The 54,276-nt window shown below is 43.2% G+C and overlaps 4 protein-coding genes across 6 annotated transcripts; 1 reads left to right on the forward strand and 3 right to left on the reverse strand.

Moving 5' to 3' along the window:
- Positions 1-11,284: 11,284 nt before the first annotated feature.
- Positions 11,285-24,582, reverse strand: LOC135545854 (EGF-containing fibulin-like extracellular matrix protein 2). The gene is made up of 11 exons (XM_064973793.1): positions 24,303-24,582; positions 17,686-17,923; positions 17,326-17,374; positions 16,985-17,197; positions 15,824-15,946; positions 14,775-14,891; positions 14,536-14,655; positions 14,187-14,306; positions 13,861-13,987; positions 12,505-12,700; positions 11,285-12,253 (listed from the first exon to the last, which is right to left on the reverse strand). The coding sequence occupies exons 2-11, from the start codon at positions 17,773-17,775 to the stop codon at positions 12,092-12,094; spliced, it is 1,317 nt and encodes a 438-aa protein (XP_064829865.1). The 5' UTR covers positions 17,776-17,923; positions 24,303-24,582; the 3' UTR covers positions 11,285-12,091.
- Positions 24,583-25,875: 1,293 nt separating this feature from the next.
- LOC135545855 (acidic fibroblast growth factor intracellular-binding protein B-like) lies at positions 25,876-40,320 on the reverse strand. Of its 2 annotated transcripts, XM_064973794.1 has the most exons (11): positions 40,007-40,320; positions 32,723-32,807; positions 32,401-32,599; positions 32,135-32,261; positions 29,866-29,966; positions 29,627-29,760; positions 29,376-29,484; positions 29,133-29,196; positions 28,763-28,849; positions 28,447-28,544; positions 25,876-26,919 (listed from the first exon to the last, which is right to left on the reverse strand). In XM_064973794.1, exons 2-11 carry the CDS (start codon positions 32,805-32,807, stop codon positions 26,850-26,852), a joined length of 1,074 nt encoding a protein of 357 aa, XP_064829866.1. In that variant the 5' UTR covers positions 40,007-40,320; the 3' UTR covers positions 25,876-26,849. The 2 variants fall into 2 exon arrangements, with proteins under 2 accessions (XP_064829866.1, XP_064829867.1); XM_064973795.1 differs by lacking the exon at positions 28,447-28,544.
- Positions 40,321-42,270: 1,950 nt separating this feature from the next.
- LOC135545859 (coiled-coil domain-containing protein 85B-like) lies at positions 42,271-46,456 on the forward strand. The gene has a single exon (XM_064973804.1). The coding sequence runs from the start codon at positions 43,513-43,515 to the stop codon at positions 44,113-44,115; it is 603 nt and encodes a 200-aa protein (XP_064829876.1). The 5' UTR covers positions 42,271-43,512; the 3' UTR covers positions 44,116-46,456.
- On the reverse strand, positions 46,296-50,722 carry LOC135545857 (fos-related antigen 1-like). 2 transcript variants are annotated; one of them, XM_064973799.1, is made up of 4 exons: positions 50,272-50,722; positions 49,518-49,772; positions 48,176-48,283; positions 46,296-48,066 (listed from the first exon to the last, which is right to left on the reverse strand). In XM_064973799.1, the coding sequence occupies exons 1-4, from the start codon at positions 50,383-50,385 to the stop codon at positions 47,491-47,493; spliced, it is 1,053 nt and encodes a 350-aa protein (XP_064829871.1). In that variant the 5' UTR covers positions 50,386-50,722; the 3' UTR covers positions 46,296-47,490. The 2 variants fall into 2 exon arrangements, with proteins under 2 accessions (XP_064829871.1, XP_064829870.1); XM_064973798.1 differs by having other exon boundaries at positions 49,518-49,775.
- Between the last annotated feature and the right edge of the window lie 3,554 nt (positions 50,723-54,276).

Genomic DNA, 54,276 nt, shown 5'->3' on the forward strand with positions numbered 1-54,276 from the left:
CATACCGGGGCTCGAACCAGGGACCTTCTGCACACATCAACAACTGACACACACGAAACACCATCGCTCCACAAAAGCCACTGGCCTTGCAGAGCAAAGGGAACCACTACTTCAAGGTCTCAAAGCGAGTGACGTCACTGTTTGAAACGCTATTAGCGCGCACCACCGCTAACTAGCTAGCCATTTCACATCGGTTACACCTCACCCTAATAATTTGTTCTATTTTCACCAACATGGTTTTGTAAACACATTGTCAGTGGTCGGTGTGTGCTTGTTTGCAAACTTTTTTTGTACAGCTTTGACTGTGCTACTGATAGTAGCACGTTTGGCTAGCACATGCAAATTCAGCACACACAACATTCGATAATATAATTGTGTTATTTGACGTGTCAAATTATAAGCTAATTTAACAAGTCAAATGGTATTATATGACGTAAAGACCCAATCGGCGTAATGTGGTCTATTTTCACCTCTTAAATGCGCCTACTATTCTAACTTGGTGGTGCACATGTAGGCTATATCCTGTTTTAGAAACATGTAATCATCGAATATTGTAAGAGCTTTCATTGTCTGTTTTAATGCCCCCTTCATTTATCCTACGGTTCTGACTTGTTGTACAGGGAGTACACTGTAAGAACGGCCCATGTTCTGAATTCTGTTACTGTACATTTCAGAAGTGCTGAACAAATAGTTATATTGACAACGTCTGTCGTCGCTCGCTCATTAATTCTTAACCGAAATTACGGATTGCCTCTTATCTGCGTGCCTTCCCCTTATGCCATAGTTTGTACATCTCAATTGTTAGTAGAAACCACATGTTTTGAATCAAGTGTGGCTGAATTAACTTTTTCGCTGCCAGACAAGGCTCCACTGAAAGCCAGGTGTTGCAGTGGTAAGGTGTTGGGACTGCTGTTGGGACTTTACATAGGCCCTAACAATTTGTGGGCACCGTTTGTCACCGTTACAGTGTAATTCATGTATTGTTTAGTGTTGTGCCTTTGATGACATGCATCCCACTTTTTTTTTTTTGCCCCACCATGATTTACATTCTAAAATCGCCACTGAAAAGCATCTAGACATAATCTCACATTTATTTGAGACTTTTAGACGACTTAGGATAAGACCCAGACGCAGACAGTTCAAATAACAGTCGTTTATTTCTAAAACAGGGGCAGGCAAACGACTGGTCAAGGGCAGGCAGAGGTCGGTAGTCCAAGGCAGAGTCCGTAAGGTACAGAGTGGCAGGCAGGCTCAGGGTCAAGGCAGGCAGAGGTCAGTAATCCAGGACAGTGTCAACAGGTACAGAACGGCAGGTTCAGAGTCAGGGCAGGCAGAATGATCAAAATCGGGATAACTAGAACACAGGGGCTGAAGAAAACAGGAGTACAAAAAAAACACAGGTTGGCTTGATGAGACAAGACAAACTGGCAACAGACAAACAGAGAACACAGGTATAAATGCACAGGGGAAGATGGGTGACACCTGGAGGGGGGTGGAGACAAGCACAAAGCAATATTTGTTGTGTTGCTGTCTGTCTCTCCGACATTTCAATAATCAAATTCGTATCTCCAGCTGTCCAATAGTAATGAAAGTGTCGGGAGTCTGGACGAGACAGACAGGCAGGCTGTGTTTCTCAGCCTGTCGAAATCATGAATCAGCTGGCATCATTTTTACGGATATATACAAATAAATGTAAATTGAAAAAAGGTCAAACGAAACCAAGTGCAGCTAGTTTGCAGTCTTTCCAACTTCCGTTTGTTAGCTGTGTTGTTGGATAGCTCCTCTGAACAACAATCCTGACGAGTGAGCAAATTTTCTATACCAGGTGAAATCGCACCTCATTAGCTCATTGTTATGGATGTATCCAAATAAATGTCTCTAGAAAACAGTTTAAACAAATGCAAATGCAGCTACTTTGCAGTTATTCTGGCTGCACTTTTTGACGTGACTGTAAATTAGCCGTAGTTGGCTAGCTAGCAAGCAAGGGATAAGAACGTTGCCAAGCCAATATGGCAATGGATCATTTAGAATGAACGGCTGGGTTGTGTACATAGATATAGAAAAAAAAGAATGAACGACTTGGTCGCATCTCTGGCAATGAACGGATAGAACGAACGACCAGCCGGCTTGGGTAGCAACCCTAGATTTGTGTCGAGACTATATCTTGTGGAAGGATGAAATAGTATGAATAAATTCATCAAAATAATGTCTTTAATGAAAATATGTCAATCATTATTTGAATATGTTGGTAACCCGGGTGGCGCAGTGGTCTAAGGCACTGCATCTCAGTGCTAGGGGCGTCACTACAGACACCCTGGTTCGATTCCAGGCTGTATCACAACCAGCCGTGATTGGGAGTCCCATAGGGCGGCGCACAATTGGCCCAGCGTCATCCGGGTTTGGCCGGTGTATAAGCCATCTTTGCAAATAAGAATTTGTTCTTGCCTGACTTGCCTAGTTAACAAAGGTTTTAAAAATTAAATAAAAAACTCATTGTGTAAAAGTGATAACACCATCGAAGCCAGGCCTAACAACACCCATGCCAATATATCATCCAAACACCAGCTTCTCGGTCATTATCACTTAATTAACACCCTAAGACATGCATAATGCACACCTACATAACAAACACATAAAGTGTAGATAAAGAACAAGTTGTAGCCTACGTGCTGGTTACATTAACTGCAGTCATACACTGAAATGTATCATGTCCATGAAGGGCCAAATGGTTCGGCATCACCCATGGCAACAGGTGTCTCTCAGCAGTTTCTACAGTGTAAGTATAACAGAGAGAATGGGTTGCTCATCAGATGGAAAGCAAACCGTATGTAGGCTATTCTACTGTAATCTCTCTGGCCATCTGACTTAAGGGAACAGTTTGTAGCTCACCTTACTAAGTATTTCTTATCTAACCATGATACCTGGGAGAAATGTTCTTTCTTGGTAAGAGTTTCTGTTGTATAACAATAGTTTTTAGGATGTCTGTGATTGTTACTGGCACAGATGATTGTTACTGGAATAGATATATCTATAGAGGTAGAGATAGATATTTATAATTTTTCCAAATTGAAATGATATGTGCATTAGGTCTCACCCTCTCCGGGAAAGGAGAGTATTCTGAGGAAAAAGACAAGAGGGTTGTAGAAAAAATACATCTGGGGAAATAAATGTTCGCCTCTCTTAGCAGAAGTGAAGGATACTTGTCCTTTCCTTAAGACTCTCTTTCTTTACACTGGTGTTTATTTTTACACCCAGAGAACCAAGGTCTTTCTTTACACCGGTGTTTATTTTTACACCCAGAGAACCAATGTCTTTCTTTACACCAGTGTTTATTTTTACACCCAGAGAACCAAGGTCTTTCTTTACACCGGTGTATATTTTTACACCCAGAGAACCAAGGTCTTTCTTTACACTGGTGTTTATTTTTACACCCAGAGAACCAAGGTCTTTCTTTACACCGGTGTTTATTTTTACACCCAGAGAACCAAGGTCTTTCTTTACACTGGTGTTTATTTTTACACCCAGAGAACCAAGGTCTTTCTTTACACCAGTGTTTATTTTTACACCCAGAGAACCAAGGTCTTTCTTTACACCAGTGTTTATTTTTACACCCAGAGAACCAAGGTCTTTCTTTACACCAGTGTTTATTTCTACACCCAGAGAACCAAGGTCTTTCTTTACACCAGTGTTTATTTTTACACCCAGAGAACCAATGTCTTTATTTACACCAGTGTTTATTTTTACACCCAGAGAACCAAGGTCTTTCTTTACACCAGTGTTTATTTTTACACCCAGAGAACCAATGTCTTTCTTTACACTAGTGTTTATTTTTACACCCAGAGAACCAAGGTCTTTCTTTACACCAGTGTTTATTTTTACACCCAGAGAACAAAGGTCTTTCTTTACACCAGTGTTTATTTTTACACCCAAAGAACCAAGGTCTTTGCTCTGCTTCTTGAAAGAAAAGAGCTAATCTGTCGCCTAGCAACACCTCCCACTCCTGCGTCGAAGTGCGAACGAGAGAAGATGGGGCAAGAGGGAAGGAAGGAGGGTTGATGAAAAAGACTGAGGGACGTACAGAGAGGTAGAGGGCTATGATCAGGTATGATGGTATGACGAAGTATGATGAGTTTGAATAGTGACATAGGACAAGCTGAGTCCATCGGACAGAAGACAACGAGATGACTGGACCATCTGAGACATGCATGGCAGCGTAGACTGTGCGTGGTGCAGTTATTGACAATCGGTGTGAACCATAAGCGCTTACAGGAAAGTGCTATAGCTTCCAGTTTGCTTTGTTTGTGCATGCTTTCACATGCATAGCGTGCAGGTTAGGGGGTTTCACACAGCGTCTGGATGTTTGTCTGGTGTGAATGCAGCCAGATTCCACGACAGCCGTAACTAGTGGAAGTGAAGCGAACAAACGCCCACTCACTGCTTCCAATCCCCCGTCCTCCCTCTGCCCCCTCTCTCCCTCCCTCCCTTCCTCTGATGATGCTTCCAGAGCCTGTAGTCTTGTACTTTTCTCTTTTTTCCAGGAGTCAGTTTATTTTTAGAACTTGGGTCTCAGAAGAGGGGGAGCAGTCGCCTAGTGCTGGGGGTGTCAAGCTCCCCCTCTCTAACCCCTGCCCTGGTGGTTTTGGGACTATCAGAACCCACAGGGCATCATGAGGACAATAGGTCTGATGGCATAGTTTGAATTAAAAGATAGAGAGATGTTTTCTAATCTTCCACCATCATAAAGTCCCTTTTAACTAAGACTTTCTAGATGCATTATATGGTAAAAATGTGTTCAGAATGATTTGTGTCTTCTATGAAGGACCTCAATATAATGGTTAGCATTGACATAAAGGAGTGATTGAATTGAACATTTGCAATCCATGTGATTTTATATGTAATATTGAATGTATGCATACATAATATGTAAAAGTATCCCACTGTTACATACCACTACAGACATTTCCACCCTCTCCTTTTCTCTTACTCCTTTCTCAGTAAGTTGGTGCTGATGCTGGGTTGCTATGGTGATGTGGTGTAGATGTCTGACATCATCAGAGACCTCCTAGTAGCAGTTTTTTAAATTCACCCTCTGTCAGTCAGTCTTTCCTGCTCTCTTTCTCTCTATCTTTTGGACCATAGATTGGATAGATAGGAATGGATAGACATGCAATGAGCAGAGATGATTGTGTATCTGCTTATTGACAAGAGGGGACCAAAAATAGTAGAAGGACAAAGGCGAGACAAAGACATATAATCAACAATGAGAATCAGAGAAAATGGTGTTGGTGTTGGGTTTGATGATATGTTGAATAATTGTTTGAGCAAGAGAGAAGGGAGAAAGAGAGGTAATAAGGTACCCTTTATTTTGGCTTTAGAATGAAGCTACAGTACCATCTATACTTTCATTTCTTTGGGTTTTGTTGAGCCTCTCTCGAAGCTCATCTACTCTTCGGTTCGTTGGCCTTTGCAATTTGTCATCATTTTGGATAACAATGGTGAATTTCCTTGAGGTGCAGTGAATGCAGTGATAACCACATGACCATTTGTCCAGTTCATTCGCACAGTACTAGATCATTCTGTCTTTTTATTTCAACCCCACTCTCTCTCTCTCTCTCTCTCTCTCTCTCTGATCTCTCTCTCTGCTCTCTCTCTCCCTCTACCTTTCCCCCTCTCTCTCTCTCTCTCTCTCTCTCTCTCTCTCGCTGATCTCTCTCTATCTGCTCTCTCTCTGCTCTCTGCTCTCTCTCTCCCTCTACCTTTCCCTCTCTCTCCCTCTCTCTTGCTCTCTCTCTCCCTCTCTCTCTCTCTTTCTTTGCCCCCCTCTCTCATCCCCCTCTCCCTTCCACTCTCTCCCCCTCTCTCTCTTTCTTTGCTCTCCCCCCTCTCTCCCCCTCTCTCTTTCGTTCTTTGCTCCCCCTCTCTCTCTATCTCTCTCTCTCCAACTCTCCCTCTCTCTGTCCTTTGCTCTCCCCTCTCTCTCTCTCTCTCCCTCCCCCTATCCCTATCTCCCTCTCTCTCTCTTCTCCCTCTCCTGCTCTCTCTCTCTCTCTACCAATTACCTCCTCTTCACTCATAGCTAATGATGACTGACCCTTTAACTCACTCTATCCATCAGCACTCTTCTCTCTCTAACCTGCTTATCATTGCCATTATGTTTCATAACTGATAATGTGTGTTGGAAGTGATGAAACCTGAGAAATAATCACTTTAGAGGGGGATACTAAATTGGCCATTGATCATGATAAGGATGTTGGTGTTGTGTTGTTTTTTTACAACAGCCAATATGGGATTTACAACACTGTCAAAGGCTATCGGAATTGTTGGGCAGAATTAAGGGCTTCCAGTTGGTGAACGGGAAACTTGGATTTGTTTATTCTGGAGAGGTCCGCTTCTCATCCTTATCAATAACTACTGATATGTGTAGGCAAAGGGCAAATAACCAAAAAGTTGTATCCTCCTTTTAGTGGCATGGATTTGGGTCTCCAAATCCACATATTCCATGGTGAAATATCCAGGTTTCTATTTGGACATCCAAGCTGCAGATTTGTTCAGGTATCAACTGTCCATTTGTACTTTGTCAAAATTCACTTCAGCTTCCTTTCAGTTGCACACCTTTTCATAACACTTTTTCCTTTTCTGTTCTGTCTTCCTGCATAGCAGAATTTTCTTTCAGCTCAAGCCCTTTTGCCTCAGTACGCCCACGCGTCCATAGCAACACGTTGTCGTATCTTAGTAACCACATTCACGCACTGAGCAAAGAAATGGAAGGTGGGGTAGATATGGAATGGGTTATTATTCAAAGTACCACTGTGAAGGTTGGAAGTATTTGTAACATTCAATGCCTGATCGTATGAAGGAAAGGGAGAAAAGTCTTTTTTTTTATTATTCTCAAATGTGTGGGAATAAAACTACACATTCACTCATGAGTCCCTACTTACATAACTGTAGGGATCTCAAATTCCCTGGTGTATAGAATATACTTTTTAAAAATAGAGATTCAATATGTAATTCTATGGTATTTTTCTCTATCTAGCTGGTTCCAACCCCCTACAGTGGATAGCTGTGCCGGTTTCTTAATGCATTACCTTCGCTGAGATATTCAACATGTAGTTCAGGATCTAACACTGACCTCCTGTAATTAACATAACCAGCAATTACACCACTAATTTGATTAAGGTGATGAGGAGGTCAGTTAAAAATGAGGGAGATGACTTTGTTGTTAGTGTCACTCGTAAGCCTTTTAATCTCATGGTGGTATCTCGAGGTCAATTCAATTCTCTACAAACAAATAGTGCAATTACCTCTCACCAACTGGTCTATCTTCGAGCATGTTCCTCTATTTAACCTCACAGATCCGTTCATGGCTTTCTAGCTTCATGAGGTTCGGCTACAGGTGATGGTCTACTTTAAGAAGTTGATGACCATTCAGACCGGATAAAAATTCACAAAGCATCTTTTGAGTTGGTAACAATGACTTACCCGGTTGCTATTTTCCGATAAGTATTCGTGATTGCTGTTATCTATTTGTGCATCGTTATCATTTGGGTTGCTCTATATAGGAGCACTATCTTTTATATACAGGGCCATAGAGACCCCAAAATAGAATCATCATTTCCTGTCCCACCCCCCTACTCATTTACAATCCACTCATTCAGATCTGTTTATTTGTGTTGTCATATGTAACGACTATTTCTGATGACACTCGGATTCCACAGCACTCTCCTGATTTTATTAAGGGACTCATTTCAAAGGGAGGGCGGAAGCGGAGGGCAATGAACCTACCCTACCTAGACTGAGTTCCCTTCCTCCCCTATTGATAAAAATATCCACAAGCATAATGGTTAAAGAGAATAAGAGAGCGAAGAGCTTTTTTTTAATCCAATACAGCTGAAATACTTTGTTCAATTTGAGCTTTTGAGGGTTTGTGCACAGAAGATGGTATCTTATCAATTATGCATAGTTGCCATTTATGTCTTTACCCTGGTTACAAGAGCAGGTTATGTGAGTTCTAGGAGAAGATGTCCTTAGTTTCTCTGAGTGTCCTATATTCTCCATTGGCTGTATTTCCTGGCCCGGTGATTGCATTACTGCCCCACTGACTCCCACCCCCACACCCAGCTCGGCCCACGGCGGAAGGTTTGCCCAGGAAAATGAGCTCATACCTGGGTGGAGGTGCCAAAGAGAGGCCCACTGTTCCGCTCCCTACTGTCACCCCAAACACTCCTCCCCATGTCTGCATACACACTCACACACTGGCACTCACACACAACGTCACACTTACACTCATACTCTTATTGCGCATGCACAAACAAAACACCCTCACACATACACATGCCCTTGTGCATACACACACAAACCCACACACAACATATTACCATCCTCCCCCATGCCCACAGCGCGGGTACAGTACAGTCTGATCCCATTTCACTCAGGTTATTTCCTTGTCTCAGTGCCAACAGGAAATGCCATGGGAGTTGTACCACTCTGTTCCTCCCCCGTAACCCACATATTCCTCACACATACACCTCTCCCCCCCTTCCTCAATACCCCACAACACCATCATGTTGTTGACTATGATCTGTACCACAAAGCCCTGAGCTAAGACAAGCGTACTGATGCCATCTGGTTGGTGTGTGTGTTAATGTACAGTGCCTTCAGAAAGTATTTAATGGTCATTTTTTTGTAAAAATTCCACACAAAATATTCTGTAATGTCAAAGTGGAAGATTTTTCTTTTTTTAAAGAATTAACTTCATTGATTGAATCTCTATATAATCCTCACATAATGTTTCACACGTAATGTATAATATGTAGCCTACGGCAAGTGATCCAATGTCTCATTATTATTATTATTTTTGTTATTGTATGTTTGTGTATATAATTATAATGATTTATTTATTTATTGTTACACTCGTCTGTTACTGTCACTTTGTCCCATCGTTGTCTAATATCTTTTCACTTTTGTTTTGAATGTTCTTCACTGGAAAATGCAACAAAAAAAAATATTAGAAAAAATAATAATTTAACTAATGAAAAATAATACACAAATATATCTTGATTAGATAAGTATTCATTCCCTGGGTCAATACACGTTAGAAGCACCTTTGGCAGTGATTACAGCAGTGAGTCTTTTTGGGCAAGTCTTTGCACTTCTGGATTGTACAATATTTGTTCATTATTCTTTTTAAAATTCTTCAAGCTTTGTCAAGTTGGTTGTTGATCATTGCTAGACAGCAGTTTTCATGTCTTGCCATAGATTTTCAAACAGATTTAAGTCAAAACTGTAACTAGGTTATTCAGGAACTTTCAATGTCATCTTGGTATGAAACTCCAGTGTACATTTGGCCTTTTAGGGTTATTGTCCTGCTGAAGGGTGAATTTGTCTCCCAGCGTCTGTTGGAAAGCAGACTGAACAAGGTTTTCCTCTAGGATCTTGCCTGTGCTTAGCTATATTCCATTTATTTTGGGGAAAAACTCCCCAGTCCTTGCTGATGACAAACATACACATGACATGATGGTACCCAGTGATGTGTTGGATTTTCCCCAAAACATAACACTTTGTATTCAGGACAAAAAGTTTTACAGTATTACTTTAATTCCTTGTTGCAAACATGATGCATGTTTAGGAAAATGATGTATCCGTTAGTCTTCTTTCTTTTGCTCCATCCTCAGTTTTCTCTTATTACAACCATTAAACTCTGTAACTGTGCACCATTGGCCTTATGGTGAAATCCCTGAGGTGTTTTCTTTCCTCTTAGGCAAATTAGTTAGGAAGGACACCTGTCTTTGTAGTGACTAGGTGTATTGATACACCATTCAAACCCTAATTAATAACTTCCCCATGCTCAAAGGGATATTCAGTGTCAGATGGTGTATTTTTTGCCAATCTGTGCCCTTCTTTGTGAGATATTAGAAAACCTCGCTGGACTTTGTGGTTGAGTCTGAGCTTGAAATTCACTAGTCGACTGAGGGACCTTACAGATAATTGTATGTGTGGGGTACAGAGATGGGGTGAAGTCATTCAAAAATCATGTTAACCACTATTATTGCACACAGAGTGAGTCCATGCTACTTATTATGTGATTTGTTAACCACGTTTCTACTCCATGCCATAACAAAGAGGTTGAATATTTTTTAACTCAACGTTTCCTCTTTTAATTTTTCATTAATTTGTAAAAATGTCAAACACAATTCCACTTTGACACTTTGGGATATTATGTGTAGATCAGTGGCACAAACTCTCAACTGAATCGATTTTATATTCAGGCTGTCACACGACAAAATGTGGAAAAAGTCAAGGTGTGTGAACACTTCAGGCGCTGCATGTTACACCCCAGCTGTGGTTATTATTTGTTGTACATGTTAGTTTGTGTATCCATAGTGCCTCTGCATCGCTCAAGTCTATGAGTTCATTGATAGGGAGAGGGAAGGCAGGTTCAGTAGTCAGGAAGAGAAAAAACCCAGCAGATTCCATCACCTCGGGTTGATGCTATTCCTGTCTCAGCCTGGGAGAAGGATCTGTGTGTCACAATGCCACCTTGTGGCTGTACTGGCTACAGACTCCACTCTGGGCTGATTGCGTAAGACTGCGCGGCGTATGAGTCATCACCCTTCAGTGAGGATAGATTGAAGGTGTGTGTGTGTGTGTGTGTGTGTGTGTGTGTGTGTGTGTGTGTGTGTGTGTGTGTGTGTGTGTGTGTGTGTGTGTGTGTGTGTGTGTGTGTGTGTGTGCGTTGTAAGGAGGAGGCTGCCTGGGCGGAGCTAGCAGCAGCGGATGAGATACACAATGAAATTAGGGCTTTCCCCTGTTTTTTTTGTGGGACTGTAGAGGAATCACTACCCAAGGAATATGGCTTTAGTCATCCAGGGGAGAGGGAGAACACAGTGGCTGTGTTAGATCAGTATGCCACTGGTTGTCTTATGCCTCACATATTAAGGCTAATGAGTCTTAAGTGCTGATATATCTAGCGATACCTTCTGCCCTCTCTCTTTGTTCAAGTGATTTTTCCATTCTCTCAGTGGTTGTCACACAAGAAGCCCAGGCATCTGTTCTGCAGCTGTGGAAAGACACAGAGCGCCACTGGCACTGGAGCATACTGGACCTGGGGGGGGGGGGTATTTCCATTCAGAAAGGTCAGCTAGCTATGACCATACCACACTGGGAAATACTGTTTGGAGGAAAAGGAGAAACAGGAGTTGAAGAAGTAGGAGAGAAATGGGACTATATTAAGAAAGAGGGTAACATGGCTAAACAATATGAACAAAAGGCAACGGTTCACACGTGATTAAAATGTATATCGTTTTATTTTGTATCAGCTTCCTGGACCAAAATTACAACAAAACCATTCATGTGACAAAACTACAAATGATGAGTGAGTGAGTGTGTGAGAGCTTCAGCACTAATACTAGCTATGAGAGATGGATGCAGGAGAGACAGGGTGGATGAGGAGGTGGATCTGAGTGGTTATGGAGTCGTGTCCATGGACGATAAGGATTGAAAGGCTGAGGAATGAGAGTAGCATGAAAACACAGGCGTGAGAATGGGCCTGCTCAAAGCAAGAGAATGACAGTGACGGGATGAGAATGATGAAATAACGTGTTGTTCTTTATCTTCAATTGCAGGGTGTTTCTGAAACATGACAGGGGTTTGTACTAAAGGTTACTAGGGTAATTGTCCCTATTCGGCTCAAAGGACCATGACAAATGAGCAGCGTGGAGCAGTCGAAAAATATACTTCAGGAGACTTCAGCTAAGAGGCAGGGAACAAAAATGGACGGTGGGCTGGGGGAAAATTCACTTTGTCGTATCGATGTTTATCAGTCACACGTCATCCATAAAGTATTCATTTTTAGAAATGTCTCTTTACCTCACTCTATCTCAGCTTTCCCAGAGGGTTGTGATTTGAGTTGTGTGTTTCCTTTGCAGGTCATGAAATAGGAGAAGCTAACAAACGTCTGACATCATGTCACAGTATCTGACTGTTCTGTTTATGACCCCTTTCAATTCTAGATTGTTCTGTGTGTCCTATTTCTCCTCTCTTGTATCTCTACTGTGTGTCTCCCCCTCTCTGTCTCTGACTCTCTGTCCTCCCTCTAGAATGCATAAGGCCCTACGTAGATTGAAAGTCGCAGAGCCGAGCTGGTCTGGTAGCTCAGGAGGGGGTTGACTGACACCATCTCCAGGTCCAGTGTGTACTCCTGGGGCCCCGTCACGGCCCGGGCTAAAACCAGCATGGCGCTGATGTTGTTGATTTGCTGAGAGAGACACAGAGATGATGGTGAGGTTAGTCAGGGTCCGTCGTACAATCCTAGTCTAAAAGTCAAGCAAACGTGTCTTACTAAGTCCTGTTATGATGCAATGTCTCAAAACTCAATGCAATATAATATGTTTCTTGGCCTCCTCTGTCATCATAAATTCACAAGTCCATCGTCATATTGACAAGGTGGATGGGAGGGTGAACCAGGCTGGTGCTGTACAGGGGCTGTTACACTATGGCTGTGCTCACTCTGATGTAGAAGTCTCCGTCGTGGTCTCCAGAGCGGATACGGAAGGTGTTGTAGGCTCCGGGGTAGACGCTGGTGGCCTGTATCTGGAAGATGTCTGACGGGACGGAGCGCTCCGACGTGATGCTCATGTAGCGCTGGACGATAGAGAAGGGTAGGTCTCGACAGGCTGGCTTGGTCACAGGACAAACACAGCGACTAGAGGAAAAATCGCAGGTTTTAGTCCTCTGGAGAGATATATGAGTTGTGCCATAGTGGCAGTCATGTTGCATAAATCATCATTTCCTGAAATTTGACCTCATAAACTAGATGACTTGATGTGGTACTTTTGATTCTGTTTCATTTATATTAAAACATAATATTTTATATTTATCACTAAATATTAAATATAGATTACGTCCTATGATATTATCATGCTTGTCTGAAACCTGGACCCATGGGTAGATGTAACATAGTAAACTAAAATGCGGGACGCTCAAATTAGTATATGTTACGTTTGGTATGTTATGTATTAATTTGTGGATCTCCATCATTCATTTCATATATGTTACGAATTACAATTAGTATGATATGTTATGAATTACAATTAGCTGTGGCTAACGTTAGACTAGGTGTTAGGTTTAGGGGTTAAGTTTAGGGTGTAGCTAACATGCTAAGTAGTTGCAAAGTAGCTAAAAAGTAGTTAAGTAGTTGCAAAATGGATAATTAGCATAAAATGCTGAAGTAGTCCTTGATGAGATTCGAACACACAACCTTTGGGTTGCTAGACATTCGCGTCCTTTCGTTTTTGCCTTAGGTAACCTTCTATCTTATGTAACCATACCATACCAAACATAACATACTAATTTGAGTGTCCCATATTTTTGTTTACTATGTTACGTCTAGTCTATGAGACCAGCCTGCATGTGTAGATAAAATATTAAAAAGAGTAGTTGATAACTCAACCACTAGAGGGGTATATTGCAATATGAAGGAGCATGGTGAACTATCCTCAAACCAAGAAGGATTACATTCAACTGTATTTGAACAGTGGCCATTTCCCCAAGAGATTTTCTGAAGCAGTTTTCATACAGCCAAAAAATGCTGGGGGAAATGAACTACTGTCCACACCTGTTATCAATGTAAGACTGGTTTCAATCTTCTAACAGCATTCTAATTGTACTGGAACATGTTCAACTGAAAAGATCACAGAATTGGACAGAAATATGGAAAAAGCAATTGGCGCAATCTTCAAAATAATGTGAGTTATGCTCCATACAGAAGTTGATGATATGTTGAGATTTGTGACCAGGCCATAGTTTGATAATGGGAAAAAGGTGTGTGTGTGTGTACCCATGTTTTAATAAATGTTCACTCACTTGTCAGATACTTGGACGTAAGGGCTCTGGCAACGGTTGGTGTCCACACACTGACTGGCACCGTGGATATTCACACATGTCTGTCCTTCAGTACATTGGTGCTCTCCGGTCTCACACTCGTTTATATCTGGGGAGGAGAGGGATCGAATGAGGGCCGGAGAAAGAGAGAATTGAAATGAATTGAATCAATTAGAATACTTTATCGTCCACTAACAACGAGGACAACGAAAGAACACACAGGCACAATTAGCTGACAGTGAAGTGAAGGATGGGGAAAGGTGTTCAGAAAAACATTGAGAAGGAGAACAGATGGAGAGGGTGCTTACCCTGGCATAGTCGAGTGCCCAGCAGCTGGTAGCCTTCTGGGCACTGACAGGAGAACTTCCCGGGCTCATTGACACACTGGAACTGACACAGGTAACTAGAGTAGCTGCACTCGTCTATGTCTGCAGAGCGATGGAGGGAGGGGGAGAGGAACAACGTTTACAATCACAGCACAGCTGTTTTAACCAAGAAACAGAAGGGTAGCTTTTAATAAATGCAAGAAAGAAAGAGTAGCTTTTCTTTTCAGATCAAAGCAGTGTTACTTTAATGACATTATACAGACAGACAGACAGACAGACAGACAGACACAGAGACAGACAGACAGACACACAGACAGACAGATCCTCTCACCATTGCAGGCAAAGCCATCAGGCCCAAGCTCGTAGCCCTGGTCACAGCGACAGAGGAAGGTACCGTAGGTGTTATAACACCGCTGCTGACAGGGGGCGCCCATGTCACACTCATTCACATCTGGAAGGAGGAGGAGAGGGAGAAGTCTACCGTATATCAGTCAATATATTTTCTAACATCAGTCTGGATAGTCTGGGACTCTCTGTATGTGGGTGTGTGTATATCTGACCACGCCTTACCAATACAGGAGCGGTTGTTGCCGGCCAGCTGGAAGCCTGGTTCACACTGACAGGAGAAGGAGCCGGGGACGTTGACACAGCGATGCTGACAGTACCTGTATCTGCACTCGTCAATGTCTGACAACCCAGATGGAAGGAGAGCATTCAGAAACAGTTCCAGAGAGAAGGTGGAGATTGAGTTGACCAACCAGGTCGTTATGGTGAAGGAGACTTTGACTCAAGTGGCTTTCCTGGTTAAATAGAGGTCAAATAACATGCTACAATGACTAAGGAGAAGTTGACCTATACGGTGTATGTGACAAAACATACTAACATATTAATTGTGAATAAACTAAATGACCTTTCTGGTTAAATAGAAGTCAAATAACATGCTACAATGGCTAAGCTTAACCAAAACCATGAGGTGAGACCGCAAACAGCGAGTTGGTGTGACTCAGGCCAGTGGTTAGGCTGGTTAATGGGCATCCTATTGGTTGTCTCTCAGGCCAGTGGTTAGGCTGGTTAATGGGCATCCTATTGGTTGTCTCTCAGGCCAGTGGTTAGGCTGGTTAATGGGTGTCCTATTGGTTGTCTCTCAGGCCAGTGGTTAGGCTGGTTAATGTCTCTCAGGCCAGTGGTTAGGCTGGTTAATGGGCATCCTATTGGTTGTCTCTCAGGCCAGTGGTTAGGCTGGTTAATGGGCATCCTATTGGTTGTCTCTCAGGCCAGTGGTTGTCTCTCAGGCCAGTGGTTAGGCTGGTTAATGGGCATCCTATTGGTTGTCTCTCAGGTCAGTGGTTAGGCTGGTTAATGGGCATCCTATTGGTTGTCTCTCAGGCCAGTGGTTAGGCTGGTTAATGGGCATCCTATTGGTTGTCTCTCAGGCCAGTGGTTAGGCTGGTTAATGGGCATCCTATTGGTTGTCTCTCAGGTCAGTGGTTAGGCTGGTTAGTGGGCGTCCTATTGGTTGTCTCTCAGGCCAGTGGTTAGGCTGGTTAGTGGGAGTCCTATTGGTTGTCTCTCAGGCCAGTGGTTAGGCTGGTTAGTGGGAGTCCTATTGGCTGTCTTACCAATGCACTCGGTGCCAACCTTACGGTAACCCTCAGGACACTGGCATGTAAAGACTCCCGGCGTGTTGATGCACTGCTGGCTGGGCTGGCAGTCGTGTTCATCTCTCTCACACTCATTCACATCTGTGTGTGAGATATGGTAAAACAACACAATGTATTTAGTCATATGGATGTTCATACGGTTGAGGCACCAACAGCTGCCCCATTTTGTTCAATCATTATTCCTGTCTCATGCCTCCCCATCAACAGCCCCTATCACCCCGACTCCAAGAACAACAGGACAAGCAGCTCTCTCAACCAGTGGTGGAAAAAGTACTCAATTGTCATACTTGAGTAAAAGTAAAGATACCTTAATAGAAAAGGACTCAAGTAAAAGTGAAAGTCACCCAGTAAAATACTACTTGAGTAAAAGTCTAAAAGTATTTGGTTTTAAATATACTTAAGTATCAAAAGTAAATGGAATTGCTAAAATGTACTTAAGTATCATAAGTAAAAGTATAAATAATTTCAAATTCCTTATATTAAGCAAACCAAACAGTACAATTTTCTTTAATGTTTTTTTTTTATTGATGGATAGCCAGGGGCACACTACAAGACATCATTTACAAACAAAGCATTTGTGTTTAGTGAGTCCGCCAGGGCAGATGCAGTAGGGATGCCCAGGGATGTTCTCTTGATAAGTGTGTGAATTGGACCATTTTCCTGTCAAAATGTAACGAGTACTTTCGGGTGTCAGGGAAAATGTATGGAGTAAAAAGTACATAATTGTCTTTAGGAATGTAGTGAAGTAAAAGTTCCCAAAAATATAAATAATAAAGTAAAGTACAGATACCCCCAAAAGTACTTAAGTAGTACTTCAAAGTATTTTGTCTAAAGTACTTTACACCACTCCTCTCAACACTCTCCGTCCTATAAAACTAAGAGCAGCTGTCCTCATGTGAAACCTCCACATTCCAGTACCAGCTATCCACCCCCCATAGACAAATACTCACACACACCCACACAAACTCCACAAACACATGCTTGATACAACCACCTGTCCCACACTAGTCTGCACTCATTCAGACTACATGCTTATTGCCCAATCACAAACAAGGCACGCACACCTTATCCAGTCCCTTGCAGCCACCTGTCTACCCCCCTCCCTCCCTACTCTCTCACCCACACAGCTGTCTCCCTGGGGCTCATAGCCCAGAGGACAGGGGTTGAAGGGCTCTCTGGCGGTGCTATCCAGGTTGGTCCCAGGCTGGCTGGGGGGGTCTGGAGCTGGGATGACTGAGGCAGAGCGAGGGAGGCACAGGTAGCCCCCGTAGTGGTTGAAGCACTTCATCTCCCCCTTACAGGCCTCCGGAATGGTCTCACACTCGTTTATGTCTGTCGGGGGAGAAGGAAAAGGACTGAAAGACAGGACTGGTTGCAAGTTGTAATGCTCTCACTCGTTGCTTACAACTGATGGAGGGAAGAGAGGAGATGGGGACATGAGGATAATCGAGAGCCATTACCTTTGCAGTGCTGAGTCTGAGGATCCCATTGATACCCATCTGTGCATTCCTACAGATGGCATGAGACAGAGAGCGAGAGAGTCACATGCACTGAACAATCCAAATGACCTTTCATTTGAAGCTATTAGGCACATTTAAATAATGGCTGTGTCACATTAACAGGAGGGTACCTAGTCATAGGCACAGAGGGGGAAAGACACAGCAGGACTCCAGAGTACAGCGGAGGTCAACAGGAAAGAGAGGAGCAGCTGCAGTACAAAAGGGGTCAAATTATCAGTCTGGTGTATGGTGGGCGGGGAAGACAAGATAGAAGGAGAGGAGGGAGGGAGAGAAAAAGAGTCCTGGAATACCCATCCTTACCGTGTAGGTGTCACTTTCTGTAGGTGGCTGTGAAATAGCACTGCGGAGGAACACAGACACACACAGGATCGCCGCACACACGCCCTGCATGCTCACGGACTGACTGGCAGATAGGACCGGATCACACACGTAAACACACACCCTGGCACAGCCGGCGGGTCACACAGGTAGCGGTGCCTCCGGTCAGGACGAGAGAAGCTGCCGGCTTGTTGTGGTGCTCAGAGCAGCGCAGCAGTATCTGGGGGGAGAGGGGAGGAGAGAGAGAGAGAGTTATTTAGGAGACTCATTAACCTGGGTTGAGAAGAGAGAGAGTTAATTAACAACCTAGGTTGGAACAGCTTTCAATTCATCCACTTAATTAGAAAAACATAACCCTCTGCCTGTGTGTTGACATCTAACACTTTTCTGAAGCCAGGCTCAGAAGAGAAGTCAACACACACAACTCCCTTATGATTCAGACGTCGGTCATTATTTGTTAATCGAACATGTTCCCCCCAAATCCCTGCCAGTATGACGGAGAGGAAGCCCGTCTCCACCTGCTGGCGAAAGGTCAATATAATGACGCATTCCATCCATCAGCTGAAAATAATCAAGTCAACCGTGTGGAAATCCTTTCATGTTAGCTCTCCATAGACAGTCCTCTGTTTCCCCAGACAGGCCCACTGTAACTGCACACACAAACACAACAAACCTACAGTATACCAAAGTGAGTCATTAAACACAGCGCCTACATCTCAGGGTACTGTCTATCAATTTCAAGACATTACTTTTTGTTTCCCCAGACGCCGCAAGCTCCGACACAGATTTCTGCTCTGGTCATCCATCTAAATCACCGTCGCTGTCTAGTACCGCAGAATCCATTATTGTCTGCCTCTGAGTCTGACATCGTTCATCATCATGGCTAGTGTGTTATTCTTCGAAGTACTGCATATGGTGTCGGAGAAGCATGCAGACAAGACCACGCTGCTTTTTTTGACCAACCATCCTCCATTTAATGTTCTTGGAGAGTGGAAGCACAACTGTTAAAGTAGACGCTGTACCTAGACAAATAAATCCTCTATTCCAGCTCCCTCAGACAAAAAAAAAACAAACCAAGAGAAAGCAATAAAACATCTCTGAGTAACCGTTGTTCGTGCAAAAACCGTCAGTTAGAATTTGCTCCAGGCAAAATAATATATGAAGAGGAAAGTTATAATCATTGCTTTCCTTACACGCACGCACACACACACACACGCACGCACGCACGCACGCACACACACACGCACAATGGTGAGACTTTTGTATGCTGTAATACTCAACCACTTGTCGCGCCCCCATGCACACACACACACACACACACTAACCTCAGGGAGGCCAAGAAAGAAGCCACAGAGCAACGTGTGTACCCACACAAACATGCTAACTGTCTTACATCACACTTCAAATGTAGCCTACCCTTCCTTCTCAAGCACCAAAACAAATGTTCTACTGAGTTCCCAGGACAACTATATACACAGTCAGTGCACCTGTCACAATTTCACAATCTTTCAAACACTCCCAAAAGTTAGGTATTTTAATGGACCTTGCATCATATCGTCTTCAATAGGTCTGTATCGTATGCATGAGTATACACACACTGTACCCCTGGACACACACTGTACCCCTGGACACACACTGTACCCCTGGACACACACTGTACCCCTGGACACACACTGTACCCCTGGACACACACTGTACCCCTGGACACACACTGTACCGCTGGACACACACTGTACCGCTGGACACACACTGTACCCCTGGACACACACTGTACCCCTGGAACACACTGTACCGCTCTGGACACACACTGTACCACTGAACACACACTGTACCCCTGGACACACACTGTACCCTGGACACACACTGTACCCCTGGACACACACTGTACCACTGGACACACACTGTACCCACTGTACCACTGGACACACCCCTGGACACACACTGTACCACTGAACACACACTGTACCCCTGGACACACACTGTACCACTGGACACACACTGTACCCCTGGACACACACTGTATCCCTGGACACACACTGTACCCCTGGACACACACTGTACCGCTGGACACACACTGTACCGCTGGACACACACTGTACCCCTGGACACACACTGTACCCCTGGACACACACTGTACCCCTGGACACACACTGTACCGCAGGACACACACTGTACCCCTGGACACACACTGTACTTCTGAACACACACTGTACCACTGGACACACACTGTACCACTGGACACACACTGTACTTCTGGACACACACTGTACCGCTGGACACACACTGTACCGCTGGACACACACTGTACCGCTGGACACACACTGTACCTCTGGACACACACTGTACCACTGGACACACACTGTACCTCTGGACACACACTGTACCCCTGGACACACACTGTACCGCTGGACACACACTGTACCGCTGGACACACACTGTACTGCTGAACACACACTGTACACTTATACAGCCACAATATGAGGACAAGTCAAAATCCACTTTGGCACTGTGGTTCTCTTATAGCGCGGGATAAATCTGACCTAAAACCACCAAAAAAACAAACTGTCCGCCAGTTGAGAATCCGGTAACTCAGTCACCCAGACTTGTGAGCAGCAGGCAGACGTGGGTAGGTGCTGCGCTTCCGCCGCTGACCAGTGAGCACCAAGTGGTGGTTGGACCTCTGGAATGCCCGTGGCAAGGATGTGGGCTGCAGTTCCCAGTAGGGATACCCTGCCATCACGGTGTTTCTCAGAGTATCAGGTTTTGGGAAAGCCCCCACATGGTTCATGTAGGACAGCTGCTGCCAATCCTACAGCCTCTGGTCTCTGAGTGGGAGGATGGTCCATCACTCTGACAGTCCTCCACACGCCAACCACTGGTCTTTCCATTGTTTGTGATTCTGGTTACAACAGGTGTTGGTGAACAACACTACACTTGACATTTACCAGTGTAGCATTGTCTACTATGTACAGTAGTACACATTGTTCACAGAAATACAGTAATTATATGGCCCTGTATTTACTTGGATTGAAGAAGAAATTCTGCAACTCTTGGAGGACAGAGGATGTTGATACAGATGCTGTCTTTACTTGGTCCAGGTGCATTCCTTATATTACTGGCAGCCAGTGGAGGCTGCTGAGGGGAGGACTGCTCATAATAATGGCTGGAACGGAGCGAATGGAATGGCATCAAACACATGGAAACCCTATTCCGTTCCAACCATTACCACGAGCCAGTCCTCCCCAATTAAGGTGCCACCAACCTCCTGTGCTGGCATCCGTAGTATGTTAACTCCTGCAACAGGGGGCCCCCTTCTCCTTGAATCCACACTGTCAGCAGAATGACCAGGCAAAATAACAGCAGGGTCATAAAGAAATGACTACATGGGGACTAGACAGAACACACAGCGAGACCACACACACAGAGCAACATACACAAACACACATAGACTATACACACGCATCTACACACGCACACACCGGTGGGAGACCCAACCAGAGACGGTCGGGTCTTGTGATGTGTATATATAGCCGGCTTTGATCCGTTCTGCTCCGTTGTGCATGGAGCTGCTCTCTCTCTAGCACGGTGGCCCGGTGGGTTCATGCTGTGCTCTGTTCCCCTCGCTGCACTGAACCTGTCACTTTGCGGGCCAGAACCTCTTATATGTTATACCAGTAAACTCCTGTGGTGTGAGATTTCTCTCATATTGCCGGACAGTAGAACTACAGAAAAAACATCAAACATAACAGTTCCCAATGGGCACAGGGCTGTAGTCTGAAGGAGAGGGAAGCTAGTGGGAGCCAGGCATGGAGAGCTGGCTGGGCCAAAGTGATACAGTGGGTATCATGTGTTTACCCCGCTTAGATTTTTTTTCACATTGGTCTACACAAAAATATTCTGTAATGTCAAAGTGAAAGAAAAAGTCTATACAGCTTAGAAACACCTTTGGTTGTGATTACAGCTGTAAGTCTCCTTAGGTAAGTCTCTAAGAGCTTTGCACACCTGGATTGTGCAATAGTTTTTATTTCACCTTTATTTAACCAGGTAGGCTAGTTGAGAACAAGTTCTCATTTGCAACTGCGACCTGGCCAAGATAAAGCATAGCAGTTCGATATATACAACAACACAGAGTTACACATGAAATAAACAAAACATACAGTCAATAATACAGTAGGAAAAAAAGGGGGGAAAGTCTATATACAGTGAGTGCAAATGAGGTAAGATAAGGGAGTAAGGGAATAAATAGGCCATGGTGGCAAAGTAATTACAATATAGCAATTAAACACTGGAATGGTAGATGTGCAGAAGATGAATGTGCAAGTAGAGATACTGGGGTGCAAAGGAGCAAGATAAATAAATACAGTATGGGGATGAGGTAGTTGGATGGGCTGTTTACAGATTGGCTATGTACAGGTGCAGTGATCTGTGAGCTGCTCTGACAGCTGGCGCTTAAAGCTAGTGAGGGAGATATGAGTCTCCAGCTTCAGTGATTTTTGCAGTTCGTTCCAGTCAACGGCAGCAGAGAACTGGAAGCAAAGGCGGCCAAAGGATGAATTGGTGTTGGGGGTGACCAGTGAGATATATCTGCTGGAGTGCGTGCTACAAGTGGGTCCTCCCCAGTTGCCCATTAACGTTTTCAAAATGTGTCAAGATGTTGAGGATCGTGGCTAGACAGCAATTTTCAAGTCTTGCCATAGATGTTCATGCAGATTTAAGTCAAAACTGTAAGTTGGCCACTCAGGAACATTCATTGTCTTCTTGGTAAGCAATTTTGCCTTGTGTTTTAGGTTATTGTCCTGCTGAATGGTGAATTCATCTTCCAGGGTCTGGTGGAAAGCAGACTGAAGCAGGTTTTCCTCTAGGATTTTGCCTGTGCTTAGCTCCATCCTGTTTCTTTTCCTTGTGAAAAACTCCCCAATCTTTGCCAATGTAAAGCATACTCATACCATGATGCAGCCACCACCAAGCTTGAAAATAAGGAGGCAGTTAGTTACTCAGTGATGTGTTGGATTTACCCCAAACATAAGGCTTTGCATTTAGGCCAAAAAGTGTATTCATTTGTCGTGTTTTTGTTGTTGTTGCAGTATTACTTTAGTGCCTTGTTCCATACAAGATGCATGTTTTGGAATATTTAGTATATTTGTACTCTTCTTTTCACTCTGTCATTTAGGTCATTATTGTGGAGTCCCTACAATGCTGTTGATCCATCCTCAGTTTCCTCCCATCGCAGCTATTGAACTCTGTAGCTGTTTTAAAATCCCCAATGGCCTCATGGTAACATCCCTGAGAAGTTTCATTCCTGTACTGCAGCTCAGTTCAGCAGGACGACTGTATCTTTGAGGTGTCTGGGTGGTTTAATACATCATCCACAGCATAATTATTAACCACATCATACGTAAAGAGATATTCAATGTCTGATTTGTTATTGTTACCCATCTACCAATCACTGCCCTTCTTCATGATGCATACAAAAAGCTCCCTGGTCTTTGTACTTGAATCTGTGTTCGAAACTACATTTTAGTTATTCCTTTTTTATTTTTATTTTACATTTGTAGTTTTCTTTTCACTTTGACATTATGGAGTATTTTGTGTAGATGGAAAAAAAATCCCAACTAAATCCATTTCAATCCCACTTTGTCACACAACAAAATGTGGAAAAATCCAAGGGATGTGAATACTGATGATATGCTTTAGTAACTGGATGAGATGACGTGTGCCAAGGGGGAGTTTGGTATTTTAATAGTTGACCCTCCTCGCCGTGCCTCTGTGCTCTCTCCTGAATCACTCTAGTCAGACCAGCCTTACTACTAATTTTGGCCTATGAACGCAGAATTCTTTCTGTCAAATGTTAGTAATTAAGAGTACATAAACACAGTGATAAAATGGCGCCCTGCTCTGCACAGAAGTGGTCTGTAAAGGAATAAGAAGGCCGTGTGCTGCCCTGTGATGTAATGTGTGTGTGTATGGGAGGGAGGGTGTGTACAGAGTGTTTAATGCCATTGGGTGGCACCTGTCTCTCTAGTTTGTGGTTGTCCCTTGGTGTGTCCATATGGTAACGTAGACCTGTCTGCTCCTCCTCACACTAAAACAAGTCCTTCCAGCAAACAAATCCTGTACTTAGGGTTTCATCCAAGCTGACCATGTCTGGCAGGCATTTCATGAATCAAGTTCACAGGAGATATTAGTAGACTTTGTGATTGTGACATTACATAGTTGTGAAATAGTAGTTGGATCTGTACAAGAGTTTTGCAATACATTTCCATTTACAAATACAACTACTCTCTTACACATGCTCTCTATCCCTTCCTCTCCCTCTCTCCCTCTCACTCACGTACACACAGAGCCTTGCCACCTCAGCTCTTGTAAGGATCCAACTGTAGCCGTGGAGGTTGAGTGGAGAGCAATGGTGTAGCTGTGACGTGTCCTCCCCCTCCAGGAGCAGAGGGTAAGAGGCACGTTTTTCTTTGTGATGTAATACACTCACGCACTTGGTTAATCTCTCTCTCACAATCACAAAGGCTCTCATAGACACACCCGCTCCTTCTCTCTCTTTCAAATCCGCACACACACAAAGTCATTGTGAAACATGGTGAACTCACAGGCAAGTCTTCTTCCTTTGTGTGAAATCGTCTTCTTCCTGTTATCTTCAGGTCCCTGGTCTGAGTCCGTGTAGTGCTGTTCTAGTCCCCTGGCGGTGGTGGTCCCTGATGTGGTGTGAGTGTGGAGAGCAGAAGTGGTCCCTCTATCTGTCCTGCTCCTGCCTCTATGGCCCTGAGAGAGTGAGTGGGCAGATCGACAGCTGGAGCAGCTGAATGCATGTAGGGGAGGGCGAGAAAGAGAGAGAAGGAAAGAGGCAGAGAGGAAAGAGGGACAGCCCATTCCTACCCCCCCTCTGGCCCCCTGCACTGCCATCCTCCACCCTCCCACTGACCCCCCTCCCTGACCCCCCAGGATGCAAATTCCTGGTCTGCGGCCCAAATTCCAAATCCGTCCAAATCGCAGGCGGAACAACAACTTGCATAGATTCACACACACACTCCCCCTCCCCCTGTGCCCCCACTCACAGGTCACACAACGCTCCTGGTTTCATTTAAAATCACCCCCCACAGCTCGCTCCCCCAATCTATCTATCCTTACTTCCCCCATCTTTTTCTCTTTCAGTACAGCCACTAAGTTTTCCCTCGCTCCGGTCCAATCTGACACAGGCAGATATTTATAGCTTGGGAGAGAAGTTGGTGGAATGTGGACAAAAATTAGAGCGAAAGAGAGAGGAGAGAGACACAAGCCTTCTTGGAAAAGTAGTTAGCTTTTCTTACTACCAGTAAATATTTAAACTGGAGGTATTCCAGACAGACATGTTTATATGTAGAAGCATGAAAAGGCTGACCCTGAAGTAATCATCATCCATTTCTTCAAGAGGTTTTGTTATAACTATAGTACTTTAGTATAATACTTTTGCAACACATTTCCTTTGACAATTACATGAAAGCTGTGTACTCCGGGACAGCTCTACTACTGTATACAAACAGTGAAATATGTTCTTCCTTTTTACAATATTATTATCTTAGTGTCCATGTTAGTTATCATTTATAGATATTACATTTTTGCTGAAGTGCAAATCCATAATTGACATGGATATGAGCAGTACCATTATACCTACCTAATCAAGGTTTCAAATCAAATCAAAATCTAATTGTATTCGTCACATGCACCGAATACAACAGGTGTAGACCTTACAGTAAAATGCTTACTTATGAACCCCTAACCAACAGTGCAGTTTCAAGAAATACAGATAACAATAAGAGATATTGATGTGTGTGTGTGGGGGGGGGGGGGGTGGCCACACATAGACACACAGCTTACTACTGGCTTCTCATATTATAATCCACTCAGGTTTAATTTACTATGCAGATGTATTCCAAAATAGTCCGTCTTCACCCATATTCATCCATGCTGGGATGAGATTCTAGCCACTTTCTTGGCATGTTCAATCTGTGAAATATCTAAGTGTTATATTGGACCAAACAGGTCTCAACCCCTACAGCTGTAGTCAGTTTTTAAAATGAGAGTAATTTGCATCTGACATTCTAACATAAACAAGCACTCACAGCATACGCACAAACACACACCCTCAATATCTGCAATACAATCAGGGCCAAGAGACCGTCGGTATAAAATGAGTTGACTTTATTTATGCCTAACAAAAATATAAATGCAACAATTTCAAAGATTTTACTGAGTATTAGTTTATAGAAGGAAATCAGTCAATTGAATTCAATTCATTAGGCCCCAATCTAAGGATTTCACATGACTGGGCAGGGGCACAGCCATGAGTGTGCATAGGTCCACCCACTTGGGAGCTAGGTCCACACACTCGGGAGCCAGGCCAAGCCAATCAGAATGAGTTTTCCACCACAAAAGGACTTTATTAAAGACAGAAATAATCCTCAGCACCCCCCCTACCCCTCCTCAGACGATGCCGCAGGCGAAGAAGCCGGATGTTGAGGTCCTGGGCTGGCATGGTTACACGTGGTCTGCAGTTGTGAGGCCGGTTAGAGGCGGCTTATGGTAGAGAAATTAACATCTAATTCTCTGGGAATAGCTCTATTGGACATTAATGCAGTCAGCATGCCAATTGCACACTCCCTCAAAACTTAACATCTGTGGCATTGTGTTGTGTGACAAACGGCACCTTTTATTGTCCCCAGCACAAGGTGCACCTGTGTAATGATCATACTGTTTAATCAGCTTCTTGATATGCCACACCTGTTAGGTGGATGAATTATCTGGCAAAGGAGAAAAGCTCACTAACAGGGATGTAAACAAATTTGTGCACAAAATTTGAGACAAACACTTTACATGTTGCGTTTATATTGTTGTTCAGTACACAACACAGATGATATGATATGCAAGATGATATTGCAGAGTAGGGTGTCAGAACAGACCGAGGAGTGAGAGGGAAAAGAGGGAGGAAGGAAAGTAAACAAAGCAGCAGAAAGACAAAGAAAGGAGAAATGTGGGCACTAGGATTGGAGGAAAACATCTGACAGAGGGAGCGGAGGATTTATATGACGACTGCAGATGAGGAAAAAAAAGACAATACGACTCGGATATAAAGAGGACAGGAAGTTGAGCGAGGCAACATCTCAGTCATGGTACATTTTGAGGATGCAGCTTTTGATCACTCCCATGTACCTGTCCCACACTACCTGGTGTCTGAGAGAGAGAGAGAGAGAGAGAGAGAGGAGAGAGAGAGAAAGAGAGATATGTGGAACGTGTAAAACTCAAGACAAATTCTCATTATGAGAGCTGGCCAAGTTCCATAATATGGAGCGATCTTTGCTTATTCAGTTTAATGAGAGGCCTAATATAATATGGTTGTCTGATAAATATGTATTTGTTGAGTGTGTCGTGGTGCAGGGTTGTGTAAACTGTTAACCACATTCCAGAGTGGCTGTGCGAGAAACAAGGTAACTATCGTTTAAGACACATGGAGAGAGATGCAGTGACACCCACTGGTGACAACTGGGATATGAAATACATATATTATGCAAGCACACACTAAAAACGGTCAGGCCCTTAATGCATGCCAGGCAGCATAATACACTACATGACCAAAAGTCTGTGGACACCTGCTCGTCGAACATCTCATTCCAAAATCATAGGCATTAATATGGAGTTGGTCCTCCCTTTTCTGCCACAACAGCCGCCACTTTTCTGGGAAAGCTTTCCACTAGATGTTGGAACATTGTTGCAGTGACTTGCCTCCATTCAGCCACAAGAGCATTCATGAGGTCGGGCACTGACGTCAGCGTTCCAATTTATCCCAAAGGTGATCGATGGAGTTAAGGTCATGGGTTCTCTGCAGGCCAGTCAAGTTCTTCCACACCGATAACGAACAACCTATTTCTGTATGGACCACACTTTGTGCACGGGGGGCATTGTCATGCTGAAACAGGAAAGGGCCTGCCCAAAACTGTTGCCACAAAGTTGGAAGCACAAAGTCGTCTAGAATGTCATTGTATGCTGTAGTGTCTAACGGGCCGCACCTGAACCATGAAAAACAGCACCAGACCATTATTCCTCCTCCTCTAAACTTTACAGCACTATGCATTTGGGCAGGTAGCGTTCTCCTGGCATCCACAAAACCTAGATTCGTCTGTCGGACTGCCAGATGGTGAAGCGTGATTCATCACTCCAGAGAACACATTTTCACTGCTCCAGAGTCCAATGGCAGCGAGCTTTACGCCACTCCAGCCGACGCTTGGCATTGCACATGGTGATCTTAGGCTTGTGTGCGGCTGCTCGGCCATGGAAATCCATTTAATTAAGCTCCAGATGAACAGTTCTTGTGCTGACGTTGCTTCCAGAGGCAGTTTGGAACTACTCGCTTCAGCACTCGGTGGCCCCGTTCTGTGAGCTTGTGTGGCCTACCACTTCGCGGCTGAGCCGTTGTTGCTCCTAGACGTTTCCACTTCACAATAACAGCACTTGCAGTTGACCGGGGAAGCTCTAGCAGGGCATATAACTGACAAACTGACTTGGTGGCATTCTATGATGGTGCCACGTTGAAAGTCACTGAGCTCTTCAGTAAAGCAATGTTTGTCTATAGAGATTGCATGGCTGTTTGCTCGATTTTATACAGCAACAGGTGTGGCTGAAAAAGCCGAATCCACTAATTTGAAGGGATGTCCACATACTGTTATACATACATTGCATATACAAAGGTAATATGTTACTCACTTGAATGTGTCAAGAATGTGTGCAGAGTTGGTGTAGTGAGTGAGGTAGAGCCTCATGTCTCCTGCTGTCCATTTGTCTGACCGACACGGCTCAATAAACTGTGTGTGTGAGTGAGTGAGTGAGTGAGTGAGTGAGTGAGTGAGTGAGTGTGAGAGTGAGAGAGAGAGAGAGAGAGAGAGAAACAGAGGGATTACACCAGTCTCATGGGTAGTACAAAAGTCTATAGACCTTATTGGCCTGATAAGCCAGAGCCAGAGTTGAATATTCCGACTAAAATCATTCACTAATGTATATTACTAATGATTTACTTACATACCTTTTCCACCAGATCAATAAAGAAGTCTCTGACATCTTTCGTGTTGGTTAATTTGGCAGCAATGTTGACAAGGCCTCTGGAGAGATTCTATGGATGAAGAGAGAGTAGAGTTTGTTTCAAATAATTATCAAATAATTTGAAAAGGTTTTTGATACGGCAGTTTAGAAATAATTCAACTCAAGTGAACTGCTTGAATTAGACAATTGATGTGCACATTTGACCCCATATAACCATGGTTACCACACTTTCTATGGACTGATTTACAGATTTTTGTAGTAGGCGTGACTGGACATCTCCTTCTATGAAACTGTGTGGTCTGTTGAAGCGTTAGCAGTCCTGTTGGTTAACACAAGCATGTGTTGTCCCTCACCTTGAAGTTGGCTTCCATCTCATTAAATGCTTTGGTCTTCCCCCGGAGAGCCGTGCACACCAAACTGAGTGGGGCGGAGGGAATGAGAGAAACAGGAGCAAGGGCATGAGGGATACTACTGAATATTGTCATTCATAATATTAGAACGCATACAGTATACACAAAAAAATACGGAGAGAAAAAAAAGAAGTGAATTATTGACAGGAAACTACATCAGGCATAACTAATGGACCACACTCATGCCTCTTGTGCTGGTCCAGCAGATCCTTGTCAGTAATTAAAATCTTCAGTTCCTTTAGATCTTGTAAGAACTCCTTCTCAAGATCCACGTCCATGTCTTCCACCATGTTATCTGAGAAGACAAACTACTTCAGACATCTGATATTGCCATATTAGGTAACAGTGCTGTGACAGTAAAAGAAAAACATAACTCCAATTAATGCGGGCCTCATAAGGACTCGGGAATGATTGCAGTGCACAACTGCAGGTCTCACCCAATGCTCCCACGGTCCAGTTGCTGATGAGCTGCCCTGCACAGAAGGCAAAGTCCTGGAATGTAAGATAATGCAGCTTCTTCTTCCCCGTCTCAAAGCGATTGTTGGCAAAGAAAACAATGGCAGCGTAATCCCTGAGAAGAGGAGATGCAGGGGAGTTTTATTTTTTTTAAAGAGGTCAAAGTGTACAAAATAAATGACAAGATTATATCAAATTGAATAGTAAATTCTACTTTTACCTGGCTAGCTTGTCAGAGAGAAGGAAGTGCTGACGAATGTTTTCCACCAGGGGTCCCTTCAGTTCCTCCACAACTTTGAATACACGCTTGAAGTTATCAAACTGAGAGAAAAGGGGATCATTCAGAAAAGGTTTAGTGTGCATGTGAAAAACAGTGACATTTGGTCTTAGAACTTCAGTGTCTCGAGCTCCGTAGCCCATATAATCTGTACAGGCAGGTGGACTCACTAATGTTGAGCTGAGCTGTGTTAGCATATTCCCTTATTCTGTGAGTGGCGTACAGTACCAGTCAAAAGTTGACACCTACTCATTCAAGGGTTTTTCTTTATCATTAATATTTTCTACATTGTAGAATAATAGTGACAACATCAAAACTATGAAATAACCCCCCCAAAAGACAATAAAAAAGTGTTAAACAAATCTAAATAGATTTTATTTTTGAGTTTCTTCAAAGTAGCCACCCTTTGCCTTGATGACAGCTTTGCACACTTTTGGCATTCTCTCAACCAGATTCATGAGGGAGTCACCAGGAATGCATTTCAATTAACAGGTGTGCCTTGTTAAAAGTTCATTTGTGGAATTGTTTTCCTTCTAAATGCATTTGAGCCAATCAGTTGTGTTGTGAAAAGGTAGGGGTGGTATACAGAAGACAGCCCTATTTGGTTAAAGACCAAGTCAATATTATGGCAAAAATAGCTCAAATAAGCAAAGACAAATGACAGTCCATCATTACATGAAGGTCAGTCAATTCGGAATAGGAAAGGAAGACCCAGAGATACCTCTGCTGCAGAGGATAAGTTCATTAGAGTTACCAGCCTCAGAAATTGCAGCCCAAATAAATGCTTCAGAATGCAAAGAAACCCCTACTAAAGGAAACCAATAAGAAGAAGAGACTTGGGCCTCCCCAGTGGTCTAAGGCTAACTATGCCACTAGAGATTCTGGGTTAGAGTCCAGGGTCTGTCGCAGCCGGCCGCAACCAGAAGACCCACGGGGCGGCACACAATTGGCCCAGTGACGTACGGGTTAGGGGAGGGTTTGGCAGGGATGTCCTTGTCCCATCGCGCACTAGTGACTCCTGTGGCGGGGCGGGCACAGTACACACTGACCCGGTCGCCAGGTGTATGGTATTTCCTCTGACACATTAGTGCGGCTGGCTTCCGGGTTAAGTGGGCATTGTGTCAAGAAGCAGTGCGGCTTGGTTGGGTTGTTTCGGAGGACGCACGGCTCTCAACCTTCATTTCTCCCGGGTCCATAGGGAAGTTGCAGCAATGAAACAAGACTGTAATGACCAATTTGACATCACGAAATTGGAGAGAAAAAAAGAAAAGAAAAAGAAGACTTGCTTGGGCCAAGGAACACAAGCAATGGACATTAGATCTGTGTAAATCTGTCCTTTGGTCTGATGAGTCCAAATTTGAGATTTTTGGTTTCAACCGCCTTGTGAGACGCAGAATAGGTTAACAGGTGATCTCTGCATGTGTAGTTCCCACGGTGAAGCATGGAGGAGGAGGTCTGATGGTGTGGGTGTGCTTTGCTGGTGAAACTTCTGTGATTTATTTAGAATTCAAGGCACACTTAACCAGCATGGCTACCACAGCATTCTGCAGCAATATACCATCCCATCTGGTTTGTGCTTAGTAGGACTATAATTTGTTTTTCAACAAGACAATGACCTAACACACCTCCAGGCTGTGTAAGGGATATTGACCAAGAAGGAGAGTGATAGAGTGCTGCATCAGATGACCTGGTCTCCACAATCACCAGAATTGAGATGGTTTAGGATGAGTTGGACCGCAGAGTGAAGGAAAAGCAGCCAACAAATGCTCAGCATATGTGGGAACTCCTTCAAGACTGTTGGAAAAGCATTTCAGTTGAAGTTGGTTGAGAGAATGCCAAGAGTGTGCAAAGCTGTCATCAAGGCAAAGGGTGGCTACTTTGAAGAATCTCAAATATATTTTGATTTGTTTAACACTGTTTTTGGTTACTACATTATTCCATATGTGCTATTTCAGTAGCACATACAGTTCTGATGTCTTCACTATTATTCCACAATGTAGAAAATAGTAAATATAAAGAAAAACCCTTGAATGAGTAGGTGTGTCCAAACTTTTGACTGGGACTGTATGTGGCTAAACAAGAAGTGATTGATGTACAGTGTATTTTGTATACAGCAGTACTGTGTGTCTAAGACAATTTCCCCCTTGGGACATGTTACAGGTCCGTGATGTAGTCATTGTTAATGGAGATGTCTCGCTGAGGTTTCTGCTACCTGCCGCCTGCAGCTCTTCAGTGTGACACCAGTCTTTGCACTGACATCATCCAGGTCCTTCTTGGTCCCCTTTGAGAGTTTCTTCCCAAGGACCTCTCGTACAAACACGCCATCGAACGTATAGTACCTTTACAGAAAGAGAGGCGGGAGGGAGGAGAGGGGTGAGAGGGAGGAGAGGGGTGAGAGGGAGGAGAGAGAGACAGATTAGGTGACGTTTAAGGCAGAGGAAGATAAGACGTTAAAAAGTGTTTCAGGAGATGGTGCACCTCTCTATGAGCATGGCTTGGCGATGAGGTGGGATCTGGAACAGCAGCTGATTGGCCAGTTTGGCGGGGCTGTGCAGGAGGCGCTCACACATCTGGAAGGTTCTGTACTGGTCCATGGTGTCACTGTGCAAAACCTCAGCACTGGCCTCACACTCCTCCAATACCCCTCCCTCCATACGAACCTTCACTGCATCATTCACTGAGGATGGGGCAGAAATGAAACAGAATTCAAGGTTTATGTTAGATATATCGATTAAGTATTTTTTTATGGATGACTGTGTCTAGTATATGTGTGTGAGTTGGTGAATGTTGTGGCCAATACCTGTGTAACCATCCAGCCAGAACTGATAGACTTCCTCATCCATAATGGTGGTGTTACCCACAAACACATCGAGTTCCACTGACATCTAAGTGGAAACAAGACAAATATGGTTTTAATAAGCATCAATGTTTTCATTTCACTTGTCACAATACCTGTGGAATATTATTCACCACTTAGAGTGCATTCAGGAAAGTATATAGACTCAGACTTTTTCCACATTTTGTTACATTACAGCCTTTTCCATTCCAATCTAAACACAATATCCCGTAATGACAAAGGGAAGAAAAAAAACGTATTTTGTACATAATGTTGCTGCTACCATCTCTTATGACCGAAAAGAGCTTCTGGACATAAGAACAGCGATTACTCACCTCGAATTGGACAAATCATTTTTATTTAATGAGTCGGATGGGAAGGATATACTCCAAACACCCGAACAGCCCTCATCCTCATCATTCGCTGGAGAAAGAAACTGAGATTTCGCAGAAAGAGATCGGTGTGCCTTGTGACGATCAGGCGAATCTGCCTTTGCCATCAGTACTGTTAGCTAATGTTCAATCACTGGAAAATAAATGGGATAAACTGAAAGCACATATATCCTACCAACGGGACATTAAAAACTGTACTATCTTATGTTTCACCAAATCGTAGCTTAACAACGACATTAATAACATACAGCTGGCGGGTTATACACTCCATCGGCAGGATAGAACAGCAGCCTCTGGTAAGACACAAGGCGGGGGCCTATGCATATTTGTAAACAACAGCTGGTTCACGATATCTAAGGAAGTCTTGAAGTTTTGCTCGCATGAGGTAGAGTATCTCATGATAAGCTGTAGACCACACTATCAACCTCGAGAGTTGTCATCTGTATTTTTGTAGCTGTCTACAAACCACCACAGACCGATGCTGGCACTAAAACCGCACTCAATGAGCTGTATACCGCCATAAGCAAACTGGAAAACGCTCATCCAGAGGCGGCACTCCTAGTGGCTGAGGACTTTGATGCAGGGAAACTTAAATCAGTTTTACCAAATTTCTCTCAGCATGTTAAATATGTAACCAGGTGGGGGGACCTTTACTCCACACACAGAGACACGTACAAAGCTCACCCTCCATTTGGCAAATCTAACCATAATTCTATCCTCCTGATACCTGTTTACAAGCCAAAATTAAAGCAGGAAGCACCATTGACTGGGTCTGTAAAGTGGTCAGATGACACAGATGCTGAACTAAAGAACTGTTTTGCTACCACAGACTGGAATATGTTCCGGGATTCTTCCGGTGGCATTGAGGAGTACACCACATTAGTCACTGGCTTCATCAATAAGTGCATCGATGACATCGTCCCAACAGTGACTGTACATACATACCCCAACCAGAAGCCATGGATTACAGGCAACATTCACACTGAGCTAAAGGGTAGAGCTGCCGCTTTCAAGGAGTGGGACTAACCTGTGAGCTTATAAAATATCTCGCTATGCCCACCGACGAACCATAAAACAGGCAAAGCATCAATAGAGGACTAAGATCAAATTGTACTACACCGGCTCCAACGCTCGTCGGATGTGGCAGGGCTTGCAAACTATTACAGACTGCAAAGGGAATCACAGCCAGGAGCTGCCCAGTGACACAACCCTACCAGATGAGCTAAATCACTTCTATGCTCGCTTGGAGGCAAATAACACTGACACATGCATGAGAGTATCAGTTTTTCCGGACAACTGTGTGATTATGTTCTCCACAGCCGATGAGAGTAATACCTTTAAACAGGTCAACATTCACAAGGCCACAGGGTCAGACGGATTGCCAGAACGTGTACTCCGAGCATACGCTGACCAACTGGCAAGTGTCTTCACTGACATCTTCAACCTCTCCCTGTCTGTAATACCAACATGTTTCAAGCAGCCCACCATAGTTCCTGTGCCCAAGAACACTAAGGTAACCTGCCCAAATGACTACCGACCCATAGCACTCACGTCTGTAGCCATGAAATGCTTTGAAAGGCTGGTCATGGCTCACATCAATACCATTATCCCAGAAAACCTAGACCCAATCCAATTTGCATACTGCCCCAACCGCCCCAACCGATCCACAGATGATGCAATCTCTATTGCAACCACAATGCCCCTTTCACACCTGGACAAAAGGAACACCTATGTGAGAATGCTCTTCATTGACTACAACTCAGCGTTCAACGCCATAGTGCCCTCAAAGCTCATCACTAAGCTAAGGACCCTGGGACTAAACACCTCCCTCTGCAACTGGATCCTGGACTTCCTGATGGGCCGCCCCCAGGTGGTAAGGGTAGGTAACAACACATCCGTCACACTGATCCTCAACATAGGGGCCCCTCAGGGGTGCTTGCTCAGTCCCCTCCTGTACTCCCTGTTCACTCATTACTGCATGGCCTGACACGACTCCAACACCATCATTAAGTTTGCCGATGACAACAGTGATTTCAACAGTGATGATCACTGACAACAATGAGACAGCCTATAGGGAGGAGGTCAGAGACCTGACAGTGTGGTGCAAGGACAACAACCTCTCCCTCAACGCGATCAAGACAAAGGAGATGATTATGGACTACAGGAAAAAGAGGACCGAGCATGCCCCCATTCTCATCAACGGGTCTGTAGTGGAGCAGGTTGAGAGCTTCAAGTTCCTTGGCGTCCACATCACCAACAAACATGGTCGTAAAGAGGGCACGACAAAACCTATTCCCCCTCAGGAGACTGAAAAGATTTGGCATGGGTCTTCAGGTTTTCAAAAGGTTTAACAGCTGCACCATCGAGAACATCCTGACGGGTTGCATCACTGCCTGGTATGGCAACTGCTCGGCTTCCAACCACAAGGCACTACAGAGGGTAGTGCGTACGACCCAGTACTACACCAGGGCCAAACTTCCTGCCATCCAGGACCTCTATACCAGGTGGTGTCAGAGGAATGCCCTAAAACTTGTAAAAGACTCCAGCCACCCTAGTCATAAACTGTTATCTCTGCTACCACACGGCAAGCAGTACCGGAGCGCCAAGCCTAGGTCCAAAAGTCTTCTAAACCGCTTCTACCCCCAAGCCATAAGACTCCTGAACATCTAATCAAATGGCTACCCAGACTATGCCCCCTGCCCCCCCACGCTGCTGCTACTACTCTGTTATTATGTATGCATAGTCACTTAAATAACTCTACCTACATGTAGATATTACCTCAATTACCTCAACACCGGTACCCCGCACATTGACTCTGTACCAGTACCTCCTGTATATAGCCCTGCTATTGTTATTTACTGTTGCTCTTTAATTATTTGTTATTCTTATCTATTTTTTTACGATATTTTCTTAAAACTGCATTGTTGGTTTAGGGCTTGTAAGTTAGCATTTCACTGTAAGGTGAATCTGTTGTATTCAGAGCATGTGACAAATATAATTTGATTTGATTCATTTGAATTTACCACAGGTGGACTACAATCAAGTTGTAGCAATATCTCAAGGATGATCAATGGAAACAGGATGCATCTGAGCTCAATTTCGAGTCTCATAGCAAAAGGTCTGAATACTTATGTTTTTCATTTTCAATAATTTCGCAAAAAAAAATCCTGAAAACCTGTTTTTGCTTTATTTTTATGGGTTAGTGTGTAGATTTATGAAAAATATATACACTGCTCAAAAAAATAAAGGGAACACTTAAACAACAATGTAACTCCAAGTCAATCACACTTCTGTGAAATCAAACTGTCCATTTAGGAAGCAACACTGACTGACAATAAATGTCACATGCTGTTGTGCAAATGGAATAGACAACAGGTGGAAATTATAGGCAATTAGCAAGACACCCCCAATAAAGGAGTGGTTATGCAGCTCACTTCTCAGTTCCTATGCTTCCTGGCTGATGTTTTGGTCACTTTTGAATGCTAGCGGTGCTTTCACTCTAGTGGTAGCATGAGACGGAGTCTACAACCCACACAAGTGGCTCAGGTAGTGCAGCTCATCCAGGATGGCACATCAATGGGAGCTGTGGCAAGAAGGTTTGCTGTGTCTGTCAGCGTAGTGTCCAGAGCATGGAGGCGCTACCAGGAGACAGGCCAGTACATCATGAGACGTGGAGGAGGCCGTAGGAGGGCAACAACCCAGCAGCAGGACCGCTACCTCCGCCTTTGTGCAAGGAGGAGCAGGAGGAGCACTGCCAGAGCCCTGCAAAATTACCTCCAGCAGGCCACAAATTTGCATGTGTCTGCTCAAACGGTCAGAAACAGTCTCCATGAGGGTGGTATGAGGGCCCGACGTCCACGGGTGGGGTTGTCCGGTTTGGCGGTGGGTCAGTCATCGTGTGGGGTGGCATTTCTTTGGGGGGGCCGCACAGTCCTCCATGTGCTCGGCAGAGGTAGCCTGACTGCCATTAGGTACCGAGATGAGATCCTCAGACCCCTTGTGAGACCCATATGCTGGTGCGGTTGGCCCTGGGTTCCTCCTAATGCAAGACAATGCTAGACCTCATGTGGCTGGAGTGTGTCAGCAGTTCCTGCAAGAGGAAGGCATTGATGCTATGGACTGGCCCGCCCGTTCCCCAGACCTGAATCCAATTGAGCACATCTGGGACATCATGTCTCGCTCCATCCACCAACGCCACGTTGCACCACAGACTGTCCAGGAGTTGGCGGATGCTTTAGTCCAGGTCCGGGAGGAGATCCCTCAGGAGACCATCCGCCATCTCATCAGGAGCATACCCAGGCGTTGTAGGGAGGTCATACAGGCACGTGGAGGCCACACACACTACTGAGCCTCATTTTGACTTGTTTTAAGGACATTACATCAAAGTTGGATCAGCCTGTAGTGTGGTTTTCCACTTTAATTTTGAGTGTGACTCCAAATCCAGACCTTCATGGGTTGATAAATTTGATTTCCATTGATAATTTGTGTGATTTTGTTGTCAGCACATTCAAATATGTAAAGAAATAAGTATTTAATAAGAATTCAATCATTCAGATCTAGGATGTGTTATTTTAGTGTTCCCTTTATTTTTTTGAGCAGTGTATATATTTAATCAATTTTAGAATAAGGCTTTAAAGTAACAAAATGTGTGGGGGGGGGATCAAGGGGTCTGAATACTTTCCGAATGCACTGTACATAGCTACTCTGCAACTGAACCAAAATCTGGGTTTACAGGAGACGTTGAATATGGAGATTCTCCTTTGGCCCAACAAGCAGCAATTCAACTTGCCATTAACAAGCTTTTCAAGCTTAATAAATGTCAAAATACAGACAACTATCGTCATTACTGCCATTCCGGTCGGTATGTACTCGGACAAAGTACATACATGCAACCCGGACAAATGCCTTGTCTGGAAATAATCTAAATATTGTTTTTGAGCAAGTGTGCACCTCTCGGCTGATCCAGCAGTAGGAAAGGTCATTGATTTGATCACCTACAACAGTATGAACGTTATATCAATCTGTTGTTTCACCCGCGCTACATGGATGCAATAATATTTAATGTAAGTAGATTAAGTAACAATATAGGGTACGTTTTTACAGTGATTGTATATTTCTAGATAGGCTTTATTTAGTGTATTTTAATTCCAATAATATTGCAACAGGTGCAGAATAGGTGGATTTGACGCAATTGCACTTACTCAAAAAAAATAGATTTGTTCCAGACATGGCATGTTGTCGGTTGCATGTAACTTTTTATTTAGACCTTTTTGGGAGTACATACAGGCCGGAACGGCACAATTGACGACAGTTTCTCAGCAAAACTCCAGTCTTTGGTAAGTACTGAACGTATTTTGATATTATTAAGCTTGAAAAGCTGGTTAATGGCAAGTTGAATGGCTGCTTCTTGAATTTAAAGGAAAATTGCCATATTCAACGACTCCTTTGTAAGCCTAGATTTTGTCTGGAAACCCGACATTGATTTGCATTAAATTCGATGTCAGGTAGAAATTAGCATTTGAATCAGGAAAGTTCTCGCTCACAACCTCTACAAGCCAGAATGTTGAATAAATTTACACTTTAACGTTCTTTGGCATTTGCCCGTACCAAGTCGGGCCCCCCTTTGCCTCCAGAACAGCCTGAATTCTTTGGAGCATGGATTCTACAAGGTATGGCATTCAAACGATGCTCAATTGGTATCAAAGGACCTAACGTGTGCCAGGAAAACATTTCCCACACCACCACGGTTGACACCAGGAAGGATGGAGCCATGGACTCACACTGCTTACGCCAAATCCTGACTGCCACCAGCATGATGCAACAGGAACCAGGATTCATCGTGCCCACTATAGCCGCTTCTTCTGTTTTTTTTTAGCTGATAGGAGTGGAAACCGGTGTGGTCGTCTGCTGCAATAGCCCATCCGTGACAAGGACCAACGAGTTGTGCATTCCGAGATGTCGTTCTGCGCCGTTATTTGCCTGTTTGTGGTACGCCTGTTAGCTTGCACGATTCTTGCCATTCTCCTTCGACCTCTCTCATCAACAACCCGTTTCGCCCACAGGACTGTTGCACCATTCTCAGTAAACCATAGACACTGTCATGCAAACAGCCCAGGAGGCCGGTCTGCCTGCTTTATATAGTGCTCCTGAGTGGCGCAGCGGTCTAAGGCACTTCATCTCAGTGCTCGAGGCATCCCTACAGATCCTGGTTCGATCCCAGGCTGTATCACAACTGGCTGTGATTGGGAGTCCCATAGGGCAGCACACAATTGGCCCTGATTTTCCTAGTTAAATAAAAGGTTCACTATATATATAGTGCCAGGTGACTCACTGTCTGTGGGAGCTATTTTCATGAAAGGGGTGATGTACCCAATAAAGTGGCCAATGAGTGTATATCCATGGGAAAAGTATAATCACATAAACTTTTCAAAATCCTGCTAGTGCCTTCAGATTTCTATCACCTGAAGCATGTGCACAAGATACAAATACATGCAGGTGACTCGTGCATACTTGGTGAGCTCGTGTTTACATGGTTCTGCACATGCTTCACGTGATAGAAATCTGAACGCAATAAATTACCAGCGCTTTGAAAAGTTTAATTATACATTCCTACACGCTAAAAAGACCAACCGTATGGACAACCGGTAAAGTACTTTTAAATATATTTTTATTCAACATTCTGGTTTGTAGAGGTTGTGAGGGGAAACTTTCCTGATTAAAATGCTCATTTCTCCCCGACGTAGAATTCAACGTCAGGTTTCCTGCACTGTACTATAAAGTCAATGTTTTACTAACGTTAGTTACTTGTAATTACATTAACTGTATACATCATCTGACTAAACAAGATGATACTTACCTTTTTAAATTAAGGTTCCAATATTCTAGACTGTTATAATATAGCTACGCGGTTTAACTAGGATGAGTAATAATCCCGGCTGTCCAGAACTGGTTTACTACCGTTAGCTAACGTTGCTAGCTAGATAATTCATTATTATCTAAAAACATAACGAATAATAAGCTCCTATAAACTATGGAGACATTGTCATCCGTTGCTAATGCTGTAACGAAGCCTTTTTTCGAAAAAATAAACGGAAGAAAATACCTGTGAACAACACTTTATTGTGCCTTTACAGGAAGTATCTTTATATAGCCAGATAAGTATGTCTGGTATAGCCCATAGAAAATGATAGAAGCGTCTAGTAGCCCATTTCGCATGGGCAGCGCCATTGAGGGCTTCCACCATTTTAATTTAGTCAGCTGGGCGGGTCTTCCAACTTCATTCGCTGGGTTATCAGAAGGGACCGGCCAATCGTGAAGAAGAAAATTAACTACTTCAAAATGGAGATTGCCTCAATGGATCTGCTCATGCTGTCACAAATGCTATAATGGCACACATACTAAGATGAGTCCTCTATCTATCTCTATGAGTATAGCCAAAGATGGTTGGCTGTTTACCATAACAAGTTTTTATCAGTTCCGGTCAATTTAACGGGGTGGGTCTACCATAGACACCAATGAGCTTGCTAGCTTGTAGTCCTAAAAAACGGAAATTAGTTACCTCTGGTTCCTTCAGCCATTCCAGTGGGGAATATAGGGTTTTGGGATAATTGCCGAAAATAAGGTCTGAGGTTAATACAGGCTAAGGATATCTAATAGCTTACGTTTTATTATATAAGATAATATCAGTCAGTGAACATGACCGTTATACAATATGAAGCATTTATGTGCATTTTTTTTACATAAACGCTTCAAAATCCACAAAAAGTGACGTTAGCTGATGAAGATTATCTCATAGAACAAAACGTATAAGATATCCAAAACCTGTGTTTACCACATATAAAGTATGTTTATCCAAAAACGCCATTAATTTCCCAATAGGCTTTTTCCAGCGAACTATGGTAGAGTTAGTGCCTACAAAAAGACGCCATTACTATGTCTCTCTAAAGCAGCTGGGTCTGTTCTACTTAGTTCATTGGCTTTCATTCAATCAACAAACAACAAAAACAGTGAGAAGAGTGTCTCGCTTCCTCTTTCGTATCAGGTATAGCGGCCATATTTAAACCTTTTCAGCAGCACACTTGAACTACTTATTTTCAACAACAAAAAATGTGGAATACTACAATCTATGAAAAATATGATGTAACCTACATGAGAACACGTTGCACAAGTTTATATAGTAAAATTATATTTTGATATACAAAACATACGCAATTATATTATGTAAAACAGAATATCAGAACAGTTATTTTACCATAATAAACACAAATAAATGGTTAAAAAGTAGATAGCTACTATGATGAATTATGGTGTGTGTGTGTTTTTGCACATGCTTTCCCTGCAGAGATTTATCTGAATAAATCCCACCAAATCCCTCTCCTCGCCCCTCCCATCCTCCTGTTGCTGTATCTGTCTGTGCCCTTCAAAATTACAAAAAGTACACAGTCAACTGTCTTTTTGTTTTACACCTCACTGCAAACCAACCAACCAACCAACCAACTCTCTCCCAGTTCCAGCCCTTCTGTTAGCTAACCTCACCCTGATTCCATCCCCTGCTTCCCCCAGTCCCTGTATAACACCCTATATTGTTATGGCCTCACTGAAACAATAGAGCTGGAATGAAGGGCGGAAGGATGTGGCCAAATACCTCATGCTTAAACCTTTTGTCACACTTTCCATCTGTGTATTTGAAATTGTGTAGACTACACTGTGACTCTGATTCACTTATTGTTCTGTGTCAAAGTGTGACTCTGATGCTTGTGTGTCATATTCTGTTGTGTGCGTGTGTGTGTGTGCGTTTGTGGGCCTTTGGAGGGGGTGGAGAGTGGGGTCCTGTGGGGAGGTATTTAACAAATATATATGGAATACAAATATACAATGGTATGTGATATGATTGCTATATATTCCGAATAAATTATTGTAGTTCTGCCCGTAGATTTGAACACACATGTGATACAGCCTAAACTGTATTAACACATGCATTCAAATGTTGTGTGATGTAATTTATTTCGACGGGATACAATACGTAGTATAAGCTTTTCCATCGAAAGAAATGACATCACACAAAATAAAAAGAAATAGTAGTGTAAGCTATTATTTTACCGTAAAGGAAGACCAAACGGAAAGAGAGAGGGGAGGGATTCAGAAGAGGGGCATTCCTACGGCCGCCTCCTTCACAACCACCATCCGACAACCATACTTGAATGCTCAAGAATGTAATCGCTTTTTTAATCATTTTGTAGGATAATATCAAGAAACTGTGTTTTTAAAACATCAGTGAATATTTTGACCTTCACTGTTAAACCGAGCATCTCTTCTACAAATGTGGTCTGTATCGATTTCGTCCTACATTATTATTGTGTTTGTTCATTTCGTTTTTAAAAGACTACATGGATGATATCTATAGCTTTTTATGTGAAGGGAGAGGATAGAAGAAAATCTCATTCTTTTTAAATGGGCGTCATTTTCTGAAATTCACTGAGTGGAGAGAAAAACCGAGTCTGAGAGGAGACATCCGCTTTATAATGACAGTGGAAGAAGGCCGACATTGTAATCCTCCACACACCAATGCAATAGGATGAGCAGGAATCTGGATGTATTTCTCTTTTTTGAAACTTCAGAGCCTTGTTTGTTTTCATCGGTGAATTACTGCCTCTTTCGGGGTTATAATCCAAAGGAATGTTATGCCATGAACAAATTCTCCAAACAGAGGGAATACAACATTTACTCGGACAGAACGAAAGCATATGCTCTTCAGCACGTCACTTCTGATAATAAGATATGAAGATCTGAGTAAAATAACGTTATCGTACATTATCCAAGGTTTTCCGATATAGGATGACGAGTCAACTGCACAATAAAAACGAAATAACGGATTGCAAAATCACGAAAACCCCTCACCCTGCTGAAGGTAACCAAGGAAAAGCAAAGGGAAAACTGGACATTAGTGCAAACTCTTTTTTACAAAGCCTATAATCGCAGATTATCATCTGAGATATGATAGTGATGGATTGACATTTTATATTGAAAAATATATAAATTCTTTGCTTTGTTTTATTATATCAAGAGCGAATTTGTTCAGGGAATTTTATAGCTCATAGAAAACGTTGATGTGAAGAATGCACTGTTCCCCATTATCCATAGGTAAAACCAAGAATTACTGTTGGCCTATATTTTGCTTCCATGGTTGGATAGAGTCAGTTGATAGTCATACAATTCAGGGCTGCCTGTAAAAAGCTTACTGTAGCCTCCATGCACATTGCAGAGCATCCCAGGAATTGTGGACTAAAGTTAATTTGCCTCTACTGCCTGTAATTGGGAAAGGCTATTTCTCAGGTTATTGAATTACAGATCAGTCCAAAAAATATGGGGAGTGACAGTGAGCTCTACAACAGAGACTTGTCAAAGATGTCTGACGAGGATTTACTCTCCTGCTCTAAAGAAGAGCTGGTGAGTCGACTGCGTAAAGAGGAGTCAGAGAAGATCTCTGCTCTTATCCAGCGTGGACGGCTGATAAAAGAAGTTAACAAACAATTACAGGGCCACCTGCTTGAGATCAGGGAGCTGAAAACCGTCAACCAGCGTCTCCAGGAAGAAAACACAGAATTGCGTGACTTGTGCTGTTTCCTTGATGATGACCGACTAAAGGTGAAGAAGCTGGCCCGGGAATGGCAGCTGTTCGGTCACCACGCAGCCAAAGTGATGCGTGAGGATCTGGGCGGCTACTTGAAAAAACTGGCCGACCTAGAGTGCATGCAGGATGGATTGGTAAAGGAGAATCTGGACCTCAAAGAACTCTGTCTGGTCCTGGAGGAGGAATGTGTCAGCAGGAATGACTCCAGTCCCGGTGGTTCCACTGAGCTCAACCTGCCGTGTATGGTGTCCCGAGACCTGGGAGATGGAAGTTCAAGCACTGGGAGTGTCGGTAGTCCGGACCAGCTCCACCTGGTGTGCTCACCTGATGACTGATGATGGGACAGAGCTGGATACTTTCACGGAGTAGTGAAAGAGCACGATAAAGAGAAATATGGGTTGAGGAAATATGTTTTGTTGTTTACAGCATTCATTGGTAGAACACAAACTTGATTGGGATACTTTTTAGAAGATGGCCTATAACACACAGTAACACAGCATCATCTCCAGAATAGCAGTCAATTCTGTTCCTTCTGCACATGCTGCTGTCCTAAAGAAGAGTTGAAAAAGGATTCTCAAGAGGCTTTTTCAAGGCTTTTTCCTGGAAAGAGGGATGACAGGCCCACATAAACATTTGAGACTACAGGTCAAGCTTTATCGAATGATCATTTCACAATTTTCTGCTTTTTTAAAACAATCTTTTGGGAGGTTTTCCTCTGTTCTGTGATTGAGACTATATGTGGTTAACAGTAGCAGGTGTTGGAAGGAGGTTAGGTTAGGATGTTATCTCATGCACTGGACTGTACTGATAGTGGACTACTTCGTACTGCATTGCACTGGACAAAGCTATTATATGAGTCCTTGTAGACACATATCTCGATCCAGATTTGAGCCATACTAGTCTACTGTACATGACATCCAAAAGCACTGAAATATTTGAAGGATGAGTGATGATTTTTTGTGAAAGACCTTTAAATAACATTTAAATAATGTAGATTATGCATTCAGTCCCTCAGGTCAGGATTGGAGTGCTGTGTGTATGAAATCACAAACTAACAATGAAATAGTATATTATGAACACTGTCTTGGATGCCCATGGGTTTTACACTGAAAGACATAGCTAGTGTGCCACAGTAATTTAGGCTGTACAATGCACTAAAACTTGTGATGGCAACGCTGGTTTGTGTCTTGCACCTGCACCTATGATGGTGTACTTAGACCTTCTTCAGAACTGAACGGCCCAGGCTGTTCTCAACCAGCCACTTTGTGTCAAACTGGAAGCTCGAGACTGGATTTGACATGATGCTGGGAACTAGAAAAGACACTTTTACTTTGTTCTTTACTACATTATTATTGTTATGATTATTATCATTATTACTACTGCTTCACATTTTCTGTCTAAATTGCCAATAGTCAGGATCCTAATATAATGTTTTGTGGTAATTCTGTAGATATATTCTCTCATTGTCATTAACGTGACATATCAGTATTACATCATTAACAAATACATATTTCTGTTTTAAGCATATAGACCATGCTCATGGATTGGATAAGATTTGCTTTGTTGTTGGCTGTGATTGGTGGGCTGCTTGTAGTGCATTGAATAGCTTTAAATACACTGGCTGAGACACTCAATCATGTTGTGACCTTTCTTTGTGTGTGTGACCCTGCAGAAAGACATTCATTTTACATGGTGCAACATGAGTGATTGATTGATCTCTCTACCTGTTTGTTATGACCTGTTTGTCCCAGACTGCAGGCGATTGATGTTCCTGTCCATGTCATACAGCCTGGCATTGTGGAAATGTATCAGTTTTATTTTTGGACCTCTGTTTGCGCAGTGGACAGTAATGCTTTAACAGAGAGCTCATTTTACAGAGAGGAGCACACAGGCTCTCTCTCCTAAATCTCCTTTTTATTATCACTGCTATCATATGCTCTCTGGGCCTCCTGTGAGTGAGTGAGTCACTTCATTTGCGAGAAGTACAGTAACATCAGAACTCTGTGTTCAGGAATCAGGGTCATGGCCAATAGATCTCCATTTACCAGACTCTCATTTTGATCTATGTTTTGTCCTCTGCCAGGCCCAAAAATTCTAAACATGACCTCCCATTCAATCAAAAACCCAGATGTTCCGCTGTGACCTCCTTTTCTTCTTGCTTATCTTTCTTATTCAGCCCATCTGAAACATTGTGTTATTTGTATCTGTTTGTATTTAAGTCAGTTATACAATTATTTCCAGAGAGGAAGCAGAGAGGTAATGGCCAGCTTTCCCCTCCCTTTCCTCCCCTGCATCCATTACCTCCTTACATAATGTTGCTATGCAGCAACATCAAGCAGGAAACAGGACATATTCAAAATGGACTAACTAACTAATGGGTTTAACACTAAGGATGCATTTAATCTTATTTTTACCCCTTTCATACTGATATTTTAAAGTGTAGAATTTGATTGAACTTTGACATATTGATGCAAATATCATCGCATGAACATAATCAAACGTCACCAGATACACATAATGTTGTCTTTAATCTTTTATTTTTTTTCTTGTATCGTTGTCTATGAACACATTTAAGTGAAGGCACTGCCCACTGCACTGACCCACACATCAGTCAAAAGAGACACATTATAAAAAAAATATACTACACTCTCAATAAATACATGTCTATATATTCTATATTTACTCTCATGGTCCTGCCTTAGTTGTCTTTCAAATTTTCCCCAAATAATGCAGTTGTTCATAAATTAAATAAATTATATTGTACTAAACGTACAATATGAGAAGAAGATGTATGCATCTTTTATATAAAAGATAGCTAGCTCACATGAAATTGTACCTGGCATGCACATATATTTACCCTCAAACAAACCCACAGTGTTTATTACCATGCACTACCATGATGTGGTTCCTACATTACAAACTGGGTGGTTCGAGCCCTGTATGCCGAAAACCATGGTAAAAACCATGGTAAAAACCATGGTATATCATAAGTAATCCTTCTCACCCCCCCCCCTTAAATGATTTAGATGCACTATTGTAAAGTGGCTGTTCCACTGGATGTCAGAAGGTGAATTCACCAATTTGTAAGTCGCTCTGGATAAGAGCGTCTGCTAAATGACTTAAATGTACTTAAATGTAAATGTATATCAGACCATATACCACAGGTATGACAAACATTTATTTTTACTGCTCTAATTAAATTGGTAACCAGTTTATAATAGCAATAAGGCAACTCAGGTATTTGTGGTATATTACCAATATGCCACAGCCCTTAGCCTTGGTATATTGGCCATATACCACACCCCCCCACCCTCTTAAATATATCACCATTATTGCCAAAGTACACAGAGTTAATACATTTTTGTTTGCACAGTTGCACAGTTCTACATCTTGTGTTTTGAGCATAACAAATATAGGTTGTCAGAAGTTATATGCATTGGTGAAAACAAAAAAAGTAACAATACATCCCTTTAAATATGAGTCATTGGCATCACCATAATGCTTTTTGTGAGAATCAGTATTTTAGCTTTTGTGTGCATTTAGTGTGTAGGGGCTATTTGGAAAGTGTAGGCACAGAGGAAATGAAGTAGACCAGCTGCATTTAGCGTATAATTACTGTCGTTATTAAAGTCACCTATGTCATAATTTTCTTCATCTTCATAACCGTCAGTGTTGTCACTCAGTCTTTCCCACCAAGGAAGCCAGTTAAATCACAGTGTGATGATGGTAGGGGAGTTTAGGGAGTGATCTGATTGGTCCCCACTGCTGCTGCTACGGCGATGGGCAATACTACAGGGCTGGGGGTTTCGAGACTGCTGGGCCACACCATGTTGAGAGGAAGATAACAGAGTCGGTAGAGCCTGGGATGAAATAGTGGAACTGGAGTCTAGAGAGCCAGAGGGATAACTGAAGACCAGACTAGCCGTGAAAGGAGTAAGAGATGGAGTAGAAATAAGAATTGGGGTGTGAAGGGACTCAGATTCCATGGGGACAGCAGAGGCAGAGGAGGTCACAGGACGGACAGGGATAGTAATTTTTGGTTTGGACTTCTCTATCCTTGATTGGCTCTTTGCTGAGCTCCCTGGTAAGTCAGGAAGCTCAGGCTCAATTTTGATACCTCCCAATGAGGGAAGCTCTGAGCTCTGGTCAGAATCTGAGTCAGAGTCTTGGATTTTGCAAATGGGGCGGTGGGCCTCCAGAACCAACTCTAGCTTTTCTTTCTCCTTCTCTAGTTCAGCAATCTCTTTCTGCAGACAGGACTTTTTACCTTCCAACTCATCTGTCTCCTAAGAGAGGGGAAATTAAAGACAAATGGTTAGGGTTGTATTGTCAATCTATTATTTTTCAATTGGTCGAGAAATCCAGTAGTTGATGATTTACAAACTTTAAACTTACGATTTGCAGCGTGTCTGTCAGCTCCCGTCGACGGTTACGACACTTGGCAGCTGCCTGTTTGTTCCGCTCCCTCCTTATTCTGCGTCTCTCCAACTCCTCTGGGGACAACTAAAGCGAGAGAAAGACATTTGATGAGGCAGAGTTATGACTGAAAAAAGTTATAATACGTTTTACAACTCAATTGAATAAAGGGGACTGGACTGAATAGCTGTAAAATGTGTTGTGGTGAAATACTACCACCTTGTGTATGAACTGAGTCACTATATTCAAACTTTCAAGATGGCCCTTAATTTCGTAACATCAGAGGCTTTTGTCATTTTGTTACACCCTTTCTCCAATTTCATTTAACATTGTTCATCCAATTTATCCCGCCTTGTATTGTGATGAGTCACTCAGACCCCAATTGTGACTCAGGTATGAGTCATATGACTTGCCCCAGTGAATCATGATAGCCCATTTCCTGTCTCATCAAATTTCAGCTCACTCAACCACACATTCTGAAAGTGTAACAAAGCCAACAGGTATGAAAAATAATTACTCTCAAGGAAAACAAAACCTACTAGTAGTTTAACTACTTGATGTCTTGCCATCTTACATTTTGTGAACCTGCTCGTGTCAGATACATTTTGGTTCAAACAGGTTGATAAAAGCTCTCATCCTTTCTGGCACTTAGCAAACGCCACATTAACATCAAACGAGTGGCGTATCTTAAACAATGATGAAACAGGTCATTGTACATAGCTGTTCCAAAGTACATAGTCGTCAACCAAAACAAATGCTTGGTTAACCTCTGCATCATCTGAAATTTCCACATCGTCGCAGAAATCTATCCCGTTCAAAAGATACCTCTCAGGAATATTTGTTTCTGTAATTTTGTTTTCAACCTATCAGACGAGTGTGTGGTGAAGTCTCACTGCCATGTCAGACGTATAAAACAGTCACACACACTACAGGATATTACACATGACCGACGCACTGACTCAACCGTCTGTCTCCACACCTCTGTGAAGTCTCTAGTTGCCCTATTCCCTGGCCCTCTCAGTCCCACCGGAGCACTCTAATTCTAAGCCTTGCAGTAGTATCTTTATACAGTGTAGCCCTATTAATAAGACAACAACTACATGGAAACGGGACTACTAAAGACTGTTCCTCTTCAAAGACAACCACTTCTTCAAAATCTAAATGTAGGTCTATGTAGTGTTAAGTGACCTTACATTTCATGTGCATTTTGGTCAGATATCCATCCACATTCTGGCACAATGCCTATCTACATTTTGATTGATGCTGAAAGTCAATTATATAGTATTACACCCTGCTGGCTAAAGACCACACATATTCTTACATGTTCATCGTTCCTGCGTCTGGTTGTGCTCCCAGATCTTGCCACTGCCCTTATGACCCCTGGTCTGTAGAGGTGTGGTTGGGAAGGTGAAGGGTTGAAGGGCCTCATTCCTGCTGCAGGTGAGTAAAGAGGACGTGGAGGCCGCGAGGGGCCAGCTGGACCAATGAAGGAGGGCTGGACCAACCACTGGAGGTCTTGGTTGGAAGTGATGGCATTGAGACTGGGGACAAACTGGCTGCCACCTGCCACAGTGAACTTCTTAAGGGAAAGCGAGAGAGAGACAAAGAGAGGAGGAAGTTAGAGTAAGGACATGTTGGGTAAACTAACAAACAGAAAGTGATTTACAGCAATGTAATTATTTTGAACCAGATATGTGTCATGGGCAATGGACATGCCTAGTTAAATAAAATAAATAAAACATGCTATCCATGCTTTTGACATGGACATAGGTGTGCATCCGGATGTAAAGGCAACAATCTTGACAAAGACGGTGAGCATTGAAAATATCATTTAAAATCCATATTGTGTATCAATTCATCAGACAAGGGTAATCAAACTGCACCATGGCTATAATACAATTATGAGCCTACTACATTTTTATGTAAATATTCTGCCATTAATAACCTATTATTACTACATTCTGCAATTAATATGATTAAGCAATATCATAATTATTGAGGGGAGAAACTTTACACAAATTATGATTTATTACTTTTACTAATGTTTATCAACATAGACCAATATGTGTGCCTACCTGATCTTGTTGAGTAGTTGAGGTGCTGGTGCCCTGGGATACAGCACTCGATCCGGTATTGGTGGACGCAGAGTCGCTGCCTCCTCGGCCCAAGTTCCCAAAGTTTCGGTACATCTTTGATTGTAAAGTGCTATCCCGATTCACGATGAGTGCAAATTAATCCTGAGGAGTTTTATGAAGAGCAAGCGATTAAATGTTCAGGGAGAGTGTCAGGTTCACTAATTCAAACGTGGGGCAAACCCTCCTTATTGCGGGATGTTGGTAGGATCCAAAAAGAAAGGGAAATAAGAAAACTGCGAATTAAAATCTTGTTCTTGTGTATGACTAAATTCTCCCAAATTCATTTGAATTACTTCTTACGTATTGATCATTCCAGTTGGACTGAACAGTATAGAGTGCTCGAGAAATTATAAACGCCCAAACCGATTCTATAGTTATTTAACGCCCCTCCCAATTTACTGGAAGTGGTGGTGTCTTGGTTTTTGACTTGTAACTGACCACGTGCGGATGACGTATATAACCATATATGGTGAGTTTCCTCCAGAGAGTGTTCCCGGGATTCCTCCATTGACAGGAGCGGAAAGCACGCTCTCTTTGAATTCTACAAGTTTATGCCCCATGCTCGCATTCACATTCATTTTTACCATACAACGTTTTATAGAATCTATCCAATCGTGTTTTATGGAAATTAATCATGTCACAGAAACATAGCCTTCTGTCTATAAAAATGCAGTATTGTCATTCATTATGGTGTTCGTTGTATCCTATTATTTATTTAATAATATAATAATTGTAAGAAATGTGGCTATTTGATAAGCTAAGTACGCTATTTAAATAATTAGACTGTGTGTTAACAATTAGTGAAATAACAGAACGTATTGAGGTTTGGCGCTTAGTTTGGGTAAAGTTTATTCTCTAGGCCACATCAATCAAGGGAACTCTGACTGTAGGACGTGAGTCAGCCGAATGACACTATGTTGTTGAATTATTTCACCATTTCAACTTTGCCAGTAGCCGGCGGTTTTTATGTAGTCTAACATCAAAAGCTTCAATAAAAATGCAAATATCCTAAATGTACCCCGGTTCCTACAGTAGTGGCTGAGATGCCGCTAAACAGCTGCAGTCCCTGCTCTCCCTTATGGATCTATTGGGCTTGAGTTCCCGACATGGTTGACTCATCTGATGTGAATAAGCACCTTATACCAGGTTGTCTCTTAGGATATAGAGTCAAATTTGATTTCATTGTGTTCAAAATAAGGCTAAAACTATTAGTAACATTAATTATGATAAATTTATACGTATTGAAGATACAGTGAATCACGTCTGTTGTATCAGCATCTTTATCATTTGAAGCATGTTGCTCGTAGTGTTGTTTTATCACTCACCACCACCATCATAATGAGATTATAGACATGAGTGAAGTTGAAAGATGTTCCCTTCAGCATGGCATTTGTGATTTATGCGTCACAGTGACCGAATTACTACTGCCACCTGCTTCTTTAAAAGTGTACTTTGCCTGTATTATTCCTCTATTTCAATGGGGAGACATGTGCTCCTCTCTCTCTCTGTGGTGTAACCATAAGGATGTGACACCTTATCACGTGGTTGAATGTTGAAGGAGAGTATAGAGGGAGGTGAAGATGACTTCATGCCTCTGGAATGCCGTTGATGACACACCCTTTCTGTCTCTATGACATGCTGCAACATGCTGGCAGGCCAGGCTGTATCTATTTTTTTTCACAGCAATTGGCTCAGAGGCATCATTAATGCATCACAGGCGTAGACTACATGTACATGCAGGTACAGTAAGCATAGTACAACCATGCACACCCACCACTTCACACCCATTCTCATAAATCAAATCAAATCACATTTTATTTGTCACATACACATGGTTAGCAGATGTTAATGCGAGTGTAGCGAAATGCGTGTGCTTCTAGTTCCGACAATGCAGTAATAACCAACAAGTAATCTAACTAACAATTCCTAAACTACTGTCTTATACACAGTGTAAGGGGATAAAGAATATGTACATAAGGATATATGAATGAGTGATGGTACAGAGCAGCATAGGCAAGATACAGTAGATGGTATCGAGTACAGTATATACATATGAGATGAGTATGTAAACAAAGTGGCATAGTTAAAGTGGCTAGTGATACATGTATTACATAAGGATGCAGTCGATGATATAGAGTACAGTATATACGTATGCATATGAGATGAATAATGTAGGGTAAGTAACATTATATAAGGTAGCATTGTTTAAAGTGGGTAGTGATATATTTACATCATTTCCATCAATTCCCATTATTAAAGTGGCTGGAGTTGAGTCAGTGTCAGTGTGTTGGCAGCAGCCACTCAATGTTAGTGGTGGCTGTTTAACAGTCTGATGGCCTTGAGATAGAAGCTGTTTTTCAGTCTCTCGGTCCCAGCTTTGATGCACCTGTACTGACCTCGCCTTCTGGATGATAGCGGGGTGAACAGGCAGTGGCTCGGGTGGTTGATGTCCTTGATGATCTTTATGGCCTTCCTGTAACATCGGGTGGTGTAGATGTCCTGGAGGGCAGGTAGTTTGCCCCCGGTGATGCGTTTTGCATACTTCACTACCCTCTGGAGAGCCTTACGGTTGAGGGCGGAGCAGTTGCCGTACCAGGCGGTGATACAGCCCACCAGGATGCTCTCGATTGTGCATCTGTAGAAGTTTGTGAGTGCTTTTGGTGACAAGCCAAATTTCTTCAGCCTCCTGAGGTTGAAGAGGCGCTACTGCGCCTTCTTCACGATGCTGTCTGTGTGAGTGGACCAATTCAGTTTGTCTGTGATGTGTATGCCGAGGAACTTAAAACTTGCTACTCTCTCCACTACTGTTCCATCAATGTGGATAGGGGGGTGTTCCCTCTGCTGTTTCCTGAAGTCCACAATCATCTCCTTAGTTTTGTTGACGTTGAGTGTGAGGTTATTTTCCTGACACCACACTCCGAGGGCCCTCACCTCCTCCCTGTAGGCCGTCTCGTCGTTGTTGATAGTCAAGCCTACCACTGTTGTGTCGTCCGCAAACTTGATGATTGAGTTGGAGGCGTGCGTGGCCACGCAGTCGTGGGTGAACAGGGAGTACAGGAGAGGGCTCAGAACGCACCCTTGTGGGGCCCCAGTGTTGAGGATCAGCGGGAGGAGATGTTGTTACCTACCCTCACCACCTGGGGGCGGCCCGTCAGGAAGTCCAGTACCCAGTTGCACAGGGCGGGGTCGAGACCCAGGGTCTCGAGCTTGATGACGAGCTTGGAGGGTACTATGGTGTTGAATGCCGAGCTGTAGTCGATGAACAGCATTCTCACATAGGTATTCCTCTTGTCCAGATGGGTTAGGACAGTGTGCAGTGTGGTTGAGATTGCATCGTCTGTGGACCTATTTGAGCGGTAAGCAAATTGGAGTGGGTCTAGGGTGTCAGGTAGGGTGGAGGTGATATGGTCCTTGACTAGTCTCTCAAAGCACTTCATGATGACGGAAGTGAGTGCTACGGGGCGGTAGTCGTTTAGCTCAGTTACCTTAGCTTTCTTGGGAACAGGAACGATGGTGGCCTCTTGAAGCATGTGGGAACAGCAGACTGGTATAGGGATTGATTGAATATGTCCGTAAACACACCAGCCAGCTGGTCTGCGCATGCTCTGAGGGCGCGGCTGGGGATGCCGTCTGGGCCTGCAGCCTTGCGAGGGTTAACACGTTTAAATGTTTTACTCACCTCGGCTGCAGTGAAGGAGAGACCGCATTTTTCCGTTGCAGGCAGTGTCAGTGGCACTGTATTGTCCTCAAAGCGGGCAAAAAAGTTATTTAGTCTGCCTGGGAGCAAGACATCCTGGTCCGTGACTGGGCTGGATTTCTTCCTGTAGTCCTTATATTTATGATATGACTTACTGAAATCTATGCTCCCTTATTAATGTCACCTGTTAAATCCACTTCAATCTGGTTAAAGAAGGCTTTTTAAGCCTTAAGACAATTTATTTAATT

Source organism: Oncorhynchus masou, chromosome 9 (genome assembly GCF_036934945.1).
Source record: "Oncorhynchus masou masou isolate Uvic2021 chromosome 9, UVic_Omas_1.1, whole genome shotgun sequence".
In the NCBI taxonomy this organism is placed as follows: domain Eukaryota; kingdom Metazoa; phylum Chordata; class Actinopteri; order Salmoniformes; family Salmonidae; genus Oncorhynchus; species Oncorhynchus masou.

Bases quoted from the DNA above. Each gene is read 5' to 3' on its own strand.
- LOC135545854 (XM_064973793.1), bottom strand. From the start codon at position 17,775: ATGCAGGGCGTGTGTGCGGCGATCCTGTGTGTGTCTGTGTTCCTCCGC. The intron at 17,375-17,685 runs GTAAGGATGGGT...TGCCATCTGTAG, and splicing joins CAGAAAGTGACACCTACACG to GAATGCACAGATGGGTATCA. The intron at 12,701-13,860 runs GTGAGTGAACAT...TTTTTCCTCTAG, and splicing joins TACGTCCAAGTATCTGACAA to TCGCTGTGTTTGTCCTGTGA.
- LOC135545855 (XM_064973794.1), bottom strand. From the start codon at position 32,807: ATGTCAGTGGAACTCGATGTGTTTGTGGGTAACACCACCATTATGGAT. The intron at 32,600-32,722 runs GTATTGGCCACA...CCCCATCCTCAG, and splicing joins CTGGCTGGATGGTTACACAG to TGAATGATGCAGTGAAGGTT. The intron at 26,920-28,446 runs GTGAGTAACATA...TCTCTCTCTCAG, and splicing joins CACATTCTTGACACATTCAA to ACACCAGGTAGTGTGGGACA.
- LOC135545859 (XM_064973804.1), top strand. From the start codon at position 43,513: ATGGGGAGTGACAGTGAGCTCTACAACAGAGACTTGTCAAAGATGTCT.
- LOC135545857 (XM_064973798.1), bottom strand. From the start codon at position 50,385: ATGTACCGAAACTTTGGGAACTTGGGCCGAGGAGGCAGCGACTCTGCG. The intron at 49,776-50,271 runs GTAGGCACACAT...CTTTCCCTTAAG, and splicing joins CAACTACTCAACAAGATCAG to AAGTTCACTGTGGCAGGTGG. The intron at 48,067-48,175 runs GTAAGTTTAAAG...CCCCTCTCTTAG, and splicing joins TGACAGACACGCTGCAAATC to GAGACAGATGAGTTGGAAGG.